General features: G+C 34.3%; 4 protein-coding genes and 1 long non-coding RNA gene across 5 annotated transcripts; 2 read left to right on the top strand and 3 right to left on the bottom strand.

The window, feature by feature from the left end:
* Positions 1 to 22,038: 22,038 nt before the first annotated feature.
* Positions 22,039 to 23,433, bottom strand: LOC141533720 (uncharacterized). The gene is made up of 3 exons (XR_012480334.1): positions 23,330 to 23,433; positions 22,872 to 23,154; positions 22,039 to 22,803 (listed from the first exon to the last, which is right to left on the bottom strand). It is a non-coding gene; the product is annotated as an uncharacterized LOC141533720 (long non-coding RNA).
* Positions 23,434 to 23,443: 10 nt separating this feature from the next.
* LOC141533845 (uncharacterized) lies at positions 23,444 to 24,484 on the bottom strand. Its single transcript, XM_074252935.1, has 3 exons — positions 24,154 to 24,484; positions 23,559 to 23,914; positions 23,444 to 23,452 (listed from the first exon to the last, which is right to left on the bottom strand). Exons 1-3 carry the CDS (start codon positions 24,173 to 24,175, stop codon positions 23,444 to 23,446), a joined length of 387 nt encoding a protein of 128 aa, XP_074109036.1. The 5' UTR covers positions 24,176 to 24,484.
* Positions 24,485 to 45,239: 20,755 nt separating this feature from the next.
* On the top strand, positions 45,240 to 45,833 carry LOC141533887 (uncharacterized). Its single transcript, XM_074252980.1, has one exon. It carries the CDS (start codon positions 45,240 to 45,242, stop codon positions 45,831 to 45,833), a length of 594 nt encoding a protein of 197 aa, XP_074109081.1.
* A 14,661-nt stretch (positions 45,834 to 60,494) lies between these two features.
* LOC141533669 (uncharacterized) lies at positions 60,495 to 64,149 on the bottom strand. The gene is made up of 6 exons (XM_074252669.1): positions 62,935 to 64,149; positions 62,198 to 62,533; positions 61,994 to 62,130; positions 61,262 to 61,439; positions 60,975 to 61,178; positions 60,495 to 60,796 (listed from the first exon to the last, which is right to left on the bottom strand). Exons 1-5 carry the CDS (start codon positions 63,373 to 63,375, stop codon positions 61,059 to 61,061), a joined length of 1,212 nt encoding a protein of 403 aa, XP_074108770.1. The 5' UTR covers positions 63,376 to 64,149; the 3' UTR covers positions 60,495 to 60,796; positions 60,975 to 61,058.
* Positions 64,150 to 64,856: 707 nt separating this feature from the next.
* Positions 64,857 to 66,389, top strand: LOC141533888 (uncharacterized). Its single transcript, XM_074252981.1, has one exon. It carries the CDS (start codon positions 64,857 to 64,859, stop codon positions 66,387 to 66,389), a length of 1,533 nt encoding a protein of 510 aa, XP_074109082.1.
* Positions 66,390 to 72,089: the final 5,700 nt, after the last annotated feature.

Below are 72,089 nucleotides of genomic sequence, written 5' to 3' on the forward strand. Positions count from 1 at the left end.
TTGAGTAGGGGTTATTTTTTGTATAAAAGATATAAATTTTTGAATTTTAGGAAAAAAAAATTTATCTTTCTTTGGCATTGACTGAATAAAAAAATGATAAATTCTCTTGTAATTTTTCATTTTAAGGTTCAAAAATTTATTTTAATGCAAAAGAGTCAATAAAAAACTAATTCATGTGATATTTTTGTTTTTCAGCTACATTTTGATTTTAAATTGGATATAATTGTGTTAGAATGATCGTTTTTTCTTATCCCCTTGCTGTGGTGTTGATTTCGCACTTCTTTTTCTCAATCTGAAAGTAAATAGTATTATTAGAAAGCTATTTTTCAATGGAAATTTTATATGAATCGAATATACATAATAAAATATGGCTGAATGTACCGAGTTTGAATGCTGGACTCCTCGACAAACTCATAGACATTTACGTTTTTCAATACAAAATTTTCTCCTTCTGTAGATGATAACAAGCGCTTCACTCTCAGAACTTCATTTGAAGTAGGGACTGCGGCATGGCATCCACGTATTCCCTTAACTGGTAAAGCGTTTTTGAACCTGTTACTCAGTTTTTTTTTCTGTTCTACGAATTTGCTCATCTGAGACATAAGAACTATTTATTCCTTGAATATTAAAGTGACTATTTATCCTTTGTCCATTCATATAATTGCTCAGGTGTCTTGATTTGTTTATCAGGAGGATGTTGAAGATTAGCTGGGCTAATTAATCGTTTGATTAACCCACCCAAACCGTCACTTGGGCCTTTCCCATCGGAAGTGGCGAAATAGTGTCATTCGGCTTTTATTTGGAAGTCTTCTTCATGATACACCAAATTGACTAAATTATAACGATTCTTGTATTGAGATACAGCGCCATCAGAGAAATAAATTATTCTACAAATATCGGGAATTTTATTTTTGAGAAACGATATCAGTACTTCTTGGAAAGTGTAAACTGCAGTTGTATTGTGAGTTAAGTTATCATAAATTATTACTAAATTGAGAGGTACAATTTCACTTTTATTCTCTTCAGTCGTTCTATAATAACACGCTGTAACAGTTTTACCTGCTCAGGTTAGTCCCTAATCAATTTTATAAATGACTAAACAAAACTAACAACAATAAAAAGTATCAGGGCGCCACCAGGATTATTAATCACGGGTCCTGGAACCGGTCCAGAGCTGAGAAAACTTATCTCAGGGTAGAGAGAGTGGAGGAAGGTGCTGTTGAATAATAAAAATTTAATTAACAATATACCGGTATTTATTAACAATAAAAATTTTACAAACTTAACAAATTTTAAGCGCTCACTCACACACTTATAATCTAACGAAGCAGAGAATAACTGCGAAATACACGATATTTACAAACGAACCTTCCAATGACGATACGATGACTAGACGGGCTTTTTCGAACAAACGGTCTCCCACACCTGTCTTAAAACTAATTGGGCTTTTTCGAACAAACGGTCTCCCACACCTGTCTTAGAACTAAACTTAAAATTAAACGTCCACCGGACGACCAAAACTAACTAACTTACACACTTTTCTACTTAAAATTAAGTCCACAGGACTACCGCACTTAACACTATTAACACTCTCTATCACGCATAACCCGTTCAATTCTTCACACACATAACCCACACTGCGCTTAATTGATTTTATAATTTATAAATTTTAATAAAAAGGATTTTAATTTAATTACAATATTTTTCCAAATTATTCAATCATTAGTAATTGGTAAAAACAATAATTCCAATTCAACAATCAACTTCAATTAACCTCGAACTAATCCCTATAGAACCAGAGGCTTAATGCCTTGAATTAACTTAGTCACAATATCAACCTTTACAATCACTTCAAAATTATTAACAAAAGTTTAATTCACTAACTATGATTAAATTTTTACTGTGACGATTTTTTTACTCGATTAACTGATTACTTGGACTTAATATCCACGCCGACAATTATCAAGTGTCATTAATTTTAATTTAATTCCTTTACGGACCTAATCCCCAAAATTTACTTAATTTCCAAGTGATATAAAATAATTAGTTTTACAATAAAATATTTTCAATAAATAATTCCTAATATAATATTCTTAATAATTTTCCAATCTATATTATTTTCAATAATTAACTCTTAATATAAAATTCTTAATAATTTTCTTAATATAAAACATTCTTAGTAATTAATTCTTAATATAAAATATTGTCAACAATTTTCTGATCAATTATTCCCTCCTATTCTCCCTTTAGGCCCGAAGATCGAGACGCGCCAGTGCTATGTCGAATAATTATCGATATCCGGTGACTTATCGATTAAGGGTAATTTTACCCTGTTACAACGCAAAAGGATGGATTGTTGCCTGCTCATTATTCCAATTACTCCTTGAACACTATTTTGAAGCAAAAATGAATAATTTTCTGAAAAATCAGCAACAACAAGTACTTGCCCGATTTCAAGGTTTCCTTTTATAGTTCGAAAATACTCAGCCTGTTTTTTAGCTACCAAGTCATGATAAAGTAGTTTCGCAATCTCGTCTACAAAGTTATCCATGAATAAGTGTTCTAAGATAGTTTTCAATTTTTCCGAGCCGGGACAGTCATTGCATTCTCCGAAATAACACTCATTTGTAGGTGATTGACAAATAACCATGTCCATACAATCCCGATGCAACAATGGAATGGCTGATTTTCATAATTGAATTTAAGTTTACCAAGCTTTGCTCCATAAAACAAGAGTTTGAAATTTTCATGAATTTGACAAACACATACCACGTGAGTACCGGATGCACCGGCAAGAACACATTCAGGTGGTCTCAAACTCGCAAATTTTGAAAAACCTACTCTTTCAAATGGATATTTTTCTTTAAACAGATTAAAAATTTCGTTTAAGTTGCCTAATATTAAACGATTCTGTTTTTGAACATGCTGACCATTTTCATGTACGGATTTGTACTCTTTTTTACCTGGTAATTCTCTGCTGACATCTTGATTTCTATAAAATTCTTAAATTTTTTCCTGCGTTGTTTTTAACAATGAATGACCTTGATTTCGCTCAGGAATAAACAAGATACCATCTTCTTTTACTCGTTGTTTGACTTTCTTGACCATGCACGTTGTTGCTCCAAAAATATTTACAATTTTTTCCGTTGACCAACTTAATGGCAAAACGGATAAAATTTGTAACTTTTCATTTAACTTGCTGGCATTTTCGAATTTTTTCTTTAACTGGACTATTATTTGTTTTCCGGTCGATTCTGGGTTATTATCAGAAATCAAAATGTCACTTTCAATCGTATCAAAAGTATTGTCCATAATTTGTTCAACGCATTTTTGCATTTCAGATTTCATATTACAATATTTGTGCTGGGCGTAGGTTTTTGATCGATCCAAATCTTTTTTATTAATCGGAGATAATTTAAATACTTTAGCAACAGTATTGAGACGATCGAGGTGTATTTCATTTGGGGTAAAAGTTTCACTTGTTGAAGTGCAGATTTCAGAACTTGAAGCTGAAAGGTTAGATAACATTAATTTTTCAGATAAATTAGAAGACATTTTGTCTTGTATCAGTAGCGAGATTTGAGAAGATGCCGGTGTTTCATCTTGATCAGTTGTTATTATTGGCTCAGATGGATTGCAAGCTAAGTCTACCGTGGGATTTTCATCTTCACTGACATTAGGGCTCTCAGTATGATATGTTGTTTCTGATTCAATTACTCTCTGATCTATTAACTCAGAGCGGATTTTTTTCGTACATGAAATGCATAATTTACGTCCAGGTGCAATAGAAGGAACTATAGTCTTAAATCGATTATACCATTCAAACGTGATAATTCTCAATGATTTACATAAATTAGAATTATGAATATTATAAGGATTAGCACACACTTTTTGGTAAAAAATGTAATCTCTATGAAATTGTTCGTCATGCTTACGACAAATAAAATTAACCACTGTACCACTTCGTGCATTTAAGGTTATGCGATCTTCGTCTGAAAAATCATTACAACCAATCAATTTTCCCACAAAGCATTCGTTACTTGTAAATATTCCGATCGAACATTTATTGTTTTCCATGATTGATATTATAAATCCAAAATAAAGAAGTTTTAATAAATAAAGAATTTTAATCACAAAAATACACAGTAAACTATTTTTTTCTTTAGACAATATAAACAACGAACTTCGTAAATCCTAGAAATATAGCCACTATGTAGATAATAGAGACCTCTTGAAAATCTTATAGTAATTATCTAGTGGAAAAATATTGGTAGCAAACATGTAGATGGCAGAGTATGTCACGTCTTAACTGATATAAATGTACATTGACTACCAAATGAATTTAAACGACAATTTTACTCTCTTTTTATTGACTCTTTTGCATTAAAATGGATTTTTGAGCCTTAAAATTCAAAATTACAAGTGAATTTATCATTGTTTTATTCAGTCAATGCCAAAGAAAGATAAATTTTTTTTTTCCTAAAATTCAAAAATTTATATCTTTTGAACAAAAAAAAACCCAAACTAAAAAATTTCAGGATCTTTTGAAATCAATTAGAGGAACTCTAGAAAAAAATTTGAGCGAAAAATTTGATGGCGGTCATCGACTTTTGCAATTTTGGAAATTTTAAAATTTTCCCAAAAATCGAATTTTTTGAAAATTTCTTCAAAAAAAATTTTTTTTGGTACCTTCAAGTATCCTCTTTAAAACCTAGCTCATATCATTAGAGTAATTATAATAGTTTTCGAGATTTTTGAAGAATAAGTTTAAGAAACAGGAAAGTTAGTGAAATTTTCAAAATTGCATAACTTTTGAAAAAAATTTTTTTATTTTATTTCCCTTGGCACAACTTCGTATTATAATAAGAGAAAACTTCTGACCAAAATTCGTCCAAATCGAAAGGGGTCGATTCCAACTATTGGTCGATTTGACGTGGAATGACCCACACACACACACACACACATACAATGTCAAAACAATAACTTCTCCAATTTATAAAAAGTTTTTAAACAATTACTGTGAAAAAATTTTTAGTCAAGGTACTAAATGCAATATGTTGATACAAAAACAACAAAAATTAAAGACTGAGGAAAAAAAATTTTCTTTCTAACATTAAGCGGATATTTCTATTTTTAATAACTTTGAAAAATCATTATAAACAAATGAAAAAACTTTTATAAACTCTTACTACGTGGTCTTTTTCATTATTTATATAATAAGAGTCAAAAAAAAAATCTGGAAAACGGTTGATCCTGAAGGCCATCCTTCCAACTTCCCGCCAATTCCGTACCTCAGCGCTCAAAATTGCACTTATTACGTTTTTGAGCTCTTTGAGCTCAAAAATGTAATTTTTTTGAGCTCTCTGAGCTTAAAGAAATAGCGATTCTATTCTTTTGAGCTCTTCGAGCTCTAAAGTCTGGTAGATGTATCGAAAAACGCTATTTTTCGAATTTTCAAACTCAAATTTAGAACAGTATTTTCATAAGGTATAGAGAATTATTCACAAGTCGTAAAAAACGCGTAATGCAAATTTATCTTTAACACTGTTTATATTCCGAATCGATTAATTTTTAACGGGTTTATTTGCTATCAATTTTATTTTGTACGGTCATAAGCTTACAAATTTTTTGAATTGATCGATTTATTTGTTTAACGGCTATCTGCAAAAATGAATTTTTGGAAAAAATTTTAGTTTTCAGGTATATCAAAATTTACTGGCCTGAATTAGTTCCAATTGTATAGATATTCTAATGTTGATAAATTTTTTAATCTGAAAATTTTATTTAGCTCTTTTTTTGTTTTCATTTGTTTTTAATTAATTTTTGATCGGATACAATACATATAATGCTATTTTCTATAGAAATTATTTTAACGACTATGTATTGTAATAAAATCATTTAATTTCGTTTGAAAATCGTATTTAATGTCGGTTTTTTTTATTAAACCACAATTTCAAACACAACAAATTTATTAATGAAAAGTCGACTTAACATAAAATTCATTCATTACGAACGAAAACAAAAAGAAAAAAACCAATTTTAAATTAGTTGTATGATCGCAAAAATCAATCTGTTTCGTAATTAGATAATTGTAAGAAATCACACTTTTTTAGTGTTTTAAAAAATTTTTATTTTTGAACAAATTTATCGATTTTTGAATAGTTGATTGTGATTGATGTAGTGTTCCAAATTTTTTGGAAGATTCGAAACAATAGAAAAAATTTGTTGAAAATTTGTTAAAAAATTCTCGAGTTATATAAAAAAAAAAAAAAAATATTTATTTTGAAATTTTTCGTTTATAATATCTCTTGAACGAAACGATCAATTTCGTCCAGCTCAGTAGCGATGATGTGGATTTTTAAACTTAATTGTAGATTAGTTTTTGAAGTTGATCGATAGAGCCGTTTAAAAGATATTCCAGAAAAACTACTTTCAAAAATGATTTTTTTCTTATTTTTTTTTTGAGATTTTTCAAGATTTCTTAAAATCTATCGGTCCGAATCGGTTCAAATTCTCAGGAAATCTAAGTTTGAGGGAACTCTTTAGAACGCCGTTTAGTTCGGTCCGGTCGGTTCAGTCGTTCAAAAGTTATAAGCGAGTCACATAGTCACACACACACACACACACACACACACACACACACACACACACACACACACACACACACACACACACACACACACACACACACACAGTGACAACATCGCGGGAGTAGTCAGGGAAGCTCCCTAAGACCTCAAAACGTCGAGATCTGATGAAAACTCGATTTCTGTAAAACGGGGTGAAAACAATAACTTCCCGATTTCTGAAAATCTGAGATTTTTAGCGGGAAGTTAAAAATTATAGACACATTTTTGTAACTTTTATAAGAGATTTCACGAAAACTAAAATTTACGAAAAATTGGTAAGTTAACTATTAAATAACTTAAACAATAATCAAGCTAAAAATTGTTTTTATTCAGGGCTATATTCTTTTAAGTGTCTAAATGACTCTATAATTAATTCAAATTTTTAAATTAATATTGAATGTTATAAAAAAATTAATTTGTGTTGCATACTTTGCTTATTGACAACGCCTAAGCACCGAAATGGCCGCGTAGAGCTCAATTTTCAACGTTAAATTAAAATTATAAATAATGGAGCTACAACTCCGGGAGTTAAGACTTATTTTACGGAAATTTTCTCCTTCATTAGGGTTTTTTTTCAAATTTCAGATATATTTAATGTTTTTAAAGTTGTAACTACAAAATGGAGACTACTTTTTTTTTCTTTTCATTTTTTGTTCGTAACAAACAAAATTTTTAATGGCAGATAAATTAAAATATACCTCTTTCTCAGAATCAAATTCTGAATTCAATGCATTAATCGCCATATTTTTAAGAGACTTGGATCGATTTTTCGCAGAAAACTCACTTTTTGACTAGACTATTAATATTTTTGAAGTTATAGCTATAAAACGGAGACTTTCTTTTTGTCTCTTTGTTTTTTTTTTATAACAAATGAAATTTTTAATGGTGGATAAATTAAAAAGAAAAAATTGTGTATGTCAGCTCCGACGCACGACTGGAGTTTACTCCTTAAGTACGATTGTCAAAACAGACGCAAAAAAACTTATTTAACTGAAATTAACTGAAAAAAGATTGATACCGTATGAAAGGGTAAATTAACAAATTGATGAAAATAATATACATGTATAAATATATATTTATTTATTTTCTATACATTTATTATAAATTATCGGCGAAATTTCATACAAAAATATTATACAAATATTATTTTTTTAAATATGCTTTTTTTTTTTTAAATGTTAATGACATCTACATTGCCTTCATTGTTAATTACAGTTACAAGGGGTGTATGGTAACTAAAATAAGATGTATAGACGTTGGTAGATATGTGGTTAACGAATCTTGAAAATACCGCATCAATGGTTGTACCATACCTCGATGTCCCAATTTTCTTACTAAAAAAATACAAAACAAAGAAATAGAAAATTTATAAATGCATAATTATAAAAATTTTTCATTTAAACCAATTCTAAAAACATTTATAAAAAAATGTTTTTATAAACATTATCGTTTTAAATAATTATAACTAATCTTTCTGATAATGTTATCGAATTATTGACTATAATTATTGATATCCAAGAATTATTCATAAAATAAATTATAAGAACCTAAAGGAATTTATAGATATCGGAAAAAAAAAATTAATTTTTGGTTAGGTTAGAAATTGTCTATTTTACGTGGATACGATTGGAAATTCATATTGGATTAAATATCTAATTGTATGTTGTACTCATATATATAATCATATGAACTACATTAATGATTATTATACATTCAATAAATACAAATCATAAATGCTCATACACATAATACATGAATTATAACGTACCTGGCAGCCACGTGTTTTTCAGAAGTTCCGGCAATATTATCTACACCCCTTTCTGCCATAGTAAATTCAAAAATACTTGCACTTCACTATAGCAAAATATAATTATGAATATTATAATTTTACAATAACAATATTTTAATTACTGATATTTATAACACAAAACAGCAATATAAGTAAATCGACACGCCGAACGACAAGATTAACCGGCAGTTTAAGAACATGCTGTCTCGCATCGTAAATCTGCCAGAAAACGTAGGATCTAGTGTATTCACGATATCTGAAGATCTTAAAACTCCGGAAAGAGCACAAAGAGTTATCAACTCCGTGCATATCTCCGACGATTTATTAAATTCTCAGCGCGAAGAAATTAAAAGCACGCTTTACAAAAATCAGGACTTATTTTATTTACCGGGAGAAGATTTGGGTTCTACAAACGAGATTTTACATCGAATAATTACCACGGATGATAACTCAGTATTTAAAAAACAATATCGCTTTCCTCCTATCCATAAAGAGGAGATTTCGAAACAAGTCCGGGAATTGGAGGAAAAGGGCATCATAAGACCATCAGAGTCAGGATATTGTTCGCCTATATGGATAGTTAAAAAGAAGGAGGACTCGTTGGGTAACAAAAGGTGGCGCATGGTGATCGATTTCCGCGATTTGAATGAAAAAATATTTACCGTTGTATATCCAACGCCAAATATCATAGAGATTATCGATCAAACAGGTAACGCAACCTATTTTTCGACCTTTGAATTGGCCAGTGGGTTCCACCAGATTAAGATCCATCCCGACGACATCCACAAAACTGCCTTTTCTACTCCTGATCAACATTATGAATTCGTAAGAATGCCATTTGGGCTGAAAAATGCCCCCCCCTCGACTTTCCAAAAACTAATGAATAAAGTATTGATGGGTATGATTGGCAAGGGTGCCTTCGTTTATATGGATGATATAGTGATATATTCTAACACTTTCGAAGATCATGTCGCTAAGATGAATGAATTATTTCTACGTCTTCGAAAGGCCGGGCTACAATTGCAACCCGACAAATGCAATTTATTCCGCAGGGAAATTAACTATTTGGGACACATTATCTCGGCCGAAGGCGTTCGGCTCGATCCTAAAAAGACCGACGCGGTCGAGAGATTCCCGATACCGACCTCCGTAAAGAAAATTCGAGAATTTTTGGGTCTCACCGGTTACTATAGACGCTTCATTGATAATTACGCGAAAGTCAGTAAGCTGCTGACGTCTTTGTTGCAAAAGGACGCCGAGTTCGTATGGGGCGAGAGCCAAACGGGAGCGTTCGAAGCCCTTAAAAACAAATTGGTTAATTCACCAATTCTCCAATTTCCCGACTTTTCTCGCGAGTTTATTATCACGACGGACGCGTGCGACTACGGTATCGGAGCATGCCTGAGTCAGGGTGAAATTAATAAGGACAAACCAGTATCGTATGCCTCACGATTGTTGAACTCCGCGGAACGTAACTACTCGACGATTGAAAAGGAAATGCTGGCCATAGTCTACGCGGTAAATAAATTTCGCCCGTACATTTACGGTAGTCAGTTCACTTTAGCGACAGACCACCGACCTCTTACGTGGGTGAATTCGGTGACTTCACCAAATTCTCGTATCGTGAGATGGCGGCTAAGTATGGAAGATTACACATATAAAGTAGTTTATAAACCGGGTCGAGTCAACTCAAACGTAGATTCTCTTTCACGTAACCCGGTGGACGATCCCGAAGACCTCGTACAGATCGCGCCGATTCGCAAGGATGACCCAGAAAGGATCATGTCAACACCCAGCGAAACAAGCGAGGAAGGTGAACCGTACCCAAGCGGAAAACGCGTTCGGAAGCGATATAACCTGCGACGCCGAAAAGCACGAGCCCTTAATGATACCTCTGAATCAAGCAATCCGGAAACGGAACCGGAAATTAGGAAAAAGAAATCTCCCCCGGTACGTTTCATTTTCAAACCACGTCAGTGGCCACTCCCACCGCCAGCCATTCAAGACCCGAATCTACCCAGACCGTCATCCGCCCCCCAAGTACCGGCCATACCCGATAACGAGAGCACGGAAACAGCGGACGACGAAACCACGGAAACAGGCGATGAGGGAACTCGCCCGGGCGATGGACCCGCGATCGCGGCCGATATGATGAGTCAACCCATACTTCCAACTCGGCAACAGTTACAGCAGCCGACGGCACCAAAGCCCGCAGGAAAATTGTACGTGCCGAATGACGAACTGTCAACGGCCGACACAAGATATGGCTCTGAAGACTCTTCCACAGAAAACGAGCGCGACACCCGTAGAAATGAACCTCTAATCCGCATGGACGTCGACGTAAGCAGTGCCGAGAGCGTGAATGAGGAGGCTCAACTTCATACCCACGGGGAAGATTCCTCCGAGGACGATCGTCACTCTGAGGGCGGAGAGGCTGGTGGCGAGGGCGTAATTAACGCGAATGAAAACGAAGGTCAGCTCGAAAGCGAAGAGGGCGGCGACGATGGGGGAAATAATCTAGCACGGCCTCCGCGGGCCGGCCGATCGAAAACAACACCGCAAGTACGCGAAATCGCACCGAACGTTCGCGAAACCCGCGATCGATTGTCTATGCAAGTAGATAACGTACTGATTTTTGTTAACGTTCGAGGTGAACCCTGCGATGCGGGTAGCCGCGAACTGATAGACTCACTAGATATACCAAAAAATTTAAATAATTCCTATTGCCGATCAACGGTAATCCCGTACAAAGGGAATAGGAACTGCATTTTAGCAGTACCGAAAAATAGAAACATAGACCTTGTATCCGCAGACGATATCCGTGAAACACTAAATAACGTTTATAATAACGTCTTGGAATTAGGCCTAGAATCCTTCAGTTTAGCTAAGACAAAAAAAATCGACGACGTTAATTGGTTGACCATCCAACAAAGCTTAATAGACGTATTTTCCGATACTCAGATTAAAATCACTATTTGTCTAAATTTGGTACGAATTCCTAATGACGAGGAAAGATTGCAAATCCTCAAGGAATACCATGGGTCCGCTGTAGGTGGTCATAAGGGCATGACCAAAACTTACAAACGAATCAGGCAGAATTTTTTTTGGCCTAAGCTAAAACGCGACGTCATTAATTTTATTCAAAAGTGTATGGATTGTCAACTAAAGAAATTAGTTAGAGTCAAGACAAAGCGACCGATGGTGATCACGGATACTCCGGATGCAGGTTTCGACAAGATCGGTTTAGATATAATGTACCCCACGCATACTTCTGCATCGGGCAACAAATATATCTTAACGATACAAGATCTTTTGACTAAATTCTCAATGGTGATCGCGCTAGAACAAGCAACGGCCGTCGAGGTGGCAAAGGCTCTGGTGAACAGGTGGTTTTGCTACTTCGGCCCGCCAAAAGCTATACTGACAGATCAAGGCACTAACTTCTTATCTAGTTTGCTGAAAAATATAGCGAAAAGGTACAAAATTAAACAGCTTCACACGTCTGCCTACTGTCCGCAAAGCAACGGCTCCGTTGAAAGGTCACACCATGTGCTACAAGAGTACATAAAGCAATGTATTAATGAGGAGGAAGACTGGGACGAATTTTTAGATCTAGCCTCTTTTTCGTACAACGTGAGTGAACACGAAGCCACGGGATTCACCCCGTACCAGTTGGTTTTTGGGAAATTACCTCGTCTCCCTTCTCAAATACAAGCAGTAGAAGAAACTAATGATACGTACGTCGAATACTTAGAACAATTATTTAGGCTCATTAAGCAGGCAGAGGTAGCAGCCAGCGAGAATTTACGTCGATCAAAAGAGAAGAATAAATTTTATTATGACAGAAAAATAAATCCAATAATACTTAAGCCAGGGACAAGAGTGTTCCTGCTGTTGGAACCGAGAAAGAGTAAGGGTGATCCGCAGTATACTGGTCCTCACGAGGTAGTGGGCATAGGGCAGAATGAAACCGCGGAAATAATAGTAGATGGTGTATCAAGATTTGTACACATTAATAAATTAAGAATTTCTCGGATTTAATTTCAGATGGATTTCGGCCCTGGAATAGCTATACTGTTGATGATCCTCCCTCTCTCTGGAGGATTACTGGGATTCGATTGCGGTGGAGCATCGATGAACACGTCTACGTTGTCACTGCTCGATGTAGGGGAATGCAAGGTCAAACGAACACCGCCTCAAACAGAGACGGTTCAAATTTACTTATTGCAGCCCGCCGAAATTATACACGTCCATGTTATGGAGTGCAAAATCTTGGTTAATCGAAAAATCGAACATTGCGGCATGCATTCTTACGCATCGGCAGTTCTCTATGGTAGACGCGAGTATTATTTAAGCTTAGATTATACTAAATGTAGAAAAATGCATGAGACCCGATCGGTCTGGTTATTCGATCGAATTGCGTTCGACGAATTAAGCGTAAACGGAACCACTCATCGCTCAGCAATATTGGCGGGTAGCCTAAGCATGAATGGCGACTGCGAAAAAGGTACTTTCAGCGACAATTTCGGGACGTGGTCGGGAGTAGTAGTAGACGCGACATTCGAGATAGTGCTGAATGACTATGAAACCTCGTTGAACACAAAAACAAACAAAATACTTTTACAATCCGGAACCCGGTGCGACGCGGATAAATTAACGTGTGTTACTAGTGAAGGCACATCCGCGTTCTGGACCGAAGTGCCGCGAAATTCGTGCCTGATGAAGTACGCCAAACTTTATCAGGGGCCCGCCGTAAGATTAATCGGCCAAGATGAACAGCCCGACGTCTACTCACTTACCACAGAAGACATTACGTTCGCGCTCGCGCAACGAGGAACAGTGGAAGTGTGCGGTCAATCAATAGTAAAAACCGAACACCCGAAATTATTTATCGTAGTCACAAAGAGTCCGGACTACACTCTCGCGGTCGAGACCATCAAGACGGAAGATATCGATATTTTCTCGTATATTAACAGCAAGTTCATATACGTAGAAAAACACATCCGCCAACAGCTTCAAAATTTATACAACGACGTTCTAGTTCGACGATGTGAACTAGAGCGATCCGTGTTATCCAACGCTTTGGCATTATCAGCACTGACTCCTGACGAATTCGGCTATGCTTTGATGAAAACACCCGGATACTACACGAGCGTCGCTGGAGAATTAGTGCACATCACAAAGTGCATACCGGTACCCGTTAAGGTTCGGGAAGTCGATAAATGTTACCAGGAACTGCCCGTAACTTATAATAACAAAAGTTACTACTTAACACCAAAATCTAGGATACTAGTGCAACGCGGTATTTTAACAGAGTGTAACTCTATTCTGCCAATAGGTTATCGCATCGACGGGGTCTGGTTTCATCTAACACCCCAGGCTATCAGAGCACCTGAGCCATAACAACTGAAACCAATGGCGGCGCCAACTTGGAATTACGACAACCCGGAGCAACTTGCGACGTCCGGAATCTATTCACAAAAGGATCTAGACAAACTAAGGAGTCGGATCATGTTCCCGGCAGAAAAATCAGCACTCCTGAACTCTATCGCTATGGGGGCAGCCGGCCAACAGATACCAGCGGGCAGCGTCAAGATGATGGGATTGTTTGACGAAGAATCTCTCGAAAAATTAGCCACTAGCACCGCACATAAAATTTGGCGAAGATTGGTCGATTTTGGTTCAGTTACAGCCGCTATTTTCTCGATTATGCTTATCCTGAAACTAGTGAAATTCGTATTCGACATGATCTTTCACGGATACGCGTTATACTCCATATATGGATGCAGCATCCTATTGGTAACCATGATATGGGATACCTTAGCTAATCTTCTACTTCATCGTCATCACCATCACAAAAGAATTTACGACGAGGAAGGCCAACTACAACCTACTCCACCAATTCCAAGGCCAAGGTCAACTCTAAGTATATTGGACGAGAGCCACAATTTCAAGACGTCCGCCCCACCGGCCGAAACTACGTATTCCGGCCTGAACAAGCAACTGGAAGATCATCACCTGGAATACCCAAGGAAAGGTGTCCACGAGTGCGCAACCAGAGAACCTTTTAATGCGTTACCGAAACCGCGAAGTGCGTGATAACGAGTGATAAACCAGACCGATCGCGAAAATTACGCACACAACTATCATTGTTAATTAGCCATAAGGTATTAGCTAAGTCCATAAGAAATGTAGACGTTAAGCAAGTAGTTCTGCTCTTTATTAGTGAAGCGCAGTCAGTTAATCATAACTTTTTTTTATATATACCTTTTTTTTTTCATATATATATGTATACCCTAGAGGTAAACCGGTAGTAACCTACTACGCCTTTGTCCCTCTACGGGACACATCTAATAATATTATATAAGTATTAATTACAGATCAAGGTCGCAAATTTATTCTTCTCGATGGAATTATAATCATAATATCTGATAAGGATAAAATTCCAATAGCGAAATAATTAGTTTATATCTGGCAGCAGAACGGCGATTAAGGAACCAGGACTTATATAAGATCTTCTTTTTTTTTGGGCTATAAGCAATTAGGTTGGGAGGCGTCCCACCCAGATGGTGGGACGCATAACCTGAGATGCATAATGGCGTCAAAACGCTGATTGTAATATTAATGAGAGTAGAGTCAAGTCAGTACCCACCGGGACTTACCGAGCAACGGACGTATGACTTGCCTCCTCTCCCACATCCTTTATAATAAAACCGAACCTATTTGTCTGAACCGACATCTCCAAATTTATAAAGCCAATCCCTGAGAGCGCTTCCGCCGTTCCACCCCAGGGTGTGAGCGCAGAAAGACGTTCCGACTTCCCTCCTCCGAACCTAGTGCCTACGGGCCGTTTTCGCGGTACTGGCTCATGCCTAGGGGAAGACGTTCACGTCGAGCAGGGCACGTAGTACAAGCTGCTCGAGCTCGACGCTCTTTAAACTCGGCTCTTAACCGGACGCCCGCGAGTAAAGTAAAAGCCAACGTGGAGTTGAGGGCCCAATGATCCGAGACTCAGGAATCGGTAATCGTCAGCCCAGGCCAACCAGACCATCGCCCAGCGTATTGGACAAGGATCGACAGAAACTGCATGCTCGAGGAGGGCGAGCACAAGAGGCCCTGTTTTGGATATTATTCTGAAGAATATTTTACTATCCATAAAGGGGAGATCGTAAGTGAGACCCTCTGAGGCTATGAGGTAAGAAAGTGATAAATAGGTAGAGAGCTCGCCTGTGCGGGAGAATCAGGAGTCTATAGACCACCTAACACCACCCACCTGGATAACTTAATTATGACGGCCCCACCAAAATTCAAGGACGTTACAATTAATATTATTATTATTATTATTATTATTATAAGTATTTGTTATTAATTGCTCAGGGGGGTTTTCCCCGGAGTCCGACTCTCCGAGGGCCCAGCCTGAGCGCCATCCATTACTGCTGCACCATTCCGCACAAAAAAGGCGGATAGTGAGTGCAGCAGGCCAAGTTCATTTGCCTAAGTAGACGCAGGGATCCCAAAATGACAGCCTTTTGCATCCGCACTGCTAGAGACACGGCTGCTGAACTACAAGCCGGTATCTTCGCAAGTGAAGACACAAAAGACTGTTTCATCCCTCCAAGGACGCCGACAACCAAAACGACGAGCTTGACACGGTAACTTGGGTAGAGTTTGCCAATTTTAAACGGGAGATCCTGATATATCAGGTGTTTGTGCTCTTCTTTGACCGAGATATTGTATTCGGCTGGGGCCGAAAACTCAATGACATAAATGTCACGAGTAGCCTTGTCAAAGAGCACAATATCAGGTTTGTTGCGGTCAATCCGCCGGGTTGTTGCGAATGGTATGTTCCAATAAATTTTGGAACTGTCATTCTCAACAACCTGCGGAATATCTCCTGGCAGATAAGGCAGCACTGGTGTCTCATCGATACCGTAGCTATATCTGAGATGATAATAGAGTACTCGCAGGGCAGCATTGTGACGCTGTATGTAGGCACCTCTTGCCAGCACAGGACATGCCGACAAAAGGTGCATCAGCGTCTCCGGATGTTGTTTACACGTCCGACAGGACGTGTCCGGAAGCTGCGCCTGGAGCACCTTGCTACGGTATTCGAGAGTGTTGATAACACAATCTTGGCAGGCAAATATAAACCCTTCGGTCTCGGACATCAGGCCAGCTGACTTCAAGAAGGAGAATGTCAGCTGGGTGGACAAGCCATGGTCACGGACGTGTTTGAAATACACGCTGTGCATGGACTTGTCCATGTGTTCACCGAGGAGTTTTTTCTCCTCGGCTATCCTGACGACGCTCTTGAACTCCTTTTTCGGGAGTTCAATGAGAGCGTTTATTTCTCCGAGACCTAAGGTATTTGCCGCGTAGATTGCTGCCTTATACAAGAACGACCCCTTCCGCGCATTTTCATGACTATGAACAAATTGCATCAGGAAGTCGTCCTCGTCAGCTGTGAAATTGGCAACCTCGTATGTTAAACCCAGAACCAAACGATCGTGAAGCCGCTCCAAGCTCTGCAATCCTCTCCCTCCGATGTTCCGGGAGAGGTACATCCTGGCGACTGATGAGTTAGGGTGCATGCTCTGATTCATATTGATGACTACGGGTTTTGATGTCGAGACCTTTCAACTCATTTCGAGGCCATTTCAGAGTCCCAAAAGAGTAAAGTAGGACCGGGACAGCGAGCATGTTAGTAGCTGAGACTTTGTTCTTGACGGAAAGTTCTGATGACCAGATCTTCCGGAGTCTCCTAACATACTCGCTGCGAAGAGTTGTTCGGACTTCAGAGACGGCATGCATTTGCCGCTCTTCAATCCCTAGATATCTGTACAACTCTCCGGCGTCTAATTCTTTTAAGACGCTCCCATCCACTAATTCGACATCTCCACCCGTATCAGAGCACTTACCCTTCGCCAGGTGCACGACCGCACACTTGTCCAACCCAAAAGACATTCCGACATCTCGTGTGTACTCTGCTACGATGTTGAGGGCCGTTTGTAGATGATCTTTGTTGGCACTGTATATCTTTAGATCATCCATAAACAGTTGGTGAGTGATCGTGTATACTCGATCACTCGGTGGCCCCGCAGAGTACCCACGAGTTTGTCGGAGGGCAACAGATATTGGCAGCAGTGAGATGCAAAACAACAGAGGGCTCAGAGAATCTCCCTGAAAGACGCCTCTCTTGTACTGAACAGTTCCGGTTACGTGCAATGCATTTCCACTTCCTATGTGAAAACGCGTTCGCCAGAGCTGCATCGTACGTTGTATGCATCCCACTGTTTGGCGATTGATTCCGAGGCATTTGACCAGATAGAGAATCAACTCATGTGAAGTTGAGTCAAATGCCTTACGGTAGTCAATCCAGGCCATGGACAGGTTGCGTTGGTAGTAGATTGCGTCTTGAATCTACCAACAAGTTGATCTTGCAACCTGACACGCCCTGTTTACTGCCACGTTGTTCGTATATCTGTTGCCACACAGGCTCTATCTCCCGCAAGATACGGTTATTTAAGATTTTTGTAAAAATCTTGTAAACCGCATTCAAGCAAGTGATAGGCCTGTAGTTCTTCGGGTCGGACAAGTCACCCTTTTTAGGGATGAGTACGGTTCGCCCTTCTACCAGCCAGTCTGGAATTGGTTCGTCGCCCTGAATGTATGATGTAAAAATCCGGGCCAGATGAGCATGTGTAGAAGAAAATTTCTTCCACCAGAAGATGTTTATGCCATCTGGACCCGGGGCAGCCCAGTTCTTGCTACCATTCAGGGCTTTACGAACCTCTTGCACACTGACTGCAGGGCTCTCTTCGGCGATATCCTGCCGTCGGTGTTCTCGACAGAATGCCTCGAAGTCGTGCAGAGCTGGAGTGTCCGGGTTCACGTTTGGTTGATCTCCGTACAATTCACTCCAAAAGGCTTCCACTCGCTCAGATGATGGATAATTCTCGGGAACAGCGGTCTTAGGTGACAGAAAGCGTGAAGGGTTGGATCGAAATAAAGAGTTGTCGATCAACCGCTTCAGCCTTTTCTCTAGTGACTTTTTGGAAGCCACCAGAGCCCGCAACCTGTTAAGAGAATCTTCTTTGATGACAAGAAGAGTACTCTTGTTGAGTGTGTGATGTCGCCTTCGAAGTTCTGCCGCCAGGCGACGAACTTTTGGCGTGTACGGTCTTTGAGTACTGACATACTCTATCACACACTGAATGCGGGAGACTTGTTTCCGAGAAATGTCAATTTTGTGTCCAAGTTGAGCGATGCGCAGCTTCAACTTCGCCTCGAAGGAGAGAGAATGTCTACTCTCTATCGGCAGAAGCGAAGCCGCGGCACCGTAGACAACTTGGTTGACAGTGAGCAGAGTGGAGTCCTCTTGAAGCTGTGTGGGGAGATCTTCGTTCACCGTGTCGAGCTGTTGTTTTGAGTGAGACATCTTTTTGGAGATGCTCACTTGTCGACCTGTAAAGAGGTTGTCGTTGTCCTCGGAGAAACGGTGCCGTTCTTGGTGTAGCGGTGCTGGAAATGAAGGCCGATTAGACAGCCTTCTATTTGGCAGCAGCGATCGTCGATTATGCCGAAGGTATGAGGCGTAATTACGCAGGTGTTTGGGCGTAAAATGTCTGGGCTCCGGATGCATGCCACACCAAAGTGTGTGCATCCGGGCCATATACCCTGGTACCTCTGGCTCGCTGTTCTGCCAGCACACCAAGAGATCGGCGCGAAGCTCCTCCGTCCACTTAAACTTAATCCTATAAGCGCCGGGGTCGTCATAAGTCATCGAGTCTGGTGTGCTCCTCCCACCTGATGACTGGTCCTCATCCGAAGAGGACCGGTTGTGGGGAGCACTTCTGAGATTATACTGTTTTGGAACTCAGATATTACGGTGCAACGGGTAGTTGGCCCGTTGCTCCGGTTATGTTGTTAGCCTACAGACCAGATGTTGCGGTCTGCGTTTCCCGCGGTGCGCCACTAGGAGGCCACGTAACAAGCACCGCTTATTATTATTATTATTATTATTATTTTGTTATTAAATTCTCAGGGGGGTTATCCCCGGAGTCCGATTCTCCGAGGGCCCAGCCTGAGCTCCATCCATTACTGCTGCACCATTCCGCACAAAAAAGGCGGTTAGTGAGTGCAGCAGGCCAAGTTCATTTGCCTAAGTAGACGCAGGGATCCCAAAATGACAGCCTTTTGCATCCGCACTGCTAGAGACACGGCTGCTGAACTACAAGCCGGTATCTTCGCAAGTGAAGACACAAAAGACTGTTTCATCCCTCCAAGGACGCCGACAACCAAAACGACAAGCTTGACACGGTAACCTGGGTAAAGTTTTCCAATTTCAAACAGGAGATCCTGATATATTTGTCTTTTGTGCTCTTCTTTGGCTGAGATGTTGTATTCAGCCGGGGCCGAGAACTAAATGACATAAATGTCACGAGTGGCCTTGTCGAAGAGCACAATATCAGGTTTGTTGTGATCTATCCGCCGGGTTGTTGCAAATGGCATGTTCCAATAAATTTTGCAACTGTCATTCTCAACAACCTGGGGAATATCTCCTGGCAAATAAGGCAGCACTGGTAACACGTCAATACCGTAGCAATGACGAAGATAGTAGTACAGTACTCTCAGGGCAGCATTGTGACGCTGGATATATGCACCTCTCGCCAGCACTGGACATGCCGACAAAAGGTGCATAAGCGTCTCCGGATGTTGTCTACACCTCCTACAGGACGTGTCCGGAAGCTGCACCTGGAGCACCTTGCTACAGTACTCAAGAGTGTTAATGACACCATCTTGGCAGGCAAATATGAACCCTTCAGTCTCGGACATCAGACCCGCTGACTTTAAGAAGGAAAACGTCAGCTGGATGGACAAGCCATGATCACGCACGTGTTTAAAGAACACGCTGTGCATGGACTTGTCCATCAGTTCGCCAAGGAGTAGTTTTTCCTCGGCGTTCCTGATGACGCTCTTAAATTCCTCCTTTCGGAGTTCCATAAGAGCGTTTATTTCTCCAAGACCAAGGGTTCTTGCCGCATATATTGCTGCCTTATACAAGAATGACCCCTTATGCGCATTTTCATGTTTATGTACAATTTGCATAAGAAAGTCATCCTCGTCTGCAGTGAAATTGACAACTTCGTGAGTTAAACCCAGGACCAAACGGTCGTGAAGCCGCTCCAAACTCTGCAAACCTCTCCCACCGATGGACCGGGAGAGGTATAATCTGGCGACTGATGAATTGGGGTGCATGCTCCGATTCATATTAATGATCTTACGGGTTTTGATGTCGAGATCTCGTAAATCCTTTCGGGTCCATTTCAGGACACCGAAAGAGTATAGTAAGACTGGGACAGCGAGCATGTTAGTAGCTGAGACTTTGTTTTTGCCGGAAAGTTCGGAGGACCAAATTTTCCGGAGTCTCCTAACATACTCGCTCTGGAGAGTTGTTCGGACTTCAGAGACCGCATGCATGCGGTGCTCTTCCATTCCTAGATATCTATACAACTCCCCGGCGTCTAATTGGCTTAAGACGCTCCCATCCACTAATTCGACATCATCACCAGTATCAGAGCACTTACCCCTCGCCAGATGTACGACCGCACACTTGTCCAACCCAAAAGACATTCCGACATCTCGTGTGTACTCTGCTACGATGTTGAGGGCCGCTTGTAGATGATCTTTATCAGCGCTATACTAGGGTGGGTCAAAAAAATCGAATAATTTATTTTTGACTTTATACTCTGAAAAATAGGTTCGTAGACACCTAAAAAGAATTCTCTCCAAGTATAAGCTCTTAATTATAACGGGAAGGTCCTCCGCTTTGCGGGTTTCTATTTTTTTCGAATAATCAGATAAAAAAATTTATATCTCGCTTCCAACTGCTTGGAAAAATATTCCGTGGCATAGATTTTGTGAGAAATTGAATGCTTTACAAAAAAGGTCTCTTATGACTTTTTCAAAAACTCAACCGATTAAAAGATATTCATAGTTGAAGTTTGGCTATTTTAAGGAAAATATTCGTTTTTATTATGAATTTTATAAGTCGATGAAAAAAAATTATTTCGGATTGCGGAACTCATGATTTTGTAGGAAATTTACTGCTCTACAAAAATGGTCTCTTATGATTTTTTGATTAAGTGAAGCCGTTACGAGATATTCATCGTCAAACATTAACGAATATCAATATTTCCAGTTTTTGATCAATAATTCGATAAATTTTAATTTAAACTATGAGTTTCAAGTAAATTTACATAAATTTGAGTTTCGATCGATAAAGAAATGTTATAAACAATTTTTTAATATTGTTTTCAGTCTTGAGCTTGTTTGATTGCATTAAAACAAGAAATTAGAGCATTTTTTTCGACATATAGCCAATGATTAGTTTAATTTGAAGTGAATGACATATTTCTTTGTCAAATTTAATATGAAAAGTATTGAATCAAGTGAGAAACAACCAGTATTTAACTTTTTTATAGATAAATTTTTTATTGAATTATCAATTGCAATATAATTGTCTATATTTTTAACATAACAGTACGCTATTACTATAAATAATTTCTTTTATTACAATTTGGGAATGTTTTTTGATGTTCTTTGACAACTTGCAATAAGTACTGGAATTGTTCTTCATTTTTGTCAAGCATTGATTATATTCACTGACTAATGCAACAGCTCGCTCTGCTGAATCATTGACAACTTTTAGTTGTTGAAAGTATTCTTTATTTTCGAGATAACTCTCATTAGTAGGCCATAATTCAACATCGACATCAAGAAAGTCATACGGTAGATCGAAGATTTTGAAAAGATTTAATGACTTTTTAGACACAAAGTCACTCAGAGTTCTCTGCGCCAATGAATTCAAATCTTTTTTAGCAATTACAAATCTTTTAGCTTTAGAATCTGTACCTTCACGAGTATTAACAGCTTCAACAATACTTTTTTTACTTCTAATGGAACGCCATCGTCAAACAGTGATAAAATAGCAAGTTCATCGCTCAAATACCATAAGTGCGAAATCATTTTTTCACACGTAGCTGAAGAAATCAAAGGATTGATATTTTTGTACTCCAATAAATTTTTCATAAACTGCAAGTCATGATAAGCAGCAGTTGTTGCAGAAGTTGATGAAAACCAAGCTTTTAAATACAATGTGACTATAAAAATACAGAAATGACGAAGACCATGCAATTCTTTCTGAGAGAGTTTGAATTCATCTCTGAATAGATACATTTTCAAACTATAAATGGCCTTAGCCATCCATCTAGCATGATGAACAGCACCAGGACGTTTGAAAGAAATCTTTTCTTGAGGCATTTCTCCAAGGAAAATCAATGATAATTCCAATAATTCTTTATAATCATCTCGGGGTTGTAGTAACTATCAAAAATAAAAAATTTGTCAAAAATAACGAAATTTTTATAATTTAAATCACAGTTAAATCATACCTGTAAAGATTTCGTAATAAAACTAGAGATTTCATCTTTTTTATTCGAAATGATATCAGCAACAACAGCATCTTCAACACCAGATTTATAATTAGTTATATCTATATCATCCCAAAATTTTTAAACCTTCCAAACATCTGTACATTTGGCCCAGATGACACAGGCCAAAATACTTCAAATGCGCCCCTTAATACGATCTCAAAAATGTGATGACGACATGATAACCAGATCAACTCTCTTCCCAAAATCTTTTCAATTTCCTTACATGTACCGTTGTGAATTCCTGTAGAACAATAATAAATGACTATCGTTAAATTTAGTATTTAAGAAAAATCAATGGTTATATTTCAAATCCAAACGAGTAAACGATTAATACATTTTGATAGTAAAATTCAGTAAGAAATAGAAATTAAACTAGAATGACAACAATAAAATATTTTTTGTAATTGATTGATTACCTGTATTAACAGCCGTAGTGTCAAAACACATCGCCTTGACATACTTAATAATACCCCATTCACTCAATGTTGATAAAATGGCGGATGTTTGATTAACTGCCGTCCAAGAATTCATTATTGGAACTCCAAGTAATTGTTCAGTACCATATGCAGTTAAAAGAACCGGTAGTGGTTCCACAGATTTGGATTCAATTAGATCATTTAGCATTTTACCATCCCAATGAACTACGTATTTATCGTGTGTTTTAAAATTGTCTTTTAACCCTTGAGCAATGTCTTTTCTTTGAACCATACGAGCTCGTTGGATGGACCTATAGCTGAGCGTTGTATCTTCAATTTTTATACCAACAGCTGATAAAACCGGAGCAATAATGAACATCGCGTTTCTACTGCTGACATTAGCTCTGTCAAGTGCAGAAACGACTTCAGGAGTTAAGACATTTATTTTTGCTCGTTTTGTCGGAATTGGGGGTTCATACTCCAAATCAGATCCAGAATTTGTAGTTCCACTTAATGTATGCGTCGAGAATGATTCTGATTTTCCACTTAAAACAATCCCATGACTGGTAGACGGCTGATTCAAGTCTGTAATAAGAGTTCATTTTTAAATTAAACAGACAAAATTTCCAACACTTATTCATTATGATGAGAAGCAATCAAACATGAGTACCAGAAACCGTCGAGTCAAATGTCATACGTAGGAATACTGATATTTATAATGCAAGTAAAGTAGAAAAATGATATTCTCATTGTTTATAATAAATATAAAGGAAGTTTTACACTCCTACCTGAATTTATAACAATTATTTATCTCAGATACTTACTGCTTTCATCGATTTCCATCATATCTGTAGTTGAGTTTGACGCAGGTACAATATTCGAAAGAATCTCTTTGTGTGTACAGAATTTTTGATCCAAATACAACTTCCTAATGTTATCATCCACCCCTTTTAGGAAATTTTTACTTACAATGTCGAATAATTGTTCAAGATCAGTCTGAAACTCCTTTTCCTTTACCTTATCACTTTTCTTATTAAAATCTTTTTGTAATTTCAACCACTCACTATGAAAACGGAGAATTTTTTTGACTACATTAGGAGCTTCACTCGTAGGGATCTGATTTATTTTCCACAATTCAATAACCTTGTCAGCTGAATTTTTGCACTTTGTTTGATTGAAAACTTTAAAACTTTAAGTTGATAGAAAAACACTCTCATAACCTCTTTCACTTTTGGTAACTTACGGTCAGTGAGTTTTTGCACAGGTATACCGATTAAACGTATTTCTTTATTCATTGTAGAATTATTGATAATAAATGAATTTATATAATGAGAAAATGACTTATTTCGAAAAAATTGTTATTATCATGTATACGAAATGATGAGTTTTTGGAGCACTGAAAATGTACTGATAAAAAAGTAGACAACGAAGATAGTTAAGAAAAACAACATAGGTGGCGCTAGCGTTAGAGTACCAACAGAAGAAGTAATGTAATTCAGAACAAAAAGCCTCTCTCACAAAAAAATTTATGTATAATTGGTAGAATAAAATTTGAAAATACATACTAAACAACCGTAATAATATGAAATGCCAATGCAATTGACATTTAATTATTACAAATAAAGCTTACAAAAATATCATTAGAACAAAAACTTCTTAGTGAATTTTTGAACAAATAACTCCTGTAGGAGTGACTTTTATGATAGAAATTTAAATTTATGTAAATTTTCCTGAAACTCATAGTTTAAATTAAAATTTATCGAATTATTGATCAAAAACTGGAAATATTGATATTCGTTAATGTTTGACGATGAATATCTCGTAACGGCTTCACTTAATCAAAAAATCATAAGAGACCATTTTTGTAGAGCAGTAAATTTCCTACAAAATCATGAGTTCCGCAATCCGAAATAATTTTTTTCATCGACTTATAAAATTCATAATAAAAACGAATATTTTCCTTAAAATAGCCAAACTTCAACTATGAATATCTTTTAATCGGTTGAGTTTTTGAAAAAGTCATAAGAGACCTTTTTTGTAAAGCATTCAATTTCTCACAAAATCTATGCCACGGAATATTTTTCCAAGCAGTTGGAAGCGAGATATAAATTTTTTTATCTGATTATTCGAAAAAAATAGAAACCCGCAAAGCGGAGGACCTTCCCGTTATAATTAAGAGCTTATACTTGGAGAGAATTCTTTTTAGGTGTCTACGAACCTATTTTTCAGAGTATAAAGTCAAAAATAAATTATTCGATTTTTTTGACCCACCCTAGTAGATATAAAATCAACTCATGTGGAGTTGAGTCAAATGCCTTGCGATAGTCAATCCAAGCCATTGACAGGTTGCGTTGATAGTAGATCGCATCTTGTAAGACGCATCGATCCACTATCAGGTTCTCCTTGCAACCTGACAGGCCTCTTTTACTGCCACGTTGTTCATATATCTGTTGCCATACAGGCTCTATCTGCTGCAAGATACGGTTATTTAAAATTTTTGTAAAAATTTTATAAACCGCATTCAAGCAGGTGATAGGCCTGAAATTCTTAGGGTCAGACAAGTCACCTTTTTTAGGTATCAGTACGGATCGCCCTTCTACAAGCCAGTCCGGAATCGGATCGTCAGCTCTAATGTATGATGTAAATATGCGGGCCAGATGGAGGTGGGTAGAAGTAAACTTCTTCCACCAGAAGACATTAATGCCATCTGGTCCCGGGGCAGCCCAATTTTTGCTGCCATTTAGAGCTGAACGAACTTCAACCACACTGACTGCAGGGCTCTCTTCATCAGCATTCTGTCAACGGTGTTCCCGACAGAATACTTTGAAGTCGTGCAGAGCTGGAGTGTTGGCGTTCACGTTTGGTTGATCTCCATACAACTCAGTCCAAAAAGCTTCCACCCGCTCAGGTGTTGGATAATTCCCGGTAACATCGGTCTTTGGTGTCAGAAACCGTGAAGGGCTGGATCGAAACAACGAGTTGTCGACCAACCGCTTCAGCCTTTTCTCTAATGACTTTTTAGCAGCCACTAGAGCCCGCAATTTATTAAGAGACTCTTCCTTGATGACATGAAGAGTACTCTTGTTCAGTGTGTGATGACGCCACCGAAGTTCAGCAGCAATGCGCCGAATTCGGGGCGTGTATGGTGTTTGAGTTGTGTCGTACTCAATCACACACTGAATGCGGGAGACCTGTTTCCGGGACATGTCAATTTTCAAGCCAAGTTGTGAGATGCGCTGTTTCAACCTTGCCTCGATCGAGAGACATTGTCTCTCTCTCGGAAAAGCCGAAACTGCTGCACCATACACAACCTGGCTCACAGTGAGCAGGGTGGAATCCTCCAGGATGTTTGCACGGAGATCTTCGTTTACCGCGTCAAGCTGTTGTTGGGAGTAAGTTATTTTTTTAGATATATTTACTTGCCGTCCTACAAAGGGATTGTTGTTGTCCAAGGAGGAACGGCGTCGCTCTTGGTGTAGTTGCGCCGGAAAGGAAAGTCTATTAGACTGCCTTCTGTCCGGCACAAGCGATCTTCTATTTCGCCGAAGATGAGCGGCATAATTACGCAGGTGTTTGGGCGTAAAATGCGCTAGCTCCGGATGCATATCACTCCAAAGAGTGTGCATCCGGGCCATATAGCCGCTCACCCCCGGCTCGCTACGTTGGTAGCACACCAAGAGATCGACTCTCAGTTCCTCCGTCCACTTAAAGTAAGTCCTTAAGGCGCCAGGGTCGTCATCATTCATCGGGTCCGGCGTGCTCCTCCCACCTGATGAATGGTCCTCATTGGAAAAGGACCGGTTGTGGGGAGCACTTCTGAGTTGGTATCTTGTGGTAACTCAGTTATTTCCATGCAGTGGGTAGTTGGCCCACTGCACGGGCTACGTCGTTCGCCTACAGACCTGATGTTATGGTCTGCGTTTCCCGCGATGCGCCGCTTGGAGGCCACGTAGCAAGCATCGCTTATTATTATTATTATTATTATTATTATTATTATTATTATTATTATTATTATTATTATTATTATTATTATTGTTATTGTTAGTGTTATTGTTATTGTTATTGTTATTGTTACAGTGATGAAGATTAGTATTTAATTAATCTAATATCCGGCCCTCAGTCGGAGGAATTTTGAGTAAACACATCGCGACGACTAATGTAAATTATTGTACTTATAATTTCAAAAAACGCGGGAAATTTTAAAGTTAAAAATTCATATGAAATTTTATTATTATCATTGCAATAATAATAATAGCAATTATATTTCTTCCTGTTTAGAAAAGGATGCTAAATTATTAGTTATTAAGAAAATTATTCATTTTTATTCCAAATAGCGCGCGAAAATTCAATTTTCAAAATTTCAATCAAAATTTTATTATTATATTTATAACATCTTATTCCTTGAAGGGAAAGGATGGTATACTTAAATAATGATTATTATTTATTAACACCGATGTACATGCACTATTTGTATGACTTGTATCGTTATAAGTCGACTAAAATTACGTACAGTAAGTCATTTAAGTGTTTCCAGGTACAAATCAAAGTTTACTATCAATTTTAAATCACATTATTTTGTTTCGTTTGCTGATAAGACTATTGATTTCTCGAGTGTTGGAAATTATCATGCGCAACAATTACTGGCTACCATTAATGATGTCGAGTATAGGTTGTATATACCAAGCACCAAAAGATGCAAAATATTGTACGGTGACTTATTACATGGTGAATAATATGGTAATCAGTAAGTAATTTTTGTCTCGACTTCTGTTTTTTTCCTTTATTGTAATTATTATCATTCTCTCTTTACAGTAAAGTACAACGAAAATAAGAGCGTAAAAAATGTGATTGTAACAAAAAATGCGAGATATTATGTATGTAACAACTATTTGTTAGTAAATTATGAATAGAACCCTCTACTAAGCCTGCCTATGTATATGGTTGATAAATCCATTTTTTTCAGTCTCTACAAGGGACAAACTTTAAATACTCTGTGAGAATGTAAAAAACGAAAGAACAAATGCAACGTTTTTTATGAAATATGCAATTTCTTTATTTCTAAATGGCGGAAATTGTAATTAAGAAAAAATTTTAATGTAAATATAATTTCTAAAAAAAATCTTAAATTAACTTTGATGATTTTTTTAACTATCCGTTAAGAAAATCGAAGATTTTCAAAAATCGTGAAGTCATTGGTTTTACCTCGTGTTTCGAAAATCGAGTGCTCATCACGTCAAAAGGAGAAATTTTCACAAAAAGATGTAAAATCCGAACAAAAACAGTTCCACTGTAAAAAATTACGCCAAGTACACGTTAACAACTCTTGATTTACAAAAATGCCAAGGAGAAATTATCATTTTACAAAAAGATGTAAAATAAAAAAAAAACATATCAAGTAGCCGTTATGATCTTTCATAATTGAAAAAATGTTGTGATAAATTTAACGAATAAAAACAATTTTTAGACGTACTTGGCGTGCGTCATTGAGTACCCAAAATTTTTTCATTTCTGATAACTCAGCCAGAGAACTGATATGAAAAGCGATTTTACGGACAATTCTTTCAGCCCTTCCTCACCAATTCATTAACCCTACTGAAGATCATTTTGATGCAACCATATGAATCGATAAGAATTGAAATGCATGCTTGTTTTCATTATTTCACGGATAAGATTGATATTTGTATAACTAAATAGCTTCCGAGCATTTCGTTCAGATCGAGAGAAAATGAATCAGTTTATTAATTGAATGAACTGTTAATTAAATTGACTTCATTAGAAAATATAGCATTAATAAATGTTCATGAAACTCCGGAGCCCTAGTTTAAAGTAAGATTTATTTCTACTATTATTTAACTTGTCGCTAAGAAAATTGAAAATTTTTTGAAGATTACAGAAAACTTACATGAGTATCCCCACGAGGGTGTCACTGTGTGTGTGTCACTGTGTGTGTCACTTTCTCTCTCTCTCTCTCTCTCTCTCTCTCTCTCTCTCTCTCTCTCTCTCTCTCTCTCTCTCTCTCTCTCTCTCTCTCTCTCTCTCTCTCTCTCTCTCTCTCTCTCTCTCTCTCTCTCTCTCTCTCTCTCTCTCTCTCTCTCTCTCTCTCTCTCTCTCTCTCTCTCTCTCTCTCTCTCTCTCTCTCTCTCTCTCTCTCTCTCTCTCTCTCTCTCTCTCTCTCTCTCTCTCTCTCTCTCTCTCTCTCTCTCTCTCTCTCTCTCTCTCTCTCTCTCTCTCTCTCTCTCTCTCTCTCTCTCTCTCTCTCTCTCTCTCTCTCTCTCTCTCTCTCTCTCTCTCTCTCTCTCTCTCTCTCTCTCTCTCTCTCTCTCTCTCTCTCTCTCTCTCTCTCTCTCTCTCTCTCTCTCTGTGTGTCTGTGTGTGTGTGTGTGTGTGTGTGTGTGTGTGTGTGTGTGTGTGTGTGTGTGTGTGTGTGTGTGTGTGTGTGTGTGTGTGTGTGTGTGTGTGTGTGTGTGTGTGTGTGTGTGTGTGTGTGTGTGTGTGTGTGTGTGTGTGTGTGTGAACCTCCCATAACTTATGAACGACTACCGATTTCATCGTGGTTGGCCCATTTGAAAAAACATGAACGAACTTGGATTTTGAATACAATTTTGACCGATTCCGATAGATGGATTTCAAAATATCTCAAAAAAACCGTGAAAAAATTTGAGAAAAATTTTTATTTTCAAGTTGCTTTTTTGGAATAACTTTTAAACGGCTCAGTCGATTATCTCCAAAAACTAATCAGCTCTTGATCTTGAAAAATCACGTTAATTGCCGCTTGACCAGTCAAAATCGGTTAATTCGTTCAAAAGATATCGTTAACGAAAGAAAACCGAAAAAAGTGTTTTTTTCGGAAGTACTCCTAAATTTTAACGTTCGATCAATGCGAAGTTAAAAATTCTTTACGAGCCTTAAAAAGCGGCGTTGAATGCAGCCAGCCACTTGAAAATCAGTTCATTCATTGGAAAGTGATTAAAAGTTATACATTAAAAACGATGTTTAATCAAACTTCTATCACATATGCAGTAATGCTGTGAAGAGGGAAAGAACAGGAGATAAGGTGATTATTGAACTACTGACATTTGACATCAATGAGTTATCTGAGGGGTATTATCACGTTATCACGATTCATCTGAAAAAATTTTGGGTACTCAATGACGCACGCCAAGTACGTCTAAAAAATTGTTTGTATTCGTTAAATTTATCACAAAATTTTTTCAATTATGAAAGATCATAACGGCTACTTGGTCTGTTTTTTTTTTTAGTTTTACATCTTTTTGTAAAATGATCATTTCTCCTTGGCATTTTTGTAAATCAAGAGTTGTGAACGTGTACTTGGCGTAATTTTTTACAGTGGAACTATTTTTGTTCGGATACACTTATGCTGTACAGTTACCAAAAATATACTATACGGTAAACCCATTAATGCTCAAGTCTTACCTAAAAAATTCCAACGCGCACACACAACATCGCTGAAATAGTCAGGGAAGCTTCCTGGAACCTCAGAACGTCGAAATTTGATGGAAACTCGATTTTGCAGAACGGGGTAAAACGAATAACTTTCCGATTTTCTTATCAAGAACTTTTGATTAACCCGACAGCACTCATGTGAACTTTCCTGTAATCTGTACTCTCATGATGATAGATTTGCTCATGCCCGGAGAAAATGTTTAGATCTGATCAGATATGGGATTGGGATATAATTAGATCTAGTCATATCTGATCAGATCCAAACAGATATAACTATATCGAAGTTGAAAAATTCACCAGACATGATCAGATCTCGTCATATCTGATTAGATCTAAACAGATATAATAATATCTGGGTTGAAAAATACATCAGACATAAAAAGATTTTATTATATCTGGCCAGATATAACTATATTTGTTAACTATTAATAATTTGTCACGGGGCTCCTTCCTTACCCGTTGAAGGTCCTCACCCTAATCGCGGTTAGTTATCGACGGATCACAGAGCGCTGTGGTCTAGGATGCTCGCGCAGTAGAAATAAAATTTACATAAGTTCCGGGGCCTAGAAAATAAGTGTTTCGCGGGTGGGGATAATCCCACACGAGGGACGAGTGAAGTTGCCGAACGGAAAAACGACATTGTGAAGCCGGAGCCCGAGCAACCAATACGAGATTTTGGAAATAACAGGTAAATATTAATATTCCTCTGAGATTCCTGTGGAACCTTCAGAGCGATTATTTTAACTTATAAATTTGATAATTACTGCTAGGCATTTAGCCAGCCTAATTATCCAATAATAACAATTCTAACTATCCTGAAATTCCAGATAAATTATTGCTAAATATCCCGAGCTGCGACGCAAGTGAACCCGAGTACCGAGGAAGTCGTGAGATTTGGCTGACAAAGTTGCCTCTATTAGAAGTCCACGAGAACGACAAGAGACACGAATAAAGAAAAGAAGTCGTCAAAAAATTCTCAGGTACAAAAGTTTAACCTCGGTAAATTATTGCATCGTCTCCGGAAACTCTAGGCACAGGCCAGGTTCCGTCTTCCAATCACCCTACTTGATTAATTAATTAATTATTCGAATTTTATTAAAATATCTAAATTATAAGTCGAGGTTAAAATGAAGTAAAATAAAATTTGAACAAATAAAAAATTCAATAAGTTAGAAAATTTTAAATTTAAAAATAAAAACGGTTAAATTTAGAATTAATACTATTATAAAATTGGTCAAATAAATTTAGATAAAAATTTACAAGTCAGAAATTTCGATATCGACAATTTTGTATTTACTGCATCATCTATATAAGTGATATTCTGTCGATTAAATTTATTACAAATTAGAAATTAAAATAAAACTAAAGGAAATTAAAATTAGAAATTTGTCCAAGTTAGATTAAAATTGACCAATAAAATCAACAAGTAAAAATGAATTAAAATATAAATTAAAATTAAAATTAAAATTAATAATTGAAATTTACTTTTGGAAAACTATCACAAATTTTAGAATAGAATTACCATAGACACAAATTCCTTAAATTAGAATATTAAAATTGTTAAGTAGTAAATTAATTTATAAAACAAATGTGACGTCACGTAGTGACTAATATTCAATTTAATTTTAATATTAGTGTCACCCATCTGATTTGCGCATTAAATAATAATGTTTTAAATATAAATTAAATCATTTAAAAATATACACCATCGATCGTGTATATGAGATAAAAATATTAAAAGTTCTTTTATTGAAAAAAGGGGTTTTTAAATAAATAAATAAAAAATATACAGAAATGAAATAATCAATATATTGAGTTGTAACTTAATATCAATGTTAATACGGACTATAGGCCGTAAGAAAAGAATTTATATATATAAATATAATTATTGATTGGTTATTGTCCAATCACAATTAAATAATTATTAATTGGAGGGGAAGTTACTTGGTAACAGTTTTACGATTTTAAAATAGTCAGTTTTTATAAAGTACTCAATCAGTCAAGGTCAATGAATAAAATAAAATAAAAGATTAATAATACAAATTGAAAATGATTATAATTGAATTATTAAATTAATATAATCGAAGAATTAATTGAATTAAATAAATTATTATTGAGATTCATTAAAATAAATTACTGATTTTTAATCATGAATTATTATCATCATAACTTAATAAGAATTTTTATATTTACAATGAGTGAAAAATTAAAATAAATAATTATTATAATATATTAATATATTTCGGGTTCAAATGAGAAATTAGAAATTCTTCTAAGAATTCAACTAAATTTAACAAGGTAAATTCTAAATTATTAATTATTTAAGTATAAAACTTTAAATTAATAACTTGTAAAATTATGGAACTCGAATTCATAATTAGATGAGATTGTTTAGTATTAAATTTATAAGGAAATATTAAATTTGTAAATTATTTCTTTTCATTGTTAAATAAATTTGGCTTTACTTGAAATAGTTGTTTATACATATATTTCATAATCGATAAATTTCATTAATTAACTTGAAATTAAATAAAATATTATATTTAACAGTCACTCTTATAGCTCCATCCCAGTTATTTCACTAGATGAAGGCTAAAAGGGAGCAAGGTAATTATACAATTAAAGTACTATGTTCTGACGTAACACAAAATTACAAGAGAAAGATTATCAACAAAAGAAAATTTGTTCAATAAACTTCGATAAATAAATTTGTCAAATTCCAGTACGATGATTTTAAAATTAATCAACATAAAATATAGCCTTGGGAAATTTTTACCAAGTTGAAGACTAAGTCTCAAATCTTGACTGGAATTCAAAATAGACATAAGCCGATTATTTAGGTAGTTTGAATTCGAGTAAATTTTAATTAATCTAACATTTTGGTTGAATAAAACGCTACTGTGATATTATTAAGTAAGCAACCAGAATTTAATTAACTTATTTATCGAAGTCAAGTTAGGGACCGGGAGATTTGATTCCCAGGAAGTTATGTTGTAAAAAGTATTTTGGATTTTAAAATGATTGTAAATTAGAGTCAAGTGTGTATTAGATAAATTGTTTTATTAAGAATTGTGTGTGTGTGTGTGGAAAATAATTTACAGTATATACTCCTCGTTCACGGGCTGTCGAGGAGGTTAGAATTAGCAGGTTGTCTACTAGTGTCATGGTATCCTCCTCTGTCCTAGTCGACTTCAGGTTCCTTAGTCCCGTAGTAAGGGTCCTGTGGACAGCGAAAGGGCTAAGGACGGTATGAACCTTGGGCAGAGGTCCGGACGACCACCCAGGGTCATATCTAGAGCCTTAAAGCGTGAGGGTCTTGTGGACAGCGCGACTTAGTTAGAAACTGCGGTATAGACGCTCCATATGAGGGTACTGTCAGGAATAACGAACTATGATAGAAACTGCGATATAGACGCTCCATATGAGGGTATCGCAGGAATAGGAAATTGTGATAGAAACTGCGGTATAGACGCTCCATATGAGGGTACTGTCAGGAATAAGCAACTATGATAGAAACTGCGATATAGACGCTCCATATGAGGGTATCGCAGGAATAGGAAATTTTGATAGAAACTGCGGTATAGACGCTCCATATGAGGGTACCGTCAGGAATAAGCAACTATGATAGAAACTGCGATATAGACGCTCCATATGAGGGTATCGCAGGAATAGGACACTATGATAGAAACTACGATATAGACGCTCCATATGAGGGTATCGTAGGAATAAGCAACTTTTATAAGTATGAGTGTGTGTGTGGGTATTGAAATAAGACTTAATTGTTGTCAATTTGTTAAAATAAATTTATAATTGATGTCAATTTTAATTGTTTTTATTTATGTCAAATCTTATCATTTCTCTCGACCCTGTGATATCTCTCTTGCTTGGACCGGTTCTGGAAACCGTGATAAAAATTCCAGTGGCAGCCTTAATTATAAATTTTAAATAAAGGGGTGACCAAGGGACGGTTCAAACCCGTTACAAAATACTTATAAACTATTTTACTAAATATACTTTCCTCCTAAATAAATATTTATTGAGTGTTAAAAAATATTTATTAGAATTTAATAAATTAAATAATTGTCTTCGAACAAATCAATTTGTTAATAGTTAATAAATCTTTCTATCAGCGTATATTGATAATTAATCATTTGCAAATTTGATGAAAAACTTTGTTCATTACCCATCGATCATGGACACGATTCACATTACTTGTAGTTATTACATATTCTATCTACTTACTTTTTAAGTAAGCCTCGTAGGTAAACATGTAATGAATTAGTCTTTCGAGCATTGGGTCCCAGGTTCGGTTTCCGCAAGCACCGATTTTTTTTTTTTATGGATATAATTCTATATAATTATATAGGGCCATTTTTCGTATATAATTATGTATGAGTATATGTAATTATATATACTTTTTTTTACTTGAGCAATTTAATTATCTGACCAGATCTGATTATATCTGGCCAGATCTCGTCAGATAGAGACAATTTAAAGATCTGGCCAGATATCATCCGTTTTTCCCGGGCGCTTCATTTACATGTGACCGAACAGGTATACACTTACGAAGACACACGAACTGGCCAGAATATTACCGAACGTAAATTTTCTTTTGCTACACCTATAATCCTGTGATGAGAAGAATGCTCACAATTTCCGACGCTCATGAAAAAAAAATTTTTTTATGAATTATATGTAATATTAAGGCATTTCAAAAGTTCATTATTTGAAAATAGATACAATTACTCAAAGATAGAAAAAATTTACTCTACCCTTTTCATTTGAAAAAAAAGAAGTTATCATTGTTTTGAATCGGGCGTGAGCAAAATGTTCATAACGTGAGTGCTGACGGGTTGAAAAAATAAATCTTTCAAATAACTATGATTTTAAAGATACTTTAGCATTTTTGTTTCAAGCTTCATGAGCTCGAAGGGCTTAAGAGCATGGAAAAGTCATCTCTTCGAGTGTGGAAAGCTCAAAATAACACATAACTTGTATTTTTGAGCTCGAAGAGCTCAAGCACGTCATAAGTGCAATTTTAAACATCTAGGTATGGAGTGAGCGGGAAGTTGTAGGGACGATCTTCAGGTCAACCGTTTTCCTCATTTTTTTTATAGAATTAAACACATTTGAGTTCTCAAACATCTTCGTGGCAGAACTTAAACATTAGGGGCTGGTCCAGTGTTCAACTGTCACGAAAAACACTCATTTCCTATAAAGAATTGGTGGTATTTTCAATTTCTTAATGTTTATTAACAATTGTTTAATATTTATCTTTTATTAAATATATTATGTAAATTTTGCTTAAGCGATTATTTTAATCAACTTCATGACAATGTTGGAATCATTTGTAAACACGAAGTGTCCGCGTATACAGTCGGTCTTACTATTGTCCGACAGAAACTCTATATTTTTAAAATAAAATAGTCATATGAATACAATAAATAAACGAGGACATTCTTTCAAAATATCACCTGAGATTCACTGTCTCAATACCTGATCAGAACAAATCGTTGACAGTAAATTGTCGTATAATTATTGAAGTTTGATCGTTACGGTCAAACCACCAAAGTTATTGAGCTTAGGATAATTGATTGAGTAAGTAATAGAATCTTTGGCATTAATATGATATTAAAATGCTGCAAATGTTATTCACAGAAACCGCATGAAGAGACATTTAAATACAATGGTTTTAACTTTTAAAATGACATAAAAATGATATAAATGATTATTGATTAGCATCACCGGTGTATGACTAAAGAACAAGTGACTCTTGCATGATATAATTCGGGATTAGCTTTTCTTCTCTCAACATCCATCTCTGTTAGTATAAACAGATTGATGTCTCATAATTACACGCATTTCGTTTAGGATATAATCCATTTGACTGTGAAAACTAGGGTGAAGTGCAGGTGTTTAACAACAGTCACGTTCATCAATCAGAATTTCTTATTGATTTGTGACTAATAATAATAAATTCAGAGTTTTGAATAGAAACATTTTTAGTAAATAAGTTGAATTCTCGTCAGTATAATGATGTTACACAAACCTATAAAAAGGCCATTCCCGGGAAAAACGAATTAGATCTGACCAGATATAATTATATCTAGTCAGATCTATTTATATCTGGTCTGATCTGACATTTTAGACATGATCAGATATAGTTGTACCTGATCAGATCTGGCCAGATATAACTATATCTGGGCTGAAAACTTCCCCAGATATGATCAGATCTAGTTATATCTGGCCAGATCTGATCAGGTACAACTACTTCTGGACTAAAAACTACACCAGACATGGACAGATCTGATTATATCTGGCCAGATATAAATAAAAAAAAAATTTTTTTTCAATTTTTAAAAAGTTGTAGAAAAGCTTTGTTTTTCGAAAAATAAAAGAAATAACAAACATTGTTGAACATCACGTCAAAAACATTCTGAGTAAACAAAATTTGTCCCTAAATTTATGGGGTTGTCCATTTTACCCCCCCCCCTGAATTTTAATCAATGAATAATCATTAATTATATTATTCGGTAAAGGATAAAAATAGATTATGAAATTGATGTTAACATTACATTCATGCTAAAGTGATCTACATATTATGTTATGAACTTTGCAAAATCATTATGCCTATGACTGTACAGCGGCCGGACAGCTTAAGGAACATGGGGACCACTGAAGTTAAGCAGCATTGAGCGAGTTTAGTACGTGGATGGGTGACCGTCAGATTAAAGTCATGCAATTACGGTTCAATTAATTTTTTAATTATTTTTCATCATAACAAAATAGTTTTGTTTAAATGACATTCAAAGTCAAGTGATTTTAGTCGATAATTTCTGTAAACAATTTATTTAAAAATAAAAATAAAATATTTGATCTGGTCAGATATAGTTAGATCTGACCATCTCTGATTATATCTGACGAGATCTCGTTAGATAGAGAGAATTGAAAGATCTGACCAGATCTGGCCGAGCAGATCTGTTCAGATCTAATTCGTTTTTCCCGGGTTTGGCCGTCGAAATGGACGCAGATTTCTCAAATAAACAAAAAAAAATAAAAACAGATTTTTTATAAAATATTATCCATAATAATATATAACAGGTGTTATCATAACACAATGACATTAAAACGAATGCAAAAGTAAAATTTCATTAGATCTGTCGGAGAGAGTAGGTAATTTTTGGTCTAGACTAATGGTGAGATATACAAATTAAAGTTTGTTTAATAAGTCTTCAGATGCAATTAACAAAAATTTTACTAATCGCATTCAATAGTTATTTCGTAAAGAAACAGTAAGAGTTCCAATTTTTGAGAATTGTAAAGAATTTAAATTTCTTTCATCCCTAAACTATCCAGGTGAAATAGATGAAGTATAATTATATATATAATTATCAATAATTCACATGTAATTATATATGCTTCATTAGGGTGTCCGTTATTTCCCAAGTTTATATTTTTTTCGCTACCGCCCCCTGGATTTTTAGTTCGTGATCTAAAAAAAAATATCTGACATAAATAAGCTCTTAATTACCAGATAAAACCGTACCCAAATAGAGTTACGTCTCCCGTTTATATAACATGGTAATTTGGAACTTTTTGGAATTAATTTTTTTCCTTAAAAAGAAATGCCACTATGACTATGATCAATGCATATTCTAATGGGAAATTGAATACTTCCCAGAAAAGTTTTCTTATAATTTTTCATAAAATCAATCTTTTAAAATTTATTTGTGGTTTAAGTTGTGTTTATAGTAATTATCACAGTTTTTCAGTCTTGCTATAAAGTCTCATGTGTTATAGTCATTCATTTCATCTATAAATGTTCTAAGAATTTCATTAAAAAAATTAACAGTTACAGTAACGTTAACAATGCAATGTATTGAATACATTATTAATAATATTGCCGCTTATTTGTATTTTCTGTCTCTATTCACATTTATTTGTTAAGCAATTTTTAGTCGTATTATTAGAGTACCGATGAAATCAAATTTTACAAACCAGGTGCATTTTACCATGCACGATAGATGTCAAAAACAATTTATTCGCTGAAAATATATATTTTTTGAGACATTCTCGAGTTAAATCTTGAAACGCAACAAAACCTTTTGGATATTTGTTCATTCGTACACGGATAAAAATTTAACTTGACTCAAGATCAAGAATCTTGAACCATGAACACCATTTTGAAGAAAATAACACTCTCAAGTCAAGAACGAATAGCATTATGAGACTTCATAGCAAGACTGAAAAACGGTGATAATAACCATAAACACAACTTAAATTAGAAATAAGTTTTGAAGAATTGATTTTATCAAAAAATTATGAGAAAACTTTTTTATGAAGCATTCAATTTTCCATTAGAATATGCATTGATTATAGTCATAGTAGCATTTGTTTTTTTTAAGGAAAAACATTAATTCTAAAAAGTTCCAAATTCCCATGATATTTAAATAGGAAACGTCTCGATTTGGGTACGGTTTAATTTGGTAATTAAGAGCTTATTTATGTCAGATATTTTTTTTTTTATATCAAGAACTGAAAATACAGGGGGCGGCAGCGAAAAAAAAAATCAACTTAGAAAATGACGGACACGCTAATGCTTGATATATAATTATTTATAGTTACATATAACTGTATATAATTCAGTATATGTTTTTTTTTAGTTTTATATATTTATGTTGAACTATGCAAACTTATATAGAATATATATAAAATATATCTATCTCTAAAATAAGTATGTTGAGTTTGGTAAAGATCTATTGTAAATTGACGACGCTATCGTCGTGACAAGCTGCGTTATATCGTTTATTTATATATATATTTAAGGTTAAAAAATTACCGACGATATCCTTCATTTATCCATTTTATCCAAAGTTATACCAAGTTATCCAAATATCCTTAATCATGCAAATTTTTGTCTCTTTTTCAGTCCGAGTTTTCAATTCAAAAGAAATTTTTTTTCTAAAAGATGTTTACATTTTCTTAGAGAGAATATCGTGCAGTTGTTAAAACCTTCCTTCGATTTCCTGTACGATCATTATTTCCGGAGTTATTGAATATCAAAGTCAAAAAGAACTTTTTTGCTTTGATTGACGATAACACCGCAGCAAATCGTCGCACAGGCTTTTTGAACATGCCAAATTGAAGAGTATTAAATTCTCCATAAGAACTTTTGAACGAAACAAACAAAAAAATTTTTTTGAAGCCCGGGACCTTTTTTTAAGACGGGAAAAAATTTGGAAAAATTTTGGTAGTTTTCTTAGGATTTCTCCAGACCTGGAAATGACAATAATTTTTCATGGTCATATCTGAAATTTAGACACTTGGAGCTACAATTTGCTTTTTTTATTTTTTCTGTACGGCCATTTTCCTCGGAGTTACAGCTTGTTGAAAATCACCCAAAAATTTGGAATTTTTTTTATATTGTTACGTTCCCAAATTTTGGGTGTAATTAATTTTTAAATTTAAATAATTTATTTAAATGTCCAGATTTTGACCTCGTTAGGAAGTCGATAGACTCCAGGTGGGTCATGCCACTGATTCCTCCGCGAAGTATTTTTTATATATATTTTAATAATTCACATTTTTAATTTATTTATAAAATATACATTTTAATATTTTACTTTTATATTACCTGCCTACAGGTAGGTAATGGGTAGAGTGCCTGAACGCTGGCTAGCGCTCTGGGCGATTTCACCAGGGTGAGAACAGCTCATAAGCGCTCTCACCCTGGGGGTAATAGTTGGGATATTTTGTGGATAGAATACCGGAACGCTAGCTAGCGCTCTAGGTAAAGGAACCAGGGTGGAACGCTGATAAGCGCTCTCAACCCTGGGTTGAGGTTTTAATAAATTTCCATAATTGTTTAACAATTAACAAAATTAATTATCAAGGAATTGGCAGGTTCAGCCTCGGACTAGCAGAGATTGCTCCTCTGCTAAGTCCTCGGACTGAAGAAGAAGTCTGAAGACTGAATGTAAGTATTATAATAATTACAATAAGTTTTTATAATGATTTTTTAGCGACGTTGCATCTCAGGTTACCCTATGTGAACATCAACGCAGTCCAAAGCCCACAACGTAGACTGTTTAGTCTACTGGGCTGCGTTGACGTTCCAGAAATCTCTTATCTCGAGGTATTTCTGTTACGAAATACCTCGGGTAATAATTAATTAATTAAAATATTAATTAATTGATTTAAATATAATTTCAAATTTGCGAGAACGTAACAATTTCCCTTAATTTTTGTGACTAGTGTATATAAGTATAACCAATGGAATTAAATAATTTATTTGAAACAAATAACAACCGAATAGAATGAATTTAGAAACAGAGAAAATTCATCATTTTTAAGTCAAAAAAACATAGGTTCCGGATAAGTAATCACCAACATATCATATACTAAAACCTTCTCAGTAACACGCTGCATCTTATGGTATAAGTATTATTCTGATCGCTTCAGTAGTTTTCGCAAGATAAACGAACAAAAAAACCAGCTCTTCATTTATTAGTATAGATGTTAAGATTCGATCTTCAGGAAATTTTTAATTGAATATTTTATTTTTAATAGAAAATAACTTAACTTAAATTAACTTTAATTCAATTAAAGGTTGAAATTAGATAACATGAATAATTAAACTCTAAAATTTATCAAGTCCGTCTTATTCATTGTCATTTTCAAACTCCGTGATACATTTTTCCACCTGATAAATCGGAAGACCATCAATAACACAATACTCGGAAAATTTAATTAGAGCGATCTCATTGATTATAAATTTTCACTCTGTAACATCAGGGTACTAAACGATTGGGAAGTCACCTTTGTACGACAGGGCATTCTGAACTGTGATAATCGTTGTAAATAATTAAAAATCATTAATCTGTACTTATAAATGAATAATATATACATCAAATTTTTTTGATAAATAATATTTTTTACGTGATTAGTGTGAAATTTCAATGACTGCTCTTTGGTCAAGCGTGGAATGACAAAAGTTGAACTCCGCACTACTCCCTCCGATAGTGTAAAAAAGAAATTCTCAACGCCGTTATGAGTTTGGAACCCCTACATATTTACATAAATCTTTCGAAACTTTTAGAAAATGTCATCAATTGCATGAGTAAATTATTTTTCTTAACTTATATTGTTTTATCAGTTTTTGAAATTAAAAAAAATTCGATACTCATATAATCGATTCACCCTGATGTATTGATGACGAGTACCTATGATTTCACTCAAATACATAATTAAAAATATTTTTCAATCTTTTTAGTTCCTAAATGTCAATTTGTGATTTTTTTATAAATATAACCATAGAAATTAAAATATTCATTTTTTAACTTGCCGCTAAGAAAATTGAAAATTTTCAAAAATCGGAAAGTTATTGGTTTCACCCCGTTTTTCGAAAATCGAGTTTTCATCAGATCTTGACGTTTTGAGGTCCTAGGAAGCTTCCCTGACTACTCCCGCAATGATGTCCGCGCGCGTGTGTGTGCGTGTGTGTGCGTGTGTGTGTGTGTGTGTGTGTGTGTTGAGACACTACAAAATGTCCCGACTTTATCAGCCTGGCGAACTACCACCCGAAATTTCCGTTACCAACATTAGCTAAAATAATAGGTAGTCCCGTGACGTCACAAGACGGCACGAGGAGGGGAAAAACGGTCACAAACCCCGATACTTGAGCGGTGATCGACACTTCGATCTATCCCCCGGTGTTAACCACCACGTTAGATTTATCTTAGTCAATCTTACCACTATTACCACTATACTACTATTACCACTATTAGGTTATTACTCACCAAAACTAAATAATTATTAACAACTACCAAATCTACTAATTAATTAATAAGTTTATATCATCATTATTACTACTATTTTGTGTTAAAATACCATTGTGTTATTATAAATAATTAACCATCGACAACCTAGAATATTGGTAAAATAATCATACCACAAATCTATTGTATTTCGTCACCGAATGTAATAAGTATAATTCAAGTGTTTAGTTAGTGAAATAAAATTAAGTTTGATGCAATTTTGTTATCAATCAAGTTAATTTATCCACTACACTATTCACACTGCGTAATTCCATCTAATCAATTACAACACCAACCACGGAAGAAGGACCATCTGCACAGTAACTTTTGTAAGTAAGTAAAATAAATTTAACTGGCATACGTGGTAACTTCTGTCCCATAATCTTTCTAATCGAGCTCTCTTAAAACAAAAGACAATCATAAATACGGGAGCGGAATATCCCAGGGCAGTGGACCAAAAATTATAAACGAAATCCAGGCGACTAATTCTTATCCGCGAGATTTAGTGACCTGGAAACTAAGATTTTTCAGGAAAGTAAAAATTCTAGTGTTTCAGTGTAACCCTTTTATAACTTTTGAACGGCTTGACCGATTTCATCGGGATGGTGCCATTCGAAAGGGCTTGACCAAATTTAAATTTCCTAAAAAATTGTGCCGATTCGGACCAGTAAATTTTGAGAAATTGTAAAAAAATTACAAAAAAAATTTTTTTTGAAAAGTGGTTTTTTTGGAATAACTTTTAAACAGCTTTACCGATCAATTCCAAAAAATAATCAGCTCTTGATATCAAGAAAATGCGTCGATCGCCGCAAGTCCGGCCAAAATCGGTTAATTTGTTCGTAAGTTATCGTAAACGAAAGAAAACCGAAAAAACTGTTTTTTCGGGGTTACTCTGAAATTTTCGGTTCGATCAATTAAAACCTGAAAATAACTTATGAGAATAATGAAACTGCGTCGAATGCCGCCAACCGCATAAAAATCGGTTGATCCATTCAAAAGTAATTGCGATTTGCAAATTCCAAAAATAGTGATTTATTAAACTCTTATCAAACTTTGGAGTTCGGAGAGCTACAAAACGTTGACAACCATGTGCCTACCTAGGCCTAAGCCTACCGCAATAAAACATTTTAGTTATATCTTATTTTACAAAATATTAAAGTAACAGTACATTTCTTAGAATCACTAAAAATAGAAATATCCTAAAGAATATTCTCATCGCATCGTCAGAAAATACTCCACTGTACTTTACTCTCCGACATATATATTATAAATGAATTTTTGAAGTCGATCCAGGTTTTCCATCGTTACAGTTTTTCCCGCTTACAGACCTTGACGTTAGACGCCAATTTGTAATCCGAATTTTCAACTTATAGCCGAAATTTGCTTGGGGTTATACGGGAACTTACTTCTTACTAAAATTTTACATTATACTTCGGTATCTTTCCGATTTTCGGTTTCTGGTCTCAATAAAATTAGGGCGCTAGGTAATTTTTGATCACTGGAATTACCGAACCAGTTAAAACGTAATCAGATAATTTTTATTCCCGTAATCAATATTATCGTATCCCGAGCTCAGTCTACCGTTCACCTTGCAGACTGACGCCAGCTCAGTAGGACTCGACGCAGCCCTGACACAGTTTATTGGCGATCAAGAACGAGTTATCGCTTATGCGAGTCGAACCCTGACTGACGCGGAGAGAAAATACACCGTCACCGAGCAATAATGTCTTGCGGTCATTTGGTCCATCCGCAAGTTTCGGTGTTACTTAGAAGGGTACGAGTTCACAGTTGTTACAGATCATAGTAGTCTACATTTGCTTCACAACCTCAAAAATCCAACAGGTAGACTTGCCCGATGGGCATTAGAGCTCGTGGAGTACCGATACACCATAGTCCATCGAAAGGGAGCTCTACACCACGTTCCAGATGCTTTATCTAGAATTCCAGAAGGACAGGATGAAATCCTTGCAGTGATAGGCGATGATATAGATCGCTGGTACGACCGATGTGAAAGAGATATACGACGAAGGCCTGACAAGTTTTCAGACTGGCGAATCGATGGGGAAGAATTATATTTCCACAGACCCTCGAAGTTCGCAGAGGCAGAATTAGAAGACCTCAATGTATGGAAACTAGTCTTGAGGAAAGTGCATCACCAACGAGCCATCACTGAGTGTCACTCAACACCAGAAGCAGGACACTTGGGAGTCGACAAAACCTACAAAAGGGTGTCCAGTACATACTATTGGCCAAATATGTTCTAGGATGTAGTGAAACATGTGCGACAATGTAAAGTCTGTCAACGTACAAAGGTCGAACAAGCACCACCAGCAGGCTTCGTGGGTAAGAAGTTAGTTCAGGAACCATGGTCCGTGGTTGCTACAGATTTTATGGGTCCATTACCTACAAGTAGGAAAGGCTATTCTTACTTATTAGTCATCCAAGACTTGTACACTAAGTGGATCGAATTAAGACCACTCAGAAGAGCTACAGGTGCAGCAATCAGTGAAGCTCTGGAAGATTTAGTCATATCGAGATAGGGAGCACCACAAGTGCTACTTACTGACAACGGTTCGGAATTCGTAAACCGAGATATCAGAGCACTGACAGAGCGTGTGGGAATTAGGCATATGACAACACCACCATACCACCCACAAGCCGATCCAGTAGAGCGAGTAAACCGAGTGTCGAAGACAATGATGACAGCGTTTTTAGATGAAAATCATCAAGCGTGGGATCAACACATCTTGCAATTTCACTTCGCTCATAATACAGCTTTTCATAGTTCTGTCCAGGCGACGCCAGCTTTCCTAAACATGGGAAGAGAGCCCGCGACTACAGCACCGTTACGACGAGACCTGTTGGGAAACCCCGACATAGTACATCGTCCGGTACAAGAATGGCAAGCACGGATGAGGCAGTTGGATAACTTGAGAAACAGCATCGTGCACGCTTTAGATACAGCTTTTCAGAGACAAGCTCATTATTACAACCAACGACATCGAGCACGTGAATTTCAAGTCGGAGATTTGGTATGGAAAAAGCACTTTGCGCTATCCAATCCAGCTAAGAAAATAGCAGCTAAATTGAGTGATAAATTTCATGATCCATTTCGAGTCTCACGTAAAATTTCGAAAATCGTTTATGAGCTCAGTGATTTAGAAGGGAGAGTGGTGGGGAACTACTCTATTCAGCATTTAAAGCCTTACGTTCCCTCAGAGTAATCCTACCCCTTAGTTATAGGTTCCTTTTCCCGTTACCGTTAATTTGATTTTTTTTTGTAGTTATAGTCAAGCATTGTCGTTACCGTTCACTAATAAGTTTATATTACAGATTCTGAATATCAGAACGTAGTCTAGCTCAAGAGATGGCCGACCGAGAGATGGTCATCGACGTCTCTGATGACGACTCCGTAATAGAGGAGCAACCCGCAGAAAATCAAGGCGAGGACGACTACGAGAGCATCTACGACGAGTTACTGGAAGAACTACCATGGGTTTTACCTGAAGACCAGTTTTGGGCTCCCATCCGCCCGTATGCTGCATATATGAGATGGTTGGATAACTACAAACCCGGATTTCTCAAAGCCCTAGGGAAGATGGTAGTCCGCATGAGCCATAAAAAAGATGGCACATGTCCGCTCCAGAAATTATCTGGTTATAAGGTTCGGGTGTCAGAAGAAACAAAACCAGACTCCCCCAAACAAGATGCAGAGATACAGGCAGGACCATCGACGTGTCACGCGAGCACCCAGACGGATGTCGTCGAAGTCCCGATGGAGGTCACCGAAAATGACTCACTGACCTCCGGGAAAAAGCTCTAGGTTCCAGGTGATGACTCAGATATAATAACATCAGCCCCCAAAGCCAGGTCGGAAGTATTGAATAAGGTCCCGCTGCGTAGACCATTGGAGAAGCAGCCGTTGAGACCACCAGTGTCAGTGAACGAGCGGCTAAAAAGAGCTCGGGAATTCGGACGGGTTACAACAACTGAAGACCAACGATACTCACCCTCAAGGGAACGAGGAAGGTCCAGTCAGCGCCGAGAAACCGAGCCGGAAAAGGCAAAGACTCGCTACGCTACAGACAAGGAGAAAGAGAACGGGAAGAATAAAGTTCCGCCGAGTGAGCAATCCAGATCGACCACCCGGGAAAAAGACAAACTATTTGCGTGGCGCGGCAGACCACGAAAATGCTGGAACTGCCGAAAAGAGGGTCACCCGTATAGCCAGTGTCCCGAGGAGAGGATTGTCCTCTGCCAGATGTGTGATAGAGCTGGTAAAACCGCTCGGACCTGTCCACACTGCAGTGAGGCGTGGAAGGCGATGGGTCCGTACCGACGAGAGTATAGAGGAAACATCCCATGGGAACAGCTAAGAAAAGCTCCAAAGCGAAGCGAGGGTCAGAAGTCACCAGTAGACCGTCGTTGAGAGTTTACATCCACGGGTTACAGATATCGGATAATACAGTTACAGTTGAGCTTAACACTCGTCATCGATACATGTTCAGAAACCACACCTCACCAAGGCGACGTGAGTACAGTGTGGCCCATGGCCAAAAGTTCCACGAAGTTTATTAAATAAGACGTTACAGGCGGTTACAAAACCGCGAAATAATTTTTATGTCTGCAAGCTGTAGACCTCACAGAAATCTAGCTACGAACACCAAGTAGGGACAAGAGCACGTAGTGCCGTAAGACAGTCATCAACCACCGAAGCCATGGATCTGATCCAGTGTTGAGCAGCTCGAGTCATACAGTCTAATCCATTATCGATGCAATATGGTCAACAACATCAACGTTCAGGAAGGATAACATCAACGTTCAGCGAAGGATAACATCAACGTTCAGCGAAGGATAACATCAACGTATCAAAAAGCACCATCAGGGGGAGAGGAGTTGTGACGTTATTTTAACGACCGGGGTCTATTTTAAATGAATGTCACTAGCGCCAACGAATTTTTGTAGTTTTAAGCCGATATTTCAAGGCCAAATACCATAGAAAATATAATTTTAGAGATTAAAGAAAATTGTTTTGTGAATTAAGTGAGTGTTGATGCCGAGTAATGAAGGTCATAGTTTTAAAGTGAATTTAGAGAAATAATGTTACAATTGAGATTTTAGATTTTTTAAGATTAGAGTCAGTTCTTAGAGTCAAGTTGTGAAAAATATTAAGGTCAAGTCATTCAAGGGCTTCATTGAGTTATTTTGTTATTTTGAGTTTTGTGTTTCGGATGTTGAGTTTTGAGTTTTGAGTTCTGAATTTTTAGTTTTGGGTTTTGAGGTTGCAGAGGACGTGGGTAAGTCAGCGTTACCGTGGAGCGGAACTATAAGTCACCCGGTTTCGTTTGACGTTAGACACCAGTCTAACCCTTTGAGACTTACAGGTGGAATGCCTAAGTCTGGTTGAGATGCCAGCACTCCGACGTAAAGGAATATGACGAAAGCATATGGGATAAATTTAAGTTTTAGTTTACGTTTTAGCTAGTTTTGATAATTGCTAGCAAATAAAAAATTATCTACTTTCGTTTACGATTACGTTTGGAGTTATTGATTTACGATCCCAGCCGTAGTCAGTTCCTGGAGAGCATCCACCAAAGGAATATCCGTACTCAGAACCTCAATGGTTTGATTAAAGATTTAAAATATTTGGGAATTAATTGATCATAGAGTTTTTTAGTTGTGAGTAAGTCACGTTTAACAGTCGAGTTTTGGACTTCGTAGAGTACAGTCGTGTCTGAGAGTTGCCGCTGGTCACTCCAGGTGATCGAACGTGCGTACCGATTCAGTTCCAGGTTAAGGTTTCAGTCTTTCACATTTTATTTTTGGCTCCAGATAAAAATACAGTTATAAAGTTGTGAGAAATAAAATAAAAAGTTACTCAGCATCGTCATTGTTTCTAAAAGGTAGGAGATCGCTTCATTTATTGTAATTTGAGCGTTAATAATTGAGTTCTTGGTCATAAGATATTAGATAGCCGATTCTACAGAATCCTTTTATGATGTAAATAATCTAGAGTACGGCGACAGATTTATTTAAGAATATTGTTCAAGTTGTTCAGATTCATTTACTTATTTGAGATTGTTATTTGAAGATTTATTTAGTTTATTTGTTAATTGTATAAGAGTGAGGGCCAGTAACATGACTATAGCGTTTTCTATTGTTATTTATATCGTTCCGATAATTTTGTCGTAGTCATACTCAAGTTTGTTATTTAAAATAAAGTTTTGGTTAAATAAATCAGGATTTTGTTGAGCATAAATTTTTGGTGTTGCGAATAAAATCATTGTAATCATGGATCCACTCTCTACTCGAATCACACCCTCTCTCCACGAATCAGCACACTGAGTAACCCCGGGGTATCCCGTTGTCTTTCCGGTTGTTGGTAATTTGGTCTATATTTTGTTAAGTTTTTGTGTTTCCGATTAAGTTTACGTTTATTGGCTAGTTTGATGATTTCTAGCGATGAAAAATTATCTCATTTCGTTTAAGTTTTCGTTTGAGTTTGGCTAGTTTGGTAATTCCTAGCGAATAAAAATTATCTGATTACGTTTTCACTAGTTTGGTAGTTCCAGTGATTAAAAATTACCTGGCGCCCTATTTTTATTGAGACTAGAACCCACAAATCGGAAAGATACCGAAGTATAATTTATAATTTTAGTAAAAAGTAAGTTCCCGTAAACCCCCAAGAAAATCCGATCATAAATTGGCGATTCACGCCAAGGTCTGGAAGCGGGGAACACTGTAACGATCGGACACCTGGATTGACATCAAAAATTCTCGTTATAATATATATATATATATATATATATATATATATATATATATATATATATATATGGGCATTTTATAGAATTTTATTTTTAGATCTAAACTTCAAATTTGATTAGAGCATTGTTCTGACTTTCACAAATTTCAAATTTCATCGAATAAGCATATATCAATCATCCATGTAATTATTCCAGCTAATATTCATTGTAGCTTTCAATGTGCAATCATTAGAATGTTTGCGTGGCCTTTCTTTCAAAAATGAATAATAATTGACACAAAGAAGAAAATTAGGAAAACGGTTGACCCTAAAGGCCATCTCTGCAACTTCCTGCTAATTCCGTTAATACATGGCCGTTTTTTTTTTGAGCTTTTCAAGCTCAAAAAGATACCTTTTCTGTGCTTTTGCGCTCTTTTAGCTTAAAAATCTGATAGAAATTTCATAGAACACAATTTTTGGATTTTTAAACCGCAATAACTTTTGAATGAATGAACCGATTTGTACACGGTTGACAGCATTCCACTCAGTTTCTTAAGCCTCATGAAGAATTTTTAAGTTTAGATTGGGCAAACTAGAAATTTCGTAGAAACTCTGAAATAACACTTTTTTCGGTTTTTTTTCGTTTACGATATCTCTCGAACGAATTCACCGATTTTGACCGAATTGGTGGCGATCGAGGTGGTTTATCAAGACTAAGAGCTGATTAGTTTTTAAAATCGATCGGTTAAGCCGTTTGAAAGTTATTCCAAGAAAATCACTTCTGAAAAAATTTTTTTTGAGATCTTCAAATTTCTAAAAATCTATCGGTCTTAATCGGTTCAAATTTTCAGGAAATCTAAGTTTGGCACAGCCCTTTCGAATGGCACTAACCGCGGTGAAATCGGTTCAACCGTTCAAAAGTTACAAGAGGCTCACACACACACACACACACACACACACACACACACACACACACACACACACACACACACACACACACACACACACACACACACACACACACACACACACACACACACACACACACACACACACACACACACACACACACACACACACACACACACACACACACACACACATGCATAGTGACAACATCGCGAGGGTAGTCAGGGAAGCTTCCTGTGACCTTCACACGTCGAGATCTGATAACTCGATTTTCGAAAAAAGGAGTAAAACCAATAACTTCCCGATTTTTGAAAATTTTTAATTTTCGTAGCTATCGTAAAATTTTCCCATGTACTTCTTCTAAATCTCTTACAGAAGATTCCTACCAAATTTGGAATCGATAGGAGCTATAGTATAAAAACAGGAATTTTTCATTATTAACGCCCCCGCAATCCTCTTTGGGGTAGAATATCGTAAAATTCGTTCATAAATTATTTTTTCATCATTTACAGAAAATTCCTACAAAATTTTGGGTCTGTAGGAGTGATAGTTTGAAAATTAAAAATTTTGATTGTTAATACCCACCCCTGCAACCCTTTGTGAGGTGAGATATCGTAAAATTTGTTTATAGATTTCTTCTACATTTCATACAAAAGATTCCTACCAAAATTGGAGTTGATAAGAGCTACAGTTTAGAAACGGAAGTTTTTCACTGTTAACGCCCCCGCGAACCACTTTGGGGGTGGAATCTCTTAAAATCCGTTCTTAGCTGACCTTTACCAAGCAAAAGTACAATTCCTACCAAATTTCAAGGTTCTAGGTCCGATGGTTCCCGAGATATCGTGATGAGTCAATCTATTTATAGAACAGCTCCTATATATGGGGCATTCCATGCCAAATCACCGAGTTTTTTTTTCGACCCCTTTCGATTTGACTGAAAATTTGGTATTATTTCCTACCCTACCAATACCATTTTCCTGAATTTTTTCAGATTTTTTTACCTAACCAAAAAAAGTTTCAAATTAAAAAAAAACGCTCTTTTTTTTTTTCAAATTGCTATAACTTTGACACAAATTGACCTTTTGGCACTTTTTTTAGTAGATTTCATAGGAATCTAACTATTGCATTGGTCCTCATGACGGAACTCATGGAAAATTTCGCTATATTTCGACTATACTCGTCGAGCTGAGTCGGAAAATGTATATGGTTCGAAAGTTTATATATATATATATATATATATATATATATATATATATATATATATATATATATATATATATATATATATATATATATATATATATATATATATATATATATATATATATATATATATATATATGTATTGCTTTTCATGTATATATATAATTATCATATGCTTATATCCTGTAATCAGAACATGTAATGCTTGTAAAACACACATTATCGATATTATAAATTAATATATTATGTTACCCGTAGCAATGATATATTTTACAAAAGATACATTACTGTTGTAATTTACATAGTTACAGTTGTATACAGAATGTTATTATATATACTCCTGTATCTTGGCTACATGTGCCAATCAGAATTACTATATGTACCTTTTTGTAACTTTCTTATTGGCCCCAAAAGGCTGTTAGGTTAATTTCAATAAAGAAGAATAAAATAAAAATCTATCGATAATAGTTTTCTCATAAATTTTATTTAAGCACTTAAATTGTTAACATAAAAAAAATTGAACTATCTGGCGACTTTTTAATTATCAAAATCAGATTCCCCGCATCAAATTACGTAGATAAAAGTTGATAAATCTCATGCAGCTCATTTTTCCTACACCACTATTTATAGTGGCGAAAGGACTAATCAGACTTTTAAGCTCGATGAGTCCAAAAGTATAGGTAAGCTATCTCTCTAAGCTCGGAGAACACAAAATAATACACAAATTATATTTTTGAGCTCTTTGAGCTCAAAAGCGTCATAAGTGCAATTTTAAGCTCCCAAGTATAGAATGAGCGGGAAGTTACAGGGATGGCCTTCAGGGTCAACTGTTTTCGTAATTTTTTTATGATGTTCTTAAATAAAGGACATATAATATTATTTGATATTGTGTGATAATATGTGATATTTAATGCCCCTTATAATATAGGTCGTACGATAACAATACTTAGTTCACATACAAATATAGGGTAGAAGTACCGTTTTTGGCCACCTTAGCACCGTTTTTGGCTAGTTAACATTTGAATTAATTTATTAAAAAGTATATAACCATATTTTTGTTGAGTTTTAAAAAATTATATTAAGACAAATTGAGTTTGTAATGGTTTATTAACATAAATTCATTTTTATCGTTTATTTGGACAATGAATGGCCATAAACGGTACAGTGGCCACAAACGGTACTTCTACCCTACATGCTGGAATCGTGTAAGAATATCTATTCAAGATAATTTTTTATTCAGCATTTATTCAAAAATACTCGATTGTTTTATATTTTACTATCAAATATTGATTGTTTCTTTTTTTTGTGCCTTAGAATATTTAGATCAACAATTTGAGTAAATACTTCTACTCCTTATCAAAGAAAAAATAAAATTTGGATTTACAGTCAAGAATATAACAATGTACTCTCAGTGTTTATATACTGACAATACGGCTTTTTATTTTATTTCAAATGGCTATCCACCTGTGCAATATTCTAAATACTTGGGTAAGGTTATTGCTTCCATTGTGTGACTTTCCTATGATGGGTGTTTGCCAAATAAAACCCACGTTCTATCCTCCCTTTTCTTTTCACGCAGCAGAACCCCTCGATGATATGGCTAGTTGAGCTTCAAACGATGGTATGTCTCTGTAGTACGCTTACCAAGGGGTCTATGCTTGGTCATGCCAGTAATGCAAGGCATTTAAGGGGATACACGTGCGACAACGAAGGGTCGTCCGCCGCCTGGTTGTCTACTCTTGTTAGATCAGACGTCGACCATATTTAACAAGTATTAGAAAGGCATGTATCGTTTAAATCCGTGACGTTAAACGATTTATGATCTACATAATAATAAATATTCAGTTTAATTCGTCACGAAATGTCTTCTTAATTTTTATATTTTCCATCCATTTCCACATAACTATTGCCACCATGAAATAAATCAATTACATTAAAAATCTTTTTATATATTAAACCTGTACCAGAACATATTGATAGTATTGAAAATGTCAGATAAAATTCAAGAATTGAATTAAGGTCTACAAAAAAAAAAAGTAAAGTTTAATATTTAAAATCTTCACTGTATGATGAATCAATACATTGTTTTTTAATTAGATACAAGTATACTAAGTGGAATATTTTTAACTTCCCGCTAAGAAAATCAATGATTTTCAAAAAATCGGGAAGTTATTGGTTTCACCCCGTTTTGAAAAAATCGAGTTTTCATCAGATCTCGATGTTTTGAGGTCCTAGGAAGCTTCCCTGACTATTCCTGAGAGGGTGTCACTCCGTCTGTGTGTGTGTGTGTGTGTGTGTGTGTGTGTGTGTGTGTGTGTGTGTGTGTGTGTGTGTGTGTGTGTGACCCGCTTATAACTTTTGAACGGCTCGACCGAATCGAACAAAACTAGTGGCGTTCCAAAGAGTTTCATCAAACTTAGATTTCCTGGAAATTTGAACTGATTCGGACCGATCGATTTTGAGAAAAATCAAAAAAACCCCAAAAAATTAAGAAAAATTTTATTTTTAAATGTGGTTTTTTTGGATTAACTTTTAAACGGCTTTTTCGATCAACTTCAAAATCTAATCAGCTCTTAACCTTAAAAAACCACATCGAATGCCGTTTTGAAAATCAAAATCGGTTGATTCGTGCGTGAGTTATCGTTGTCGAAAGAAAACCGAAAAAAGTGTTTTTTCAGAATTACTTCGAAATTCCTCGATCGATCAATTCGAACTTAAAAGTTCTTTATGAAGCCTTAAAAACCGCGTCGATCGCTGCCAAGAACGTGAGAATCGGTGCATTCAGTCAAAAGTTATTGCGATTTGAAAATTTAAAAATAGTGTTTTATTAAATCTCTATCAGACTTTCGTGCTCAAAAGCCTAAAAAAGCTATCTCTTTGAGCTCGGAGAGCTCAAAATTACACGAAAATTATATTTCTGAGCTCTTCAAGCTCAAAAACGTAATAAGTGCAATTTTGAGCGCTTAAGTATGGAATTACTGGGAAATTTCAGGTATGGCCTTTAGAGTCAACCGTTTTTTAACTTCCCGCTAAGGAAATCAATGATTTTCAAAAAATCGGGGTCATTGGTTTTACCCCGTTTTGAAAAAATCGAGCTTTCAACAAATCTCGATGTTTTGAGGCCCTAGGAAGCTTCCCTGACTCCCCCTAAGTGGGTGTCACTATGTCTGTATATAGAGCTCAAAATGACTCGAAAATTATATTTTTGAGGTCGAAAAGCTCATAAACATAATAAGTGCAATTTTGAGCGCTTAAATATGGAACCAGCGGAAAGTTGCAGGGATGGCCTGTAGGGTCAACCGTTTTCCTAATTTTTTTTTACTCAGATATAAAAAAGGGATTTAATTAGTTCAAGATTAGACTTACTTTTGACAAAAATGTCTTAAAAACCAAAAATTGTGAGATGTCCAACATTTCTATCAAGAAAAAAAATTTTCTTATTGATTTGAAAATATGTCTTATGGATGATTTTATATTTTTTAGCTACATATATCCTTTTTTGCCAATTTTAATGAAAAATATCATCATTTTAACGAAAAAATATCAAATTTTTTTTCACTCACAAAACAACTTATATTTGCCTGGAAGATTATTATCCTGAAAGAAAGAATTTCGTCTTGAATAATTTAATGCGCAAATAATAAAAATTAGAAAAACGGTTGACCCTTAAGGCCATCACTGCAACTTCCTGCTAATTCCATACTTAAGTGCTCAAGATTGCACTGATGGCGTTTTTGAGCTCTTTAAGCTTAAAAATACAATTTATGGTGTTTTGAGCTCTGCAAGCAAAAAAAAGTTGCTTTTCTATACTTCTCTGCTCTTTGAGCTCAAAGGTCTGATTGAGGTTTAAGTTTGACAAAGGTGTTCTCAGTAAAACACTATTTTTTGAATTTTTAAACCGCAATTACTTTTGAGTGAATGAACTGATTTTCACATGGTTGGCGGCATTCAGCGCAGTTTTTAAAGTCTTATAAAAAATCTTTAAGTTTCAGTTGATTGGACAAAAAAATTCGGAGTTATTATGAAAAAGACGGTAAGAGCTGATTATTTTTTAGAATCGATCAGGAAAGCTGTTAAAAAGTTATTCCGAAAGAACCACATTTGAAAGAAAAAATGTATTTGTAGTTTATTTGAGATTTCCCAAATTCTATCGGATTGAATCAGTCCAAATTGTATTTAGAATCTAAGTTTGGTCGAATCCTTTCGAATGGCGCCAACCGCGATGGAATCGATCAAAAGTTATAAGCCACACACACACACACACCATCGCGGACGTAGTCAGGGAAGCTCCTTAGACCCTCGAAACGTCAAGATCTGATGAAAACTTGATTTTTGCAAAACGGGGTGAAACCAATAACTTTCCGATTTTTGAAAAAAAGTAGTTTTTTTTTTCATTTTTCTTAAATATCTCCGAATTGGCTAAACCGATCGATCTCAAAAACTATTCAGCTCTTAACCTTAAAAACCCGCATCGATCGCCACCTAGAGCGTCGAAATCAGTTGATGCGTTCGTGAGATATCGTTGTCGAAAAAAATTAAAAAAAGTGTTTTCTTGTAATAACTCCGAAATCAAATTTATCAGATGAATTTTTTTGTTCTGAATTTTTATAGAGCTTAAAAAACTACATCGATCACCGCAAACCGCGTAAGAATCGGTTGATTCATTCGAAAGTTATAGCAATTTGAAAATTAAAAAAATGGTGTTTCATCGAACTTTGATAAGACTTTTGAGCTTGAAGAGCTCAAAAACGTACTAAGGGCAATTTTGAGAATAGAATTAGTGGGAAGTTACAGGGATGGCCTTTAGGGTCAACCGTTTTCCTAATTTTTTTTTATTCTTAGGCATGACGTATAGCAACACACTTCCACCATCAGTTTGGAAGCATTTGAGCCCCTTGGAGCAAAGAAATTCAAAAACACTCCTTTTAAGACCCACCCTAATACATACATACGTACAGACTGACATAGTGACACCTTTGCGAGAGTAGTGATGAAAGCTTCCTAGGACCTCAAAACGTCATCCACTGAAAACTTGATTTTTGCAAAATGGAGTAGAACCAATAACTTTCTGGTTGCTGAAAATTTTTAAACGTGGTTTTCTTAGAATAACTTTCAAACAGCTTTATTGATCGATTCTAAAAACTAATTAGTTCTAAACACCAAAAAATTACATCGATCGCCGCTGGGCTTGTCAAACTCATTTGATTCGTTCAAGAGATATCGTAATCGAAAAATTTAGAAATAAGTTATTTTTCGACATAATTCTGACACATATCTTCATATTGTTCTTGATGAAATTAAATGATTATTACAGCCTGAAAAATCTCGTTGATCGCCACCTAGAACGTGAAAATTGGTTGATTGGTTCGAAAGATATCGTTAACTAAAAATTCAGGAGCAAGTGTTTTTTTTTAACATAACTCCGTGATTTCCATTCTGATCGTTTTTTATGTAACAATATAACTATAAGAGCTCAAAAAATTACGTCGATCATCTGAAAAAACATCAAAATCGGTTGATTGATTCATGAGTTATCGTTATTGAAAAATTTCGAAAAAAGTGAATTTTTTTATTTTTTCTAAAATTTTCGGTCTAATCAATTTGTGTTTAAGAGAAAGTCATAGAACTTGGACAACTACGTCAAATGCTGCCAACTACGTGAGAATCGGCTTATACATTGAAAAGTAATTGCAGTTTGAAAATTTTTAGAATAGTATTTTATTAATTTTCTAGCTGACTTTTAAGCTCGACGAGCTCAAAAAGATAGAACCGCTAACTCTCTAAGCTTGGAGAGCTCCAAATAACACACGAATTGTGTTTTTAAGCTCAAAGAGCTCAAAAACGTCACGATTGCAATTTTAAGTGACTAGTTTTTGAATTAGCAAGAAGTTGCAGGGATATCCTTTACGGTCAACCGTTTTCCTACTTTTCTTAATTTTTAATTTCATCAATTTTATAAAAATTTCTTTACTGATGCAAAAGATACACGGAATTTATGGTAAAATTCACCTGATAACCTCGAATTTTATCCATTATTTGTCTAAGTTTTATTATTTTTCAATTCATTTTGAGATTTCGAAAATATGAAAAAATTCTTCAACGAATGTGTTTTGGGTATTTTTAGTGTGATAATTTTCAAGCTGTAAAATATAGTTCAAAAATTTTTGTTTAATAGTAAAATCTACATAATTCTCTTCAATTAAAGCTATCATTCGTCGCCTCTGAGAACTATATATATTTTGTAGTCCGAAAAATTGAAATTAAATTAACTTTCGGCTACCCGGAAAAAAACGAATTTGCTTTATCATATATAATCACTTACATATAATTAAACCTGAAAATTGGCCAGATCTATTCATATATAATTCGATATGATTATTTCTATAAAAATAAAAGAATTAAGCGTGCGCGGGAATCGAACTGGGGACCTGACGCTTAAAAGACTAACACGCTACCTTTTTACCTACGAGACTTACTTGAAGAGTAAAGCTTGAAATAACTACAAGTAATGCAAATTGTATTCATAATCGATTTTCACATGTTAAGTTAATTAATACAGTTCCATTATTTCATGCACAAAATACTATAGTTTAAAAGATTATTAAATACGATTTATTTATTGTTAATAAGTATTTGTTAACAGTTAACCAATATTTATTTCAAATCAAAAGCAAAAATAGCAATTTTCTTTTGACATTGTTTATAACTCGATAGCTGATATACATGATAATAATTTAAATGACTAAATGAATTATCGTTTTTAATATTAAAATATATAAAAGATAATTATGAGCTGTGATAGAATTTGGTATGTTACAATGAACGTTATTATAATGTACTATTATTAATACAAATAATTTATAATTTTTGATTTTTGTGTATAAGCAATCTCCATATCATATGGCATTGCAAGTAAGACAAATTCACTCAACAAAATATTTATTAACTTTTAATAAATATTTGTTCACTATTAATAAATACTTATTATCTATTAATAAATGAACTTTCTTCCCAAATAAATATCTATTGAATGTTAGAAAATATTTATTCACATTTAATAAATCAAACCACTGTCTTCAAACAAATTAAATTTCTAATAGTTAATGAATCGTTCTCTCAGTTTACAGATCAATGTATATAATTATTAAAAAATGCTGCATCTAATTATATATTATTATATATTAATAAATGAACGTTTATAATTAACATTTGATGAAAAATAGTTATGGACATAGTTTTACGTTTAATTATGTATATGGTTCTATATCAATTAGATACGATCAGATATAATCATACAAAGATTAATATATAATCACATATAGCCCTAGGTAACTCAGATCTTATCAGATCGATCATAAATATACTTATATAAAATATACATATAATACTTTAGTCTATATATGATTATATATATTTTATATAAAATTTTATGTATAATCATATTTAATTCTATATATTCAATATATAATCATTTATGAATATATATGATTAGGCAAATCCATTTTTTCCCGGGTATTGTCATCAAATGACATTCTTATTTGAGTATCTTATTTTTTAGGTAGATTTTTTTCCAATACTCTACCTATCCACGTTGGGTGTTGCTAGATGGTACATTTTTTAGTTTATTTCCCTTTTTCTGAATAATTTTAATAATATTTTATATTGTAGTAATATTTTTGGGTTTCATTTCAACTATGTTTGTGAAAGCAATAAGTACAGTAAACTAAATTAACTAATTAAAATAAAAATCAGATTTATTAAATGATTTTTTACTCATAGTTTCTCTCATAAAGAGCAACTATTATTGTATATTACATAAACATAGACCCCAATTGAAATATTATGCACTTCTTAACAAGAAAAGTCGAAACCATTTCATAAGTTGACGTAAAGTGAATATACATACTACTTTTCTCATACTATATTCACTAGAGAGTCGTAAATGTAGTTTATAGAGATGAAAAGACGTTCCTGTGAACTTTAGACAAAGAACTTGCGGCAATGCGTTATGTCACGTGGCTGTCACGTGTCAGAGATTACTAATTGTTCTGGGGAATCGATTGAATTACTTCGAACGCGGCAACATTATAAAAATACAGTTGGTATTAAGCTTTGCAAATACATTCTTACTCATAGACTATATCATGAATAAGCTTCTAAGTTGTAGGGAGTCCAAGCACACAAAACTTTCACACATAATTTCTAAGTAAATGAAAGTATTCTTATTTGAAGAGCATTGATTTATCGGATGACATCTGCTTATATTTCGAATATGAACGGAAATAAATTGGGTTTGGAAGTCTCAAAAAATTTGGGAATTGTTGCGATACTAGCTGATTGAATTTAGAAGCAGATTTGCGAATGGCTACGACTATTCCTTGATGTTTACTATTCAACGAAATAATAATCAGAAATAGAATTGAGAATTTGTTTATGTTACTCACATCAGCGAATATATAAAATAACTTGGTAAACCTAAAAAAAATTACTATTCACCATTTTACAGCTATACACTGCAAAACCAAGTGTGTTCATTTAAAACACATAAATGTGTTACTTTCTTGTAGTCACTTTTACGACGTTTCCCGGTGTGTTATTTATTAACACAGTATTTGTGTGTTATTTTGAAACACCTAGGTGTGTTACTTCAAAACACCAAAATGCATTATTTTAATGCACATAACCGTGTTACATATTATTATAGGTATTATTCACCAAAATGAATGATATTATCTTAATAATTTTATTTAGTCATTATTATTACATATATTTATTATGTATATTATTTATATTATTATGTAAATATCAACTAACACAGTCGTATACAGTTCTGTTACAGAATTTTTAAATGAAAAATATAATATCTAGTACAGTAATAATTTTAATCTCATTATTTTAATTATTAGAACGTAAAATGCGTGAGTTTTTTTTTTAATTAAGAAATATTTTATGTCAAAAAGTTTAAAAATAAAATTAATATATAAAATTAGCAAGCATAAAATTGTATTAATCAGAACAATACCTTATTTAATTATTAAACTTTCTTATGAACTTAGATACTACCAAACTCAAATTTTTTTGTGGTATATCTAATATGATATAGTAGTCTAAATATTGTAAAAGATTTAGGTATCCAGCAGGAAAATTTCTATGCCATGCATAGTAAGAAGCTAATACTCCGGCCAAAATTTTATAAATATCTGGATTCGGTATTTGAATATAATTATCTGCCACAATGTAAACTGATGCAATATCTTGATCCAGGGTATATACGACACATCTAGGTGCTTCACTTTCTACTGTCTCCAAGTCTTCCGTAGATTGTAAAGCCTGCAAACAATGCAGAAAAATGTGGGAATTTAGTAAATTCATACTTATAATACCGAAAATATATATAAATTTATAGAATTTTATATATTTATATTTATAACAATGAATTTAATTTTTTATTTTACATATTTATAAATTTTATTTTATATATTTATTTTATAGAATGATGAATTTATACCTGTTTAATGATAACTAGATTTTTCATTCCCTGTTTAATTTTTTTAGTGCCAAGTTCTTTGCCTAAATATTGGAGTATTGCAATTTAATTGTTGTTAGTTTCCAAAAAATTACAAAAACTTGTTAGTTTATCAATCCAAACGTCAATTTTTTTAACGATGTCTTCATACAATATTTCTCTCATAGTTAAGAATTCATAAAACATCTATAATTTAAAAAGATTCAATCAGTGAAATGCACCAGATAATATATATATGTATATATAAATCACATAAACTAAAAACTTACCATTTCATAGGAAATTAAGCACGGGTACTTGGCTATAATGTCAGAAATTCGAGTAGCTTCATTCTCGATCCAAACTCTACGCGAAGTTAAAGTTATTTTTAGTAATTGCTTCCAATGGGCTGTATTAATTCCTTTTTTATATGACTTACTCAATTCTTTGAGAGATTTTTCAATGTCACTACAAATAAAAAAGTCAATATTTTGACTAAAGTAGCTAATGTACTGATAAAAGAATTTAATTGTGTTAAAAAATATTTTTTTATAGTTAACAAATCATTTATTAGAGACTACTTCTCAGTATTAAACAAATATTTTTTAGCATTTAAAATGATTTGTTTGTATTTAATAAATCTAATATTCATTTATTAAATATTAATAAATATTTTTAAATACTAAGCAATATTTGTTAAGGACTAAAATGTGGTCTCTAGTAAATGATTTGTTAAATATTAACAAATATTTTCAACTATAAATAAATCCTTCTATCAGTGTGATATAGTATATGCAAAAAAAAAATTAGTTTTAACTATTTAAAATAGAAATTCTCATTTTTTAAACAGTACTTTCTGAACAGCACATAAAAAATACCATAACTATCATCACATTAAAATCATTATAGTACTACTTAAAATTATTATTTAAAGTGATTGCTGATTAAAAATATTTTCATTCGTATAAAATTTATCATTAATAATCAAGTAGTTAAATTTCAAAAACTGTTTTGATAATTACATATTATTGTCTACGAAAACCGCTTGAGCTGTTGGAAGCTTGCTATTCCCATCATGGTCTCTTTTAATACTTCCAGTCTTTTTCAACCCGTAACGATGATTTCTTATCCAGATACTTAATTGACTTCGAACGATTCCCTGAAAAATTTAAATTTGATAATGGAATAAAGAAAGTTAATGCCTAGTAAACATAAATAATACTTACACATTCATTAGATCCACCTTTGAGTTCTGGATAAGCCTGTACAATACTCGTCGCTAAATTGTAATAATCAAATTTTGTTGGTTTTGCATTTGTAACTTCCCACAAGTATGAGGCCCAAAAGTTGATAAAATACTTTTGAGCTTTAAGTACACCATCCTCGGTTAATTTTTTTTGTAAGTCTAATGTCAGTGAGGGTAGCGGAGAGTTAGCCGATATAGATTTTTGTTCATGTTGGGAGATTTTGGATGTTGATGGGCCAGGAATAATAGTTTTGGATGTCAGTAAGTGCTGTTTACTGGTAGCATCATCTTCCTTCAAGTCTTGTTCTTGGGCACTCTAAATTAATCATAAATTTTATTATATTAACAATTTTTCAATTTTTTGTGTGTATAAATTATGTGTATATTTTGAAATAGTTGTTATTTATTCGCAATTGAACCTGAAAAATTATTAAACTTTTTAATTAATAATAAATTTATATTTATGATACAACAGTCAATGGATACCTGATTTGTAAGATTTTGTTTGGAATAAATAATTATGAAAAAATTTTTTGAAAAAATTTCATGTATACATTTAACGAGTTATGAATAAAAATTTGCTTAATTTTTTATTTCTACTAAATTGATTTTTAAGTTAAAAAAGAAAAAAAAATTGTCAGCTGCTTTCAGCATTATTTAAATTTAATGAAAAAACTTTAATTTTATTCAATACTAAATATACATAATAAAACTTACTTGGTTACTTATGCTTGGCAGATTGTCATGGTCAATATCAATACTAGTAACTGAACGTTCAGTTGATGTTCCCATTGTTGCTTCAATAAAACTTATATTACCATTTGATGAACTTAACTCATTTTCAGAAAATACTATAGGTAAAGAATTAATATCAATGTCTGTTGATGAAGAAGGTAATGGTACAAGAAGTACGTGAACATCGCTTTTATCATGAATGGCGTCATCTTCATCAATGTCACATAACAGGTTGTTTCTATCTAGATCTTTTTGTTGCAAAATAATGGACTTGCCGGAAATCATTATCTTCAAACTAGCGTCTTTATTAATAACCTCCATCAATTTTTTCATAACAGATTCATAATCAATAGTATTTTCATCCTGTATATATTTGATACACTTGCATCTTCCGGCTATGAGGCAGTAAATTTTTTTTTCCATTATCTATTTTTTAGTGATTATTAATTTTTTTTTTTGTAGTCAAAACGTTTCTAGTATTTTAAAAATAAAAATAATTTATTTTAATATATATTTTCGTAACCTTGAAATAGCTTGAACAATAAATATGCTCTTAGCAATGACAGAGAAGTAAGTAGAACTTGCTTAGCTAACACGTAAGTTTCACAATATAGCGGTTATCTTTTATCCTTCGTTTACCCTCCAAGGCTCGGCAACATAAAACGATCAACAACAAGCCTCAGACTCACAAATTTGGTGCGGGCTCACAAGATGTCGCACGGGTTTATGCTAACACAAACACACTGCCGCATACTATCACACACTTTTGAATGTACACCCATAGTTCGTATTTCATCGGAAGAGTGCGCTGCGAAAACATTCTGAAGATTCACAAAAATATTTGTTTACTTTTTTCATTATTTTTCATTGTGTACTTGTGCAGAAATACATGATAATTATAAAAGGAAACTAGTGAAATTGATGTAGAAAATTAAACACGACAATGGATATCTTGTGCTCCATGTGTTTCTATCAATGTAATTTACCAAACGTTTTGATGCAACACGACATACGTCACCATCAGCATGATCCAAAGTTTAAAGTTCAATGTAAACAAACGGGATGTGGACGAAGTTTTACAAAATGGAAATCTTTTCGCCAACATCTATTTAGGAAACATCCAACAGTGCAAACTCCATGTAACAACGAATTTGAAGTACATGAAAATATTAATTTATTTAATGGACAAGATGTACTCTAAAATAATATCATCCATGCTCCTATAGATAATCAGAGTAAGAAATAAAAATAAACTATTATTTATATAATTATTTATGATACTGAAGTTAGCTGATACCTATCAATTTTTTTTTAATTATTATAGCAAATGAATTACAATTAAAAAATTTTCACTTACATTTTTTGTAATTCTCAAATGCGAAATTTTGTTATTGAATTTTTTTCATAATAATTTCACTGCTATAAAATTCTACAAAAATTTCTAAAATCTGTCAACTTCAGAGTCATTTATAATACTGATGATTATTTTTCATTTATAATTTGCTTAATCTATTTTTTTATACTACAAAATAGATAATTTTGGAGAAAAAACTTTAACACCCAAAGAAATTTTACAACTGAAGTCAGCTCAATTCGCTGTTAACATACGAAAAAACTGTAAAATCTCTCAGAAAGCTATGGAAACCATGATGGAAGGAGTAACAAATTTAGTGGATGATTATTTATCAATTTTAATGGTAAAAACTTTTATTTTTTTTAAATTGATTAACCGTACTAATATTTATATTTTTATATTTAGGGAGAAATAAACAAGAGTGTTAATGTTGACGATGAAACCGTAAAGTTTGACGGACATAAGGAATATATGCACTGAAACTTATCCCCCATCAACAATATTTTCTTCAATACAATCTCTTGACAAAGTATTGAAAGAGAATTTTAATATGGTCTGCGCAGAGAAAATTGTAATTCGCTCAAAACTCATTTGGAAAAGAAAAGCGTTTGGTTTTAAAACTTCTGCTAAGGTCCGAAAAGTTAACTATGAGGGGTATTATGTACCTTTCTGGGAAAATTTTAAAAATCTTATTTCAAATCCTGAAATCTACGATAGCTTTGTAAATCAAACTAGTAATTCAGATAATATTTATCGTACAGTACTGGATGGATGTTTTAATAAAAACCATGAATTTTTTAAAAACCATAAAAATGCTTTAGCGATTATATTTTACTATGATGACCTTGTTGTTGGTAATCCGTTAGGCGTTGCAGCAAAGAAACATAAACTGTCGATGTTTTATTGGACTTTGGCAAATATAAAACCAGAAGTTCGATCATCGTTAAATATTATTCAACTTTATGCTATTGTACGAACGGAACACTTGAAGCAACCAAATGGAGTTGCTAAAATTTTACAACCATTTATCACCGATATTGTCAAATTACAAACTGTCGGAATCAACATTCATGTAAACGGAGAATTAAAAAATTTAAAAGGGCCTGTTATATTTTGTGCTGGTGATACTCCTGCGTCTGCTATGTTGGGAGGATTCAAAGAATCTGTTGCAGCTTATCGACTATGTCGTACTTGTATGATAACTAAGGATGAATGGCGCCAAAATTTTTCAACTCAAAATTTTATTTTACGAAATAAAACTGATCACCAAGAGCACGTTGATGTAGTATCAGACTCATCCGTAACTAATGCAGCACAGGAATTTTGGAAAACACAATATGGTATAAATAAACAAAGCTCTCTAGCGGATATCCCTTTTTTTGATGCAACGAAGTGTTTTCCGCAAGATGCTATGCATGTCTTAATTGAAGGAGTCGGAGAAATAGTTTGTCGAGCATTTCTTCGTTACTGCATTGTCGTAGAAAAAATATTCACTCTTGACCAGTTAAATGAAAATATAGAAAAATTTTATTTTAAATATTTTCAGAATGACAAACCAGCTTTAATTTTGAGTTCTCATCTTACTGAAGAAGGTCACCTTCGACAAAGTGCAGCACAATTTTTAGTTTTATTTTATACTCTGCCATTTTTAATAGGAGAGTGGATTGTAGAAAATAACGAGAATGAGCTAGAAGAGCAAATTTCTTGTTACATGCAAATGTTGGATATTATTAAGGTTTCTTTGGCTTATGAGATTCACGAAGATACAGTTGATTACTTAGATCAGATGATACGTGTATTTATAATTAATTTTAATCGCTTGTACCTAAATTTAATAGTTCCTAAATTTCATTTTATGATGCACATTCCATACTACATTAAACTCTTCGGACCTGCAAGACAGCTATGGTGTTTTAATTTGAAGCTGCTCACGCTTATTTTAAAGCACTTGTTACTGTTATTCGAAGTTTTAAAAACTTGGCAGTTACGCTGTCATATCGTCATCAATCAAGATTATGTTCAAGACTTTGTTCTCCACCAGGAATGCCAGCAAAAAAATTTTTGTATCAAGATGACTATGTGAGTGCAGGAAATTCGGTATTAATATGCAACCTACCATATTCAAGAATCTTTCAAAACGTCATAGATGAAAATGACTGGTTAACATGTCAAATGTTGCGAACAGACAAAGTCATAAATTTTGGAACTTCATATCATTCTAGAGCAATAATATTATTAGAATGTGATGACACTCTGACCAAGTTTGGTCAAGTTGATGAAGTATTCATTTACAATGATTTGAAATATATTGTTTATTCTACACTGGATACTTTATTTTTTGAACGAAAACTGAATGCTTATCGTGTGATGAAAACCACTACAACTAATGAAAAAAAAATTATTGAAATAAAAGATTTAATATTTCCTCATCCACTTTCTACATTTAATACTATAAACAAAACATACGTTCCATTAATTAATCACGAACGAACAGAGTTTGAAATTTTATAATATATATATATATATATATATATATATATATATATATATATATATATATATATATATATATATATATATATATATATATATATATATATATATTAGGGTGGTCCTTAGGTTGGGTTTTTGAAATTTTTTTCACGATAGTTCAAAATCGGTTCAAAATCTATAAAAAAAAATCATGCCAAGTTATAGCTCTTAATTTTAATATTAACCCGCGCCCCCCGACGGTCAAAGTTTTAAAGGAAAATAACATGGGAAAAGTTATATTTTTACTTTGGAATTTTTACGTCATAAACTAACCAACAAATCACATCAAAAATATTTTTTCTAATGCAAAATTTAACGGTCTACAAAAAGGTCTCTTATCATTTTTTGATAATTCTAACGGTTTTGAAGTTATTCGAGGTCTAAATTGAAACTATAATCTTTTTCATAGTTTTTTCTGGTCATTTAATAATTCAACAATCATAGACGGGTTATTATTCATATTAGATTACTTTTTTACTTATGCATGTAATTTTGAACTATAATTTACGTGAAAAGTATTAATCAATTAAAGAAGTGTATTATTAATATTTTAATGAATCGAAAATGTACAAACATTACCATTTTTATTTTTAAGTACAGATACTTTCATGAAGTTTTTACATTAGTTTTTTTAAGTGCGTCAGGAAACATTTGACGATGATCTTTAACCAATTGTAACACGTATTGCATTTGTTTTTCATCCTTAGTATAACGATTACAAAAATCTTGCACTAGTTTAACTCCTCTTTCAGCACAGTCATTCACAACCGATAGTTTTTAGCGAATCGTAATGCAGTTTTATAGTGTTCATTATGAGCCCATTCAGAAGGATGAATCTTTAAAAATTCTGTTTGTAACTCGAATCTATTGAAAAATTGATCGATTCTGCAGTTACGAAAAAGTCAATATCATTATATAATAATTCAGTTATGCTCTTAGTTTGAAAGCGTTTAACACTACATTTTTCACTAGTATAATCCAAGTCTTCTTCCGGAATATCATCAATCACAATTGTTTCTTCTTCTTTACGCAGCTTAGCGACAATTTTTAATTTTGTTTCTTGTGAAACTTCCTCATCAAAAATAGCCATGATTGCTAATTCTGGTGATAAATACCACAAGTGATTCATAAATCTACTAATTGCCACAGTAGCAAGATTACTGTTGATTGTCTTAAAGTTGTTGAGTTCTTTTATAAACTGTAGATCATGGTACGGAGCTTTGACACTATTTGACGACGAAAACCAAGCTTTAACATAAACCATTGTCACAAAAACACATATTTGCCGTAGTTTATTATCTTCACCTTTTTCAATGACAATTGCTCCCGAAGCATGTACATTTTCAATATATAAATAGCTTTTGCCATCCATCGTGCATGGTGACAAGCTCCTGGCTTACGAAAACTAAATTTTTCGGGGATGACACCGATAAAAACTAAAGTAAGCTCTAATAACTCTTTGTAATCATCACGAGGCAGTTGTGATGCAAGAGTTTCAGTCGCAAAAGTTCTAATAGATTCAATTTTTTCATTTGTCAAGATATTATCATTTTTCGGATCATCTAAACCTGTTTTGTAACTGAGTTTATTTAAATCTCCCCATTGCTTTTGGAATCGGATAAAAAGTGGAACATTAGGACCAACAGTATTTGGAAAAACAGCTTCGAAGACATATCTTAGGATATGTCAAATAGGACTATTTCAAATATATGATGCCTACATGGAAGATACAACAAATCTCTTTCTAACAATTTTTCCAGTAATGCAGCAGCACCATTACGAAGGCCTAAATTTGAAGGAGTAGTGTCACAGCATATTGCTTTTACAGATATGTCGAATCCCCAGTCACATAATGTCTTATGAACTACAGAAGCTTGTGCCATTCCAGTTCCATCTTCACTCGTTGGTACACCTAACATAATTTCTTTACTTTCTGAAGTAATTATTACAGGCAATCGATGAACAGTTTCTGTATTTAACAAATTAGGTAATAATTTTCCATCCCAATGTACAACAATAGATGATAACTTTAAGTCTTGGAAATGTTTTTTTATTTCTATTGATTTTGACTCTCGCATAGTAAGCCGACATCGGCGAATAGATGATCGATTATTGTCAAGGGGATTGACAATAATGGAATTAATATCCACTTCTAATAATTTTAAATCGATAAGCGACTGACAAATAGCTGTAGTTATAAACACAGCATCTCTGTCGTTTACTTTACAACGGTCAAAAGTAGCTACAACTCTTTCGTTGAGAATATTGTGAGTTCCTCTTATATTTCTTGATTTAAATTGGCTGGCAGTAGTTGGAATGTATACTTCTCCACTAGAGACTGATTGAGCACTTCCTTGGCTTGATAAGAGTTCAACGTTTTTGTCTACAAAAAAGGATAATGATAAGACAAAAAATATCTTCACTATAAAATAATAAAATATCAATGAGTAAGTTGATTATTATTATTTACCAAATAATGATTTTTCTTTTTCACTTTCCAATTTTCGTTTTTCGAAATCCAATTGTTTCTCTAATTTTTTAACACCAATTTCATCGTCATCGTATTTCGTCTTAATATTTGCAATAAAACCAATTCGTTCATCTGATCTCTGATTATTCAAGAATTCTTTGGAATTTTCATCAACCATTTCAAATACATTTACGGTGCGATGTCAAATAATTTTTTAATGAACAGGAAAATTCATTTTGTTTTTTCACAGCAACTTCACTCCGATTTCTATGTTTAAGAAGTATGCGCCACTCATCATACAGTTTTTCAACTTATCTCGACATCTTTGCACATCTTGAACGGGAATTCGAGCTTTTTCCAAAACACAATAATTTCATCAATCACTGCAGCAACACTATCTGTGATAGTATTATTTAAAATACGTGTATAAAAAAATAACACTTTCAAAGCTTGCAATTTCGATGGTAATTTGTTACCTACGATTTGAACGTCAACATCACCAATCAAAAAAATGTTTTGACGTAAACGTGATAACTCCATATTTAACTGATTACTTAAATATCGGATAAATGAACTCAAAAAATTTATTTATATATCAAAAAGGCATCAGTACTAATAATTGAACGATTTTGATCAAGCTGAGAAATAAATGTAGGTTATGAGTAATCTGAGAATTAATTTTAGTGTTAGAAATTGAAGTAAAATCTAATAGATGGCGGCATGATCGGTTTCTAAAATGTTTTTAACCAGAAATCAAAATTTGAAATTGGAGTTTGTTGATATTTGTACCAATAACAATAAAAATCGAGACAATAGGTCCCGAATTTCTTTTGTATCCAAAAAAAGTTAAAAATCTTTAAAATGTTCGACAGTTCAAGCTAAAAAAATGAATTGGTGTTACTATTATTCCAAAGTTACAGTTACTTTGAAAATTTTCTAAACAAATAAATCCAATGAGATTATAAAGAATAACCGGTTCATGATTTATGAACTATTAAATGACCAAAAAAACTATGAAAAAGATTATAGTTTCAATTTAGACCTCGAATAACTTCAAAACCGTTAGAATTATCAAAAAATGATAAGAGACCTTTTTTGTAGACCGTTAAATTTTGCATTAGAAAAAATATTTTTTGATGTGATTTGTTGGTTAGATTATGACGTAAAAAATTCCAAAGTAAAAATATAACTTTTCCCATGTTATTTTCCTTTAAAACTTTGACCGTCGGGGGGCGCGGGTTAATATTAAAATTAAGAGCTATAACTTGGCATGATTTTTTTTTTATAGATTTTGAACCGATTTTGAACTATCGTGAAAAAAAATTTCAAAAAACCCAACATAAGGACCACCCTTATATATATATATATATATATATATATATATATATATATATATATATATATATGGGGTATTCCATGCCAAATCGACCACTTTTGACCCCGACCCTTTTCGATTTGGCCGAAAGTTTTCCATCCTTTTCTACCCTATAAAAAACGGTTCTCAGAATTTTTTTCAATTTTTTTACCTAACTCCAAAAAAGTTATGAATTTTTCAAAAAAATGGCTTTTTTATTTTCAAATAGCCATAACTTTTTCAAAACTAAACATTTAGGTACCTTTTTTTTTTTTAAATTTTTGTTTTTAGATGTACTTTCCGATAAAAAATATTAAAAAATTTTTGTAATTCAATACATATGGAATTTTTCAGTTTTTTGACAAAAATCAATGATTTATCGAAGTTCGACATTTTTTTTTTTTAATTTTTTTTTTCTAAAATAAACTTTAATCAATTCCACAATTATCCCTGTAGAACCCAGATTGGGCCGATTTCTCTTTCTATTTTTTTTATTCAATTGAAAAAATATTGTTAAATTTTCAAAAATGGAAAAAAAATTTTTTTTCATAAATTTTATTTATATAATGAGATAAATACAATTCAACGATTTTACGGCATTACATTCACAATTTAGAGGCTTCATCGATGACTGTAATTAGTAAGATCAATAATTGATGCAGCTAAAATTAATTACTTTTCTCTCTGTCGTTTAAATATTTTACAAATTCTGTGTTCATTCGAATTCGAAAAGTTTTTAACTAGTAAACAACCATTTTTGTCCGGAATTATACAATGTAGTTGTTGAGTTCCTGTAATCATAGCTGTGTCATAATCTTCTTCTGGGGAAAACTTCACTATAATATTCGGCAAGTTATCCGGTGCAGAAGCCCATTCAAAAAGTTCTTCTGGTGTCGTTATTTGTTTGTCTACCGCGAGTTGGAGACTTGCTCTCGCTGCAAGTCGTTTGAGAATACCACCGATTCCATCACACGGACCTTTCCCATGGGCAGTCGCAAAAAAATGCCATTCAGCAGGAATATCAAAATCATCTTCGTGGTAATATAAATTTACAAAGTTTTTAAAGTTCTTAAATTGTTGAGGAGCTCCATCAGAAAAATAATAAATCTTGTTACAACGTTCAGGAAGACTTTTCACGTAATCAGTTATTATTTCGATGAAAACATGAACAGCAACGGCATCATGTTTGTTAGAATCTGAGATAATTACTAAACTTTTGTGTTCAAGTTTGTTATTTACTGTATAATAAATAACGACTGGAAAAACTGTTGCCTGATTATTATTCCAGTGAAAACCAGCTGCCGCATTTTGTACTACGAAGGCATAATTTTCTGCAAAATCACAAATAATAACGTATTCGTTTGGTTTCAATGGTTCTTTCAATGTCTTCAAGAATTGGGCTTGCTCCTTAGCAATGAACGAATGAG

This window comes from Cotesia typhae, unplaced genomic scaffold (genome assembly GCF_013202065.1).
Source record: "Cotesia typhae breed Kobodo isofemale line unplaced genomic scaffold, CoteBio_Ctyphae scaffold_121, whole genome shotgun sequence".
NCBI lineage: Eukaryota > Metazoa > Arthropoda > Insecta > Hymenoptera > Braconidae > Cotesia > Cotesia typhae.

What these genes read in the sequence shown, in the direction of transcription:
- LOC141533845 (XM_074252935.1), bottom strand. Translation starts at nt 24,175, where the DNA reads ATGATGGAAATCGATGAAAGCA. An exon ending in GATGGAAATCGATGAAAGCA is followed by an intron (nt 23,915 to 24,153) that starts GTAAGTATCTGA and finishes CTCTTATTACAG; the next exon opens with ACTTGAATCAGCCGTCTACC.
- LOC141533887 (XM_074252980.1), top strand. Translation starts at nt 45,240, where the DNA reads ATGACAACACCACCATACCACCCACAAGCCGATCCAGTAGAGCGAGTA.
- LOC141533669 (XM_074252669.1), bottom strand. Translation starts at nt 63,375, where the DNA reads ATGGAAAAAAAAATTTACTGCCTCATAGCCGGAAGATGCAAGTGTATC. An exon ending in TGCCAAGCATAAGTAACCAA is followed by an intron (nt 62,534 to 62,934) that starts GTAAGTTTTATT and finishes TGATTAATTTAG; the next exon opens with AGTGCCCAAGAACAAGACTT. An exon ending in GCTTAATTTCCTATGAAATG is followed by an intron (nt 61,179 to 61,261) that starts GTAAGTTTTTAG and finishes TTTAAATTATAG; the next exon opens with ATGTTTTATGAATTCTTAAC.
- LOC141533888 (XM_074252981.1), top strand. Translation starts at nt 64,857, where the DNA reads ATGGTCTGCGCAGAGAAAATTGTAATTCGCTCAAAACTCATTTGGAAA.